The sequence below is a fragment of the Biomphalaria glabrata genome, chromosome 8 (assembly GCF_947242115.1).
Source record: "Biomphalaria glabrata chromosome 8, xgBioGlab47.1, whole genome shotgun sequence".
Classification (NCBI taxonomy): Eukaryota; Metazoa; Mollusca; class Gastropoda; family Planorbidae; genus Biomphalaria; species Biomphalaria glabrata.
The window spans coordinates 1,723,062-1,784,009 of NC_074718.1; the positions used below are offsets into that span (position 1 = coordinate 1,723,062).

A 60,948-nucleotide genomic window follows, 5' to 3' on the forward strand; every position below is an offset into this window, starting at 1 on the left:
GAGCTATCAACAAGCACAGTATTTAATTTTGCAAAAATGTTTGTAAAATGTTTTACATATTTCGGGTGTTCCTTTAGAGTTGAAGATAGTTTACTTACTAGTCCAAACCTCCCGCAGGACAACGGGGGATGGGAGCGGGCAGGATTTGAACCCTCCACCATCGATAAATCCGAACGACAGTCCAGCGCGCAAACCGCACGACAAGGCAGCCATGCAAGTAGAACACATTGAGGAAACTTTGTCCACGACACTCCTCGGATCTCCGCCTCTCTTCCAGCCCCTTCCCCTCCCCTCCCCCAACTATCATGAGTGTGTTTACAGTTGACATATCGTAAGATTTCTACTACTCCCGCACGATGGTAAAGCACTTGGCTTCGAGACGAGGAATCCCGGGTTCAAATCCTGGTGAAGACTAGTTTTTTTTTTTATTTCGGGATCTTTAGGGCCCCTCTGAGTCTAACCAGCTCTATTGGGTACCTGACATTAGTTGGGGAAAAAAGTAAAGGCGGTTGGTCGTTGTGCTGGCTACATGACACCCTCGTTAACCGTGGACTAAACAATAGCATAAATCACAAAAACTTATTATTTAATGTCAGTCAATTGACTTCTCACTAATTTACAAAGCTAAAATTAGCAATAGTTTGAGATGCATCATTCCTGTCGCATTTGACCACCTGAACATGATGGCAAATATTCTGTCAATAATATCATAGCCAACAAACAAGACAACTGTCAATGGAAACAAAAAAAAAATTCAATCACATCTAAACCCGGAGTTTAGCATGGTCGTGTGGTATGCACTTTGGACCTTCATACCAATGGTCCTGAATTTGAACATTGCCCGTCGCCATCCTCATCCTGTTTTGGAAGAGGTCTAGATTGTTAAAATTCTTCAATCCGAAAGAAATAAAACAAAAAAAAAAACAAAATCAATTTACAAAAACTAGAATTACAAAAAAGACGGACTCATAAACTATTTTCCTTTCTTTAGCAACGAAACTATCATTTTTTTTTCTTATCTTATATAATATAGACGTTACTTTAAAAAAAGATAATTACGTCCTACGCGTCATGACTCATGTGGTGACTTAAACTCTGTGAAGTCGTTTTCTTTCCTGGCTGGCTGAGGCAACCCATTCGGTTATCTAATGGCATTAGGGAAGAAGGAGAACTTGTAGGAACTTGTTCTAGCGTATGGAATAAGAAATGTGCCTCTATCTTTGTGTCTTACTGCGTGAAATGGGTTGCCTGAATCAGTCAGAAAAACGATTTGGCAGAGTTTAACTCACTGATTGACATGCACGACCAGATCGCCACATGGATATGCGTATTAAAGTAAAGTAAAGTTCCCTTTTCAGAACTTGTGGTCTATAGGGCAGATGATGTAAATGTCATCTGTTTCTGTGGCCTACGGTTAACGAGGGTGTCAAGTGGCCATCACAACGACCAACCGTCTTTACTTTTCCCCAACAGAGCTGGGTGAACTCAGAGGTGCCCGAAGATCCCGAAATTAAAAATCCCAGTCTTCAACAGGATTTGAACCCCGGACCTCGCTCAACCACCGCGCCTCCCCTTATGCGTATTGCGTAGGACGTAATTATCTTATCTTTTTTTGAAGTAACGTCTCTAGTTTATTAGATAACAAGACAGACTGTGTGAGTGTTTGACGAGTTTCGGACGTTCTTTCAAAAATGAAGTCTCGAACTAGGGACCTTCGCGACGACAGTCCGAAGCGCATATCACTCGACCAAACAGGGTAAGTTTTAAATTAACTCGTCTGATGACATCTTCACAGACTTGTTGGGAACTTTCTATGACACCAATCTCGCCATCCATGTCAATGTTGACACCGGGAGTACCAGACATATACACACCTGTTGTTGACACTGGATGTACAGAACTCATACAAACACACCTGACAAAGTTCCTCTTTCCTTTTGTCCGTGTTTGTATTCTGACGTAGAGCCACCGGAACGTGGGCACACAAACAACTGGGCGGCCTAAGTAGGCCAAATGTTTGTCTCAGAGGTCAAGACAATAGAATTAGCGACACAGCTGGACAGGACTAGGGGGTCAAGCCAATAGCATTCATGTCTAGTATACTGCGACACAGCTGGCCAGGTCTAGAGCTGCTTCACCTTGCAAGAAAGAATGGGAACATTATGACGCCGTGTTAGTTTTGGCGCTGAATTTCATTTTCAAAAGAATGACACAAATCTTTTTTTTTTTTTTTTTGTTGGCATGGGTACACATGCATACATGATATATATATATATATATATATATATATGGCTCCTTTTGTCTCGAAAGGCAATGGATGCGCCCAAATGAGTCACTGGTTTTGGCTTAATCTTGAGACGGGGCAGAATCTGGTGTGGCTAATCAAGCCAATTCTAGAACGGCAGACTTTGCCACAATTCGTACATGGGTATGCCTCTGATTTAGGGCTAGCAGACAGGGCAGCTTTCTTTTTTTTCCTCTTAATTAAAGCCGCTTCAATTCTTTTGTTCTCAGCAAGGGTTGTCCCAGCACGCACAGTCTGTCTCCATGCACTCCGGTCTTTGGCTATGTTTTCCCACATACTTTCGCTGATGCCTGAGGCTCTCATGTCTCGCTTGCAGACATCTCTATATGTTAGTCTTGGGCGGCCCTTGGGTCTGACTCCTTCCACAAGCTCAGCATATAAGATATCTTTCGGGATTCTACCATCTGGCATGCGGGTGACATGTCCGAGCCAGCGTAATCTTCTTTGTGTCAGGAGAGCATACATGCTGTTCATATTGGCCAATCTTAAAACTTCCTGATTGGAGACATGGTCCCTCCAAGAGATGCCCATTATGCGTCTCAGGCAGCGCAAGTGGAAACTATTCAATCTGTGCTCTTGGTACATGTATGTTGACCAGCTTTCACTGCCATAAAGGAGAGTGCTCACAACACAGGCATTGTAGACTAGGATTTTGGTCGCTGTGGTCAATTTACATGATAAGCCACAAGATTTAATGGACAATATTAGAAGCAGGGCCGGCCTTAGGCCAGTGCAACCTATGCGGTTGCAGAAGAACCCTCACTTTCATAGGCCCCGCGACAATCCTAGGTGTAAATTAAATTAAACCATTATAACTTTTATATATGATAACAAGGGTTTCGTCCACCTCATGATTTTCCATAGCCTTCTGGAAATCTCCTGTAAAAATATACGAAAAAGTCCCGGAAATCTGCTGAAATTATTAAAATCTCCTGAGAGCTCATAAGAATCTCCTGAAAAATGGAATAAATTGTCATTTCAGGGGAGCTAATCCTACACGCGATTTAAAAAAAACAAAAACATTGTCAGCTTTCATTTAATAAAAATTAATTAAAAAAGACGAATCTATTTTCTAATAATACAAAATCTTAACTTTGATATTATGCTTAGCCCTACCCAGACTGGGCCGCGCGCAATCCGTTTCGCATAGGGTCTCGCAATTGTTAGGGCGGCCCTGATTAGTAGTTCGTTAGAACCAATATGTTAAGTGGCAAAACAATAATTACACACCAAACTTTAATCCATTCATCCATATAGTACAAAGTAGATGAGAAACTTAAATTCATCCATAAAGTGCAAAGTAGATGAGAAACTTAAATCCAAAATCTAAAAAGTTACAAAGCAAGGTTCCCCTTTCAGACCATGCTGTCTATAGAGCTGGTGAGGTTAAGGTCATCTGTTTCTTAGGCCAACGGTTAACGAACAGGGTGTCACGTGGCCAGCACAACCAGCCTTTACTTTCTCCCAACTAAAGTCAGGTTTCCATTAGAGTGGACCTCATTCACCAATCGTAAACAAACAACATTTAGCCACGTGGTGCTCTATCTCTTCAATATAATTTACGATCTCATGTTTAATTCATGATGGTTGTCACGTGACAGTTTTTTCCCATTGTTTTATCAATAAGATCACGTGACTAAATGTTGTTTGTTTACGATTGGTGAATGAGGTCCGTTGGGTGGACTCTGGGGCACGCTAAAAAAATTCCGAAATTCAAAATCCCAGTCTTCACCGAGATTCGTACCCAGGACGCCCGATTTGGAAGCCTAGCGCTTAACCATTCAGCCACTGCGCCCCCAATCTTAAGTCTAATGGACAAAGAAACTACACGTCTTGTTCTTTCCCAAAACAACTTGGTCTATGTTTTAACATAGACACACATGCAAACAAATTAGAAATGTATCACCCTTTTTAGGTCTGAATTAAATGAATATTTACAATGCGTCTAATACATTCAGCGCCAAAACGACCACGACGCCTAAACGGCCTCCCTGGTGGTATGCGCATCGGACAGTGGTCATGACAGTCCCGAGTTTGAACCTTACCCGCTTCAATCTCCTGCACTGAAAAGATGCAATGATATTCATTTGTGATAAAATGTCTTAAATATATTCTTAAACAAACAAGAAAAACATTAAAAAATACTTTTTAAAAAAAAGTTTTTAAAAGTTTTTTGAAAGCATTAAAAAAAAAGGATAACCTGAATTCGAACTCATGGCTCACATCACCTCAAGCCGACATTCTAACCACTCTGCTAGTCAAGTGCCTATGACTATAGAAATGTGTATAGTTATGTATTGTTTGTTTCGAACTAACGTTAAAGCGGTGACCTATAAATGGGACTAATTAAGCTTACACCACCAGTTCAGTCAGTGCATTTTCTTTCCCTTGTTCGAGATACCAAACAAAATAATTAACTACCAATAATTATTCAACTAATAGGTTAATTTTTTTGTATTGATTCTTGTGTTGTCAGGTGAAAGATATGATTGAACAAAAATTTCAGGTTGATCCGATTTTGGGTTTATCTAAATAACGTGTACAATCTTATTATCAGACAGACAGACAGACAGACAGACAGTGAGTTGATAAAAAGCTTTGTAATAAGATTCGCCCCGAACCTTCCGAATCAAAGATTATTAACTTACGGAGGAAACAAAAATTATGCACTTGTTATGATTCTTAGAAAGTTTGAAACACCAGACGACTTGCAAGGGGGACAATCTAGTCGCAGAAGTCAAGTTTTAAAGTCAAATGAGGACCTCAGCATTGTTATCCTATTTACTTCTTGGTTAGACTTTTTCATTTCCCACAAAACACACAATGTCATACTCCCTCCATTCATAAGTAAACAAAGAAGTGTTGTGCACCTTACTCAACAACCTCATGTATAAAATACCGGACGTAGCCTGGTTAAGTCTGCAGAATTACTTGATTCCAAGAACTTTCGATCTATAGGACAGATGATGTAAAGGTCATATGTTACTGTGGCCCATGGTTAACGACAAACCGCCTTAACTTTCCCCAGCTAATGTCAGGTACCCATTAGAGCTGGGTGGACCTAATCCTGAAATTAAAAATTCCAGTCTTCACCAGGATTCGAATCCGGGACCTCGGTTCGGAAGCCAAGAGCTTTACCGTTCAGCCACCAGGCCTCCTGATTCCAAAGTAGCAAACTTCAAAAAATGGAACATAATGAAAGCGACTCTTTCCGTGTTTGGATTTTTTAAAATTCAGACACACTGCCTGGTCGTGCGGTTTGCGCGCTGGACTGTCGTTCAAATTTATCGATGGTCGATGGTTCAAATCCTTGCCCGCTCCCATCCCACGTCTTCCTGCGGGAGGTTTGGACTAGGAAGTAAACCATCTTCAACTCTGAAGGAACATCCGAAACATGTAAAACATTTTACAAACAACATTTTACAGTAGAGTTTTAATTTTGTTAGCCTCGACGATATGATATTCAAAGACCACTTCACCTGATTTTTCTCAAGTTTCGTCCCCCCCCCTCCCCCTTTTATTTTCCCTTGCAAAGCTTGCGGGGAGCTAAACACCGCCGCGTGCCGTGTTGACCAATGTCAAAATAACGTCATGCGGGTTGACCAAACAGTTAAACTAGTTGGCAGACAAACAGTGATGACCAACACACACACACACACACACACACACGCTTCAGGTGAGTTAGTTTAATAGACAAGAATGTTCTACACAACCAGCTTTGTGTTTCGACAAGATTTGAGACACAACTGTACAGTTGCTTGTACAAAATACTATACTCACTATAGAAAAAAATAATTTGTACAAAATACTATACTGACTATAGAAATAATTGAATAATTTGTTCAAAGCACTATACCGACTAATGACTATAGAAATAATTTAATAATTTGTACAAAACAATATACTGACAATAAAATAATGTATATTCATTTGTACAAAACACTATACTGACTATAGAAATAATTTAAGAATTTTTGTACAAAACACTATACTGACTGTAGAAATAATGTACAGTTATTTATACAAAGCACTATACTGACTATAGAAATAGTGTACAGTCATTTGCACAAAACATTATAGGCCTACTGACTATAGAAATAGTGTACAGTCATTTGTACAAAACACAATACTGACTATAAAAATAGTGTACAGTCATTTGTACAAAACACTATACTGACTATAAAAATAGTGTACAGTCATTTGTACAAAACATTATAGGCCTACTGACTATAGAAATAGTGTACAGTCATTTGTACAAAACACTATACTGACTATAGAAATAGTGTACAGTCATTGGTACAAACATTATACTGACTATAGAAATAGTGTACAGTCAATTGTACAAAACATTATACTGACTATAGAAACAATTTGATCAATGGTACACACCAAAACACTTTAAAATCTTTTGTCCCCTTTGGCACATTTTCGTAGCTATTTATATGACACTCGCCCAGGGCCCCGCGCACTTCTAATGCCGCCTCTGTGTTTGACTTACTAACACGAACAAAAACTTGGTTGGCAGACAAGACAAAAGATACATTTGTTTAGCGTGAGATTGATTACTAGATTTCTATGAATACCGCCCATAATCTCTTGGAATAGGATCTTTTATATTCGTGAAAGTATTCTGAGAACCCCAATTACTCATGTTGTAGGATATATTTACACGCGCGCGCGCACACACACACATATGACGTAGCATGTGTAAAGTTTACAATGAGTTTACACACACGTAAAGCTAAGATTCAATCAAATAATAAAAATAGGAAGTGTGGGCAGGGCAGGTCGACAGAATGCCAGAGAACAGAGGAGCAAAGATTGTTCACTGGCAAACACCAAAAGGCAGGCGTCCCAAAGGCAGACCACGAGCACGGTGGTTTGATGATGTAGAGGCGGATCTACCAACAGTTTTAAAGTCAGGGCATGGAGACGTAAAGCCCGGGGTATATCTTATTTTATCTTATATAATACAGACGTTACTTCAAAAAAAAAAAAAGAAGATGATTACGTCCTACGCGTCATGCATTTAGTCATGCATATGCAATGTCCTAAATTCTGCCAAGTCATTGGTTTTCCTGGCTAGCTCAGGCAACCCATTCCATGCTCTAATAGCACTAGGGAAGAAGGAGTATTTGTACAAATTTGTCCAAGCATATTGAACGAGGAATGTGCCTTTATCTTTGTGTCTTTCTGAGTATTTTATTAAATTTTGTTTTTTTATTTGAAGATTATGGTTAAGTGTTTTATGTATAATTGCTACTTTACTTTTGCGACTTCTATCCTGAAGTTTTTCTAAATTGAGTGATTTTACTAAATGTGTTACTCTAGCCCAATATCAGAATGGAAAGATGTGCTAAAGCAGGCCAGTGCCATCCATGAGCTGTAGTGCCACTGGGGTGATGATATGACAAGAACAGGAAGATGAATTTAGAATGCAGCTTGGGAATACAACGAGAATATAAAAACTTGTGGGAAGCGTGGTCGAGAGGCTTAGTACGCTTGAACTTGGCTTGGCTTGTCTACCTATGAAGGGGGCTCGAGGTTCGACACCCGACTCGGGCAGAGTTGTGTTTACTGAACGCCTAAAGGCAGCACGGAAAAACCTTCTCCTAGATAACCCCCTCCACAACTGATATTGGACTATGCTATAAGCATGAAAGTAGCGCTATATAAAAGAAATAATTTAATTTAACTTTTCTATTCAACTCGTGACTAAATAGACGGATAGACAGAGTGACTTGATATAACCTTTGTAAAGAAGACTTAACGCAGAAAATTTAGCTCATAATACTGGAGAATATATCAAAAATAGTCGAAATTAGCTTCTCTGTAAAACCAACTCTTACAAGTAAAAATACGTACAAATTTGTTCAACTTAAGCCGTGAATTAGACAAACAATGCTTCTCTTTATATATATATATATTTATTTATTTGTTTAGAACTTTATTTTCTCGGGGAAACACTTTTCATTCTTGTAGAAGGGGGACAACTAGTATTCGAAAACAAGGAAAGCAACTAGCATTCTAAAACAAGGGACACAACCAGTATTCTGTTAGAAGGGTGACAATCTAGCATTCTTTTGAACGGAAACAGCTGTTATGCCGTGAAGTGGAAACAATAATTAAGTGAAGATTTGTATTGAAGTAGAGATCTTACTAGCCTAGAAAGATTTGAGTAAAAAAAATATTCAAAACTTGTTAATGCAACGTGAGAACTATTTTAGAATTAAATGTACCACTTCATACGGAGTTGATATTCCAATGTATGGAAGAAAAAAAAGAGTCTGATCGTATTGCAATTGAGTACAAACAACTATTGCTGTAGCTGTTCTGAATCCAACACTTGGCTGGTATAGGGATGTTATTTGAAGTGGCACTTGGTGAGGTGTCCTAACTGAAGTAGATTAGAAAACAAAATGGAAGATTATACTTCTTACAGAATAAGTGTGAATATAAATAACAGCCAGGCCATACCTTTCCCTAAATTAACAATATAGGCCTAGCCAACAAAAGACACCAAAAAAGTTAACGGCCAGCCACATGCATCACAAATTAACAAACAGACAACCACATGCATCAAAAGTTAACAAACAGTCAACCACGTGCCAAACAGTCAAACACATACATACTAAAGTTAAACAGCCAACCACATACATCAAAAATTAACTAACAGCCAACCACATACATCAAAAATTAACTAACAGCCAACCACATAGGCCTACATCAAAAGTTAACTAACAGCCAACCACATAGGCCTACATCAAAATTTACCAAACAGCCAACCACATACATCAAAAGTTAACTAACAGCCAACCACATAGGCCTACATCAAAATTTACCAAACAGCCAACCACATACATCAAAAGTTAACTAACAGCCAACCACATAGGCCTACATCAAAATTTACCAAACAGCCAACCACATACATCAAAAGTTAACTAACAGCCAACCACATAGGCCTACATCAAAATTTACCAAACAGCCAACCACATACATCAAAAGTTAACTAACAGCCAACCACATAGGCCTACATCAAAATTTACCAAACAGCCAACCACATACATCAAAAGTTAACTAACAGCCAACCACATAGGCCTACATCAAAATTTACCAAACAGCCAACCACATACATCAAAAGTTAACTAACAGCCAACCACATAGGCCTACATCAAAATTTACCAAACAGCCAACCACATACATCAAAAGTTAACTAACAGCCAACCACATAGGCCTACATCAAAATTTACCAAACAGCCAACCACATACATCAAAAGTTAACTAACAGCCAACCACATAGGCCTACATCAAAATTTACCAAACAGCCAACCACATACATCAAAAGTTAACTAACAGCCAACCACATAGGCCCACATCAAAATTTACCAAACAGCCAACCACATACATCAAAAGTTAACTAACAGCCAACCACATAGGCCCACATCAAAATTTACCAAACAGCCAACCACATACATCAAAAGTTAACTAACAGCCAACCACATAGGCCTACATCAAAATTTACCAAACAGCCAACCACATATATCAAAAGTTAACTAACAGCCAACCACATACATACAGAAGTTAAATAGCCAACCACATACATCAAAATTTACCAAAACAGCCAACCACATACATCAAAATTTACCAAACAGCCAAACACATACATACAGAAGTTAAATAGCCAACCACATACATCAAAATTTACCAAACTGCCAAACACATAGGCCTACATCAAAATTTACCAAAACAGCCAACCACATACATCAAAAGTTATCAAACAGCCAACCACATGCCAAGCACATACATACAGAAGTTAAATAGCCAACCACATACATCAAAATTTACCAAACTGCCAAACACATACATATAAACGTTAAACAGCCAACCAAATATATCAAAAGTTAATACTTCACTGAAACATACTCAAATCACAGCTCAACTTGATCTACCCAAGAGAATGTTTCTACATATTATGTTCAAAGACAGCATCACAAACAAAGATACTAGAGACAAGGTTGCTGCAGCGATTGGACCCCATGATGACCTGCTAAATATCGTACAAAAAAACTCAAGCTAAAAATCTATGGCCATATTACAAGGTCTTCGGGGGGCTCGCAAAGACCTTCCTTCAGGGAACAGTTACAGGGAAAAGAAGAAGAGGCGGACATAGAAAGCGATGGAAAGACAACATAAAGGAATGGACGGGCCTGCCATTGAAAGAGATTGTAACTAAGGTGGTCAAAGAAAGAGCTTCAGGGACACCCTCAAATCTTCTCTGAAGGCGTTCAGCATAGACCCAGGCACCTGGGAGACAGAGGCCCATGCCAGAGCATCATGGCGTCGCGCTGTGAAAACTGGCGCACAGGTTGCTGAGGAAAAAAAGAACAACGCAGGCAGAAGAAAAACGTCAGAAAAGAAAAGCAAGACAAACGACACTAGCTCCAGCTGGAATAACCTGCCCAGTGAGCGGCCGAACATTCCGGGCTCACTTAGGTCTCACCAGCCACATGAGGAGGCATAAAACACCAGTGCAAAGCCCTCAGCCCCCTGGAGGACAAAGTGGTCATCATCGAACCACGATGGACGAACTATATATAACTAAGGCTAAAGACAGAGAGGAATGGATAAAGATGGTCGACAAATCTTGCATGGTACCCCAACGGTCCAACAAACTAAGGGATGGGTAAAGGTAAAATCTTGGGAGCAACATTTTCCCCTGGTGGGTGCTCCCAGCCACAGCCGTGTGTAGTGATAGGATTGATATCACCAATAACAGTTTATTGACATCAATAAGCCTGCACTTATTAACTCGTGTGTGTAGGTCATAGATCTCTACGTGACTTGTTCTCCCCCCAGCTACCAGTGACTAAACTACTCAGTGTAATGGTGAAACCTATCACAAGATTGGCTGACAACCTACATTTCTGTTTACCATTTACATGACTGACACAAGCAGAACTGAAGCTATGTCACACTATGAGTTCCTGCATCTAGAGGCTGACGGTGATAGCTAACTCATTATATTTCTACATTAAATCTTTGTATAATAGAAATGTGTATCTACTATCTTATCGTATATAATACAGACGTTACAAAAAAAAAGAATATGATTACGTCCTAACTGTCATGCATCTAGTCATACATGTTAACCAATGACTTAAATTCTGCCAAGTCATTGGTTTTCCTGACTGGCTCAGGCAACCCATTCCGTGCTGTAATAGCACTAGGGAAGAAGGAGCATTTGTACAAATTTGTCCTAGCATATGGAACGAGGTCTTTCTGAGTATTTTATTAGATTTTTTTTTTGTATTTGAAAATTATGGTTCAGTGTTTTATGTATAATTGCTACTTTACTTTTGAGTCTTTTCTCCTGAAGGCTATTTAAATTTAGTGATTTTACTAAAGATGTTACTCTAGTCAAATGTCAATATTCGTTAGTTATGAATCTCACTGCTCTATTTTGTGTCTGTTCCAGTTTCTTAATATTTTCTTGAGTTGTACATTAGATCTTTGTATTTTATTTCTTTGTATTTTAGATCTTTGTATTTTAGATCTTTGTATTTTAGATCTTTGTATTTTAGATCTTTGTATTTTAGATCTTTGTATATTAGCTCCGTGTATCTGTCTATATTAGATCTTTGCATTTTAGATCTTTGTATATTAGATCTTTGTATTTTAGATCTTTGTATATTAGCTCTGTGTAACTGTCTATATTAGATCTTTGTATATTAGATCTTTGTATATTAGATCTTTGTATATTATATTAGATCTGCTTATTTCAACAAGAAATGAAACTTGCTGTGAAGACTTGTTGAAAAGTTGACTAGGAAACGACTGAAGAAAGTACTTGAGGTTCCTACTGATGCTACACTTGACTTGCTACTTAGGGAAGCCAAACTTACGGAACTGAGTATGAAACGTAGTCAAGGGTTCTCACATTGTAATGCTAAAGGTAAGCTCAGAAATCCTCAAAGAATGCGTTTTATTCTAAATGATGTCTAATTAAGCGCTAGTATCATAGAAAAGTATATTTTTTCCCTAAATTTACAGTATTTCACACTATCTTCTTTTTAGATTCTTTAGATTAATGGTTCTATTCATCAATATCTCTCTCCCTCTCTCTCTCACTCTCTGTCTCCATCTGACTGCCGTGACACCGCAGCGGTCCATGTAAATAAGTCAAGAAAATTTAACTCAACAATAGGAGTCAGAAACCTTGGTTTTACAGTGATCTTTGGCGTATAGATACGTCTGAGAAAATCAACCACAAAAGGGGGGGGGGAAAGGGGGTTTAGAGTCCTCGTAAGAAATGTTGCTAATGGCGAATAACATTCTTAAAGAGAAAATAAAATAAAATAAAGCTACTTGGACATGACAGAACTACTCAAAAAAGATATTTGGGAGTAGGCTTACTAAAGGTTTGAGACTCGCAACCCTAGCGCTTAAAAATGACCAGAGTGTGTGTTTGTGTGTGTGTGTGTGTGTTTGTGTGTGTGTGTTCAAGTCTGAAGCTAAACTTTTGAACTTCACTTAAGTCTTATGAAGTTGAACGTGTTGAGTTGTAAGTGTAGCAGTGTTTACAAAGCGATCAAATTATAACATACACACTCTATATGGCACATCTAGCCACTAAATGAGAATGAAGACAAGAGAAGGGGAGAATGCAGACAAGAGAAGTGGAGAATAAAGACAACAGAAGTGGAGAATGAAGACAACAGAAGTGGAGAATAAAGACAACAGAAGTGGAGAATAAAGACAACAGAAGTGGAGAATGAAGGCAACAGAAGTGGAGAATGAAGACAAACAGAAGTGGAGAATGAAGACAAACAGAAGTGGAGAATGGAGACAAACAGAAGTGGAGAATGAAGACAACAGAAGTGGAGAATGAAGACAACAGAAGTGGAGAATAAATACAACAGAAGTGGAGAATAAAGACAACAGAAGTGGAGAATGAAGACAACAGAAGTGGAGAATGAAGACAAACAGAAGTGGAGAATGAAGACAAACAGAAGTGGAGAATGGAGACAAACAGAAGTGGAGAATGAAGACAACAGAAGTGGAGAATGAAGACAACAGAAGTGGAGAATAAATACAACAGAAGTGGAGAATAAAGACAACAGAAGTGGAGAATAAAGACAACAGAAGTGGAGAATAAAGACAACAGAAGTGGAGAATAAAGACAAACAGAAGTAGAGAATAAAGACAAACAGAAGTGGAGAATAAAGACAACAGAAGTGGAGAATAAAGACAACAGAAGTGGAGAATAAAGACAACAGAAGTGAAGAATAAAGACAACAGAAGTGGAGAATGAAGACAAACAGAAGTGCTGAATGAAGACAACAGAAGTGGAGAATAAAGACAACAGAAGTGGAGAATAAAGACAACAGAAGTGGAGAATGTAGACAAACAGAAGTGGAGAATGAAGACAACAGAAGTGGAGAATAAAGACAACAGAAGTGGAGAATAAAGACAACAGAAGTGGAGACTAAAGACAACAGAAGTGGAGAATGAAGACAACAGAAGTGGAGAATGAAGACAACAGAAGTGGAGAATGAAGACAACAGAAGTGGAGAATGAAGACAACAGAAGTGGAGAATAAAGACAACAGTAGTGGAGAATAAAGACAACAGTAGTGGAGAATAAAGACAACAGAAATGGAGAATAAAGACACCAGAAGTGGAGAATAAAGACAACAGAAGTGGAGAATAAAGACAACAGAAGTGGAGAATAAAGACAACAGAAGTGGAGAATAAAGACAAACAGAAGTGGAGAATAAAGACAAACAGAAGTGGAGAATAAAGACAACAGAAGTGGAGAATGAAGACAACAGAAGTGGAGAATAAAGACAACAGAAGTGGAGAATAAAGACAACAGAAGTGGAGAATAAAGACAACAGAAGTGGAGAATAAAGACAAACAGAAGTGGAGAATAAAGACAAACAGAAGTGGAGAATAAAGACAACAGAAGTGGAGAATAAAGACAACAGTAGTGGAGAATAAAGACAACAGTAGTGGAGAATAAAGACAACAGAAATGGAGAATAAAGACACCAGAAGTGGAGAATGAAGACAACAGAAGTGGAGAATAAAGAGAACAGAAGTGGAGAATAAAGACAACAGAAGTGGAGAATAAAGACAACAGAAGTGGAGAATAAAGACAACAGAAGTGGAGAATAAAGACAAACAGAAGTGGAGAATAAAGACAAACAGAAGTGGAGAATAAAGACAACAGTAGTGGAGAATAAAGACAACAGAAGTGGAGAATAAAGACAACAGAAGTGGAGAATAAAGACAACAGAAGTGGAGAATAAAGACAACAGAAGTGGAGAATAAAGACAAACAGAAGTGGAGAATAAAGACAACAGAAGTGGAGAATAAAGACAACAGAAGTGGAGAATAAAGACAAACAGAAGTGGAGAATAAAGACAACAGACGTGGAGAATGAAGACAACAGAAGTGGATAATGGAGTCTTGCCATGAATATTAAAAAACAAAACAAGAAAGTTATTGAAACTATTAGGCAGCAATTCTAGAGGTAAAGATACAAGCTGGTAGACAGAGATCTTACTACCTCATGTATTTAGCCCAGACCTCCCGCAGGACGTAAATCTACACTCTAGCCTAGACCTCCCGCAGGACGTAGCCTAAACCTACACTCTACCTCAGACCTCCCGCAGGACGTAGCCTAAACCTACACTCTACCTCAGACCTCCCGCAGGACGTAAATCTACACTCTAGCCTAGACCTCCCGCAGGACGTAGCCTAAACCTACACTCTAGCCCAGACCTCCCGCAGGACGTAAATCTACACTCTAGCCCAGACCTCCCGCAGGACGTAAATCTACACTCTAGCCCAGACCTCCCGCAGGACGTAAATCTACACTCTAGCCCAGACCTTCTGTAGGACGTAAATCTACACTCTAGCCCAGACCTTCTGTAGGACGTAAATCTACACTCTAGCCCAGACCTCCCGCAGGACGTAAATCTACACTCTAACCCAGACCTCCCGCAGGACGTAAATCTACACTCTAGCCCAGACCTCCCGCAGGACGTAAATCTACACTCTAGCCCAGACCTTCTGTAGGACGTAAATCTACACTCTAGCCCAGACCTTCTGTAGGACGTAAATCTACACTCTAGCCCAGACCTCCCGCAGGACGTAAATCTACACTCTAGCCCAGACCTCCCGCAGGACGTAAATGTACACTCTAGTCCAAACCTTCTGTAGGACGTCAGTCTGGTAATTTACATCTAGAATAGAGACATTATGACTATGTCTTCAACATCTAGTATAGAGTCAGTGGGATGGTGTTATTATACACCTAGAATAGAGACATTATGACTATGTCTTCAACATCTACTATAGAGTCAGTGGGATGGTGTTATTATACACCTAGAATAGAGACATTATGACTATGACTTCAAAATCTACTATAGAGTCAGTGATGATGTTATTTTACATCTAGAATAGAGACATTATGTTTGTCTTCAACATCTACTATAGAGTCAGAATGATGATGTTATTTTACATCTAAAATAGAGACATTATGACTATGACTTTAACATCTAATCATGATCTAATTTAGAGTCAGTGTGATGATGTTATTTTATATATAGAATAGAGACATTATGACTATGTTTTCAACATCTACTATAGAGTCTAAAACAAACGTAACGACCTAAACTAGAGGTAGCCTATAACACTTAAAAGTGTACAGCGCAATGTCTTCTGCTAACTAGATCTAGTATTGCGGACATTATGTTCTCATTCAGAAAAGTTGGGCTCAAAGGCTCAAAGTAACATCTTCACAAATTTAACTGGGTGGAAAGTTAAACATTAAAAGAGGGGAGAGGGGGGGGTCTGTAATGTAGGCGTGTGTGTATTTAAACGAGATGAGCAGGTCATAGTTCTTAAGTTTGCGTGTATGGGTATAAGAGATAGATAGATAGATAGAGAGAGAGAGAGAGAGAGAGAGAGAGAGAGAGAGAGAGAGAGTTGCGACTGTTGATAAAGATTGGGGTGCTCAGATGTTTTGTTTTTAAAATGTTTTACATGTTTCGGATGTTCCTTCAGAGTTGAAGATAATTTACTTCCTAGTCCAAACCTCCCGCAGGACGACGGGGGATGGAAGCGGGAAGGGTTTGAACCCTCGACCATCGATAAACCTGAACGACAGTCCAGCCCGCAAACCGCACGACCAGGCAGCCATCCCGATAGTTCATAGACAACTAAATAAAAACTACTGTGATATTCAAACCAAAAGGAATTGAATTCTGGAAGTGTGACTCTTTCTTTTTTTAAATAACTCTTAACTACTATATCTCACACAACACAGTCCTTGACCTTTACGAATATTATGGCGTCACTTTTTTTTATTAAGTCCGACTTCGAACTTTCAACTTTAGAAACATAAACAGCGCTGGGCCAATAAACAATAGGCTCTTTTGTATGCTGGACGGATATGACGTCATATAGTTATAACCAGTTTAGTCCAGTTATACAGACAGTGGCAGTGGTTGAAAAAGAAGGCCAAACTAATTAAGAGGAAACATGTACGATAAAACATAACTACCGAACACAACTACTGAACTAAGAATTAAAAGTAAGTGTTGGTATGGAAGCAGACATTGCAGTGCACAGAACTTCAACAAACTGCAGACGACTGTCTTAATAATAGCAACAACAAACAAAACAAAACAAAAAAATGTAACAATACCAGAAACCGATTTGAGATCTCTTGACTTGTATTCCCCGAAAGTTTTGATAGTGACTGAAACCAGTCTTATGACATGTTGGAATTGTAATTGCTTTGTGCGTTATGTTTCTTGGTGAATAATGTACTGAAAATGATCAAATTTAAAATTAGCATTTAGTCTCTCTTATTTTTGCAAGTAGCTTTGAATCAAAACCATTTCATAAGGGTTAGTGCGCCATCCGTTGTTAGACTAGCTAGCTTTACCAAAGGTAAATTGTACTGCAATATCACCTGTTATTTCTCAAAACCATCCTCGCTTGTTGTGGTGTTATGTATAGAACAAAGCTCAAGTAGCTCCTCATGTATCTCAAAATTCCTGTCACAGGTCCTTATGAGTATAGCCAACTGTGCTACACTCGTTACATCAGTTGACTCATAGAGCCAAATGAAAATATTTCAAAATCTTTAATTGCTCACATAAGCTGACTGACATGTCAATTATTCTATCTGCCACAGTGTTACTAGTTAAAGTTATTTCTTTCAATGCTTTCACATTTTCTGGACTTCCTCAGCTTTAACGACACACTCCTTCATAAAATCCCTTACACTAAATGATTTGCTATGGCTTGCAATTAAGTTTGAAAAAAAATGTAGCTGGCTTTCACCGCAGACTCAATCTCGTTGTTCAGTTTAACAAATACTATTTTTCAATTCAAGTAGCTTGTCATCTTTTATTTTCAAGCGTAATAGTTTAACATTATTTTGATAATTTTTGAGGTGGCCAAGCGGGCCGCATGCAAGGTGGTCGCGGGCCGCAACGCCGTGTTTGACATGCCTGGTTTAGACCATTCAAAGTCCTGATGCAACGGGGATTTTTTTTATTTATTTTACGAAATGTTTTTATTTATGAGGCTATGAATAAGAGATTGACCCTATACAAAACAATTAGATCAATAAGATAATCATTAGATGAAATCAGTTAGGCCATCTATTTAATATGCATATAAGTGGAACATAATTTAAAACAACAATTAATAAGTAGTTTCTATATTATCGCGTGAACTGCAGGGCGGCAGGCCAACCACAGGACACCTAACAGAGGATTTTTTAAATAGTTTTTTTTACGAAATGTTTTTTTTTTAAATGAGGCTTTGAATAAGAGATTGACCTATTTAAAACAATTATATCAATAAGATAATCACTATATGAAATCAGTTAGGCCAGGTTCATATCTAACTTCACCTTCACTTTCACCTATCCCTTGGTCTGCTGAACCGTTGGGGCACCACACAAGATCTGTCGACCTTCTTTCTCCATTCTTCTCTGTCATTTGCCTTTGATAGAATTTCATTCTGATATTCTTTCTGAAAATATTGAAACCTGCCTGGGTGGACCACTTCGGGGGACGATTTCGAGTTTGTGTTTCCACACACACTGTCTTTGTAACCTTGTTTTATAAATGGATTGGATTTTTTAAATTACTTTCTGCTTGTAATTTACTATACGCACATCTTAAAAGTCTACACATATCCGGTGTATTGCGAAAAAAAAAAAAAAAAAACCTGACCGACAGCTCAATATATTTATGCAGCTATTTGGCTGTGTTGACATTTTCAGGTGGAACGTTCCAAGTTTATTAGAGTAGAATTAAGATTTTATGTTCGATTCCTAAGATTATAAAATAGTATTACTGAACGTGGTTATTAAGACCAGCTGTGACCTAGGCGTATATAATGTACCACAGGACTAGAAAATACTAAATAAATTCTATTATAACAATCTTATCTTATCTTCTTTTTTGTCATCTTCTTTTTTGAAGTAACGTCTGTATTATATAAGATTATATATATAATCTTACGTTGTTTGGGAAGGATGTAGTTAGCTTGTTGCGTAATAGACCTAGTCTGTGTCAATGTGGCTGGGCAGAGCCAGCCTTATATAATTGGAGGCCCTATTAGGCGAAGTTGGGTTGGTGACCCAAATTAAATAGCAAAATAAAAAATAAACTGCGAAAAAATATAATCTTGCAAAAAAATTGAATCGGAGGTCCTTATAGCAGACTACCTAGTTTGCCTAAGCCTAAGGCCGGCATTTAGTGTAAAAAATGGAATTGGCCTGCGTGACCCAATTAACACTTTAAACTTTTTCAGCGCAGGCTTGGGGCAATACAGTAAGTTATATAACTTATAACAATAATAGAATATGCGTCCTCCGTTTGGGACCCCTCAACTCAAGAAAATATTAAGAAACTGGAACATACACAAAATAGAGCAGTGAGATTCATAACAAATGAATATTCACATTTGACTAGAGTAACACCTTTAGTAAAATCACTAAATTTAGAAAGCCTTCATGACAGAAGACTCAAAAGTAAAGTAGCAATTATACATAAAAAACTGAACCATAATCTTCAAATACAAAAACAAAATTTAATAAAATACTCTGAAAGACACAAAGATAAAGGCACATTCCTCATCCCATATGCTAGGACAAATTTGTACAAATACGCCTTCTTCCCTAGTGCTATTAGAGCATGGAATGGGTTGCCTGAGCTAGCCAGGAAAACCAGTGACTTGGCAGAATTTAAGTCATTGGTTAATATGCATGACTAAATGCATGACGCGTAGGACGTAATCATCTTCTTTTTTGAAGTAACGTCTGTATTATATAAGATAAGATGAGATAACTAGACTAGAGAATCTAAAAGAAATAAAAAGAAAGTGTGGTCAATGGAAAAAGTTTTCCTACTTATAGACCGGAGCAAAAACACACGCGAGCCTACTCTGCGTGACAATAGTAAAGGAAAGATCTATAAAGATCTATAAAGTGATAACTACCAAGCTAGGCAAAAGTTGAATCCAACTCAAACCAGCATAATAGATAGTTTCGATGGTCACACCATTGGCTACTACTGAAAATAATTGAAACTTAAAACAAAACAAAAAATGTTTTAAAAAAGCTTTTTAAAAAATGCTTATATTAACCATCGATGGGATTCCAAATTTCTTCGGAGTCACGTGGTTGTTGTGTTTACATCTCGCGCCGTGCTTGTTGTCTGTTTGTTTCTAGTGGTAGTACGCAGCTTAGATAGCTAAACCTTTGACAGAAGGTAGACTGCAGTACTCTAGATTTCTTGACCTAGATTGACTACACTTATATTCTCATAGCAATCGGGTAATCAACCCCATGAAAAAAAAAAAAACATTTAACACTTTCATTCCTAAGACAACACACTAACCACCAGGGAAGTGCTTATGAAAATAGAAGGTTTTATACGTATCTATAGTTAATGTTGAACTTTAAAGCGTTCTCTCTACAAAATATAAAGTGGACTTATTCAACATATACCACTACATTAGTCAAGTACTATTTCTTTCCCTTTTTTGATACCAAATTAAATAATTAATTACCAATAGTTGTTGTTTTTTTTTTTTTACTAATTTGTTAATTTTGTTCATTGAGTCTTGTGTTGTCAGGTAAAGGAAATAATTGTGCCAAATTTCAACTTGATCCGAGATCGGGTGTGGGAGAATTAGCGTGTTCAAACATTTTACCAGACTGACAGTCAGAGTGAGTTGATAAAAGCCTCATAACAACATACAAGAAAGATAAAGAGTGAGCTAATATAAGCGTTGTAAAAAAAGTCCTATCTGTGGTTCAAGGATGGACTTTGCCCGAGGACGGAACAGGTCAGAAAACCACCAGTGTCAAGTGTGTCAGGAGGTTTCGTGTTCACTGACCTCATTTGTCACTGATGACAATAGTTCCTGCCAATGTATCTCAAGGACAGTGTCTCCTGAATTGTAGGGGTGTAGTGGTGAGACGTTTTATAGCCACGTTTTTTGTAGCACAGTAAAAGACAAATTTCGGTAATGTTTAGGGCCTACCAAACCAGAACCAAACTTAAGATTAAATCTGTATGTATTAGAAAAACTTAAAAAAAAAACGTTTTCCAATGTTGATGACGGTCGTTGACTTGTAGCACCCAAGTGCTGGTAGACAGCGGCGGACTGAATGTCAAAATCGGCCCGGGATTTCTAAGCAATTCGGCCCACAAATTCTATATCATATGATGGGCATCCATTTGTAGGTCTACCTGTCCTCAAAATCATCATGTTAAGTTTGATAAGGTATCGATATACAGTGAACTCTGTATCTTTATAAGAAATATAGACCTTATGTTGCTTTTTAATCGCTAAGTATGTAGGCCCTAAAATCTAAAAGGATGAAGCCTACTAGTAGCACTGTCTACTTACGAAGGCTATTACATTATTTCGGAAAATGTGTTAAATTAAAATGGTATTACACTGTAGAGTCTGTAGAAAGATTTGTTTTTAAACACGACGCTCAGGTGGCCTTTTTATACGAGAATATTATAAAACCTTTAACATTTTTATACGTGCCATAGTGGCATAGATGCGCCCATTTCGGTTGCTCTACCGGCCCATTTGGGTACTGGCCCATCGGGCATTTGCCCAAATGCCCATATAGCCAGTCCGCCCCTGCTGGTAGACAACTAAACCCATGTAGACGTATCATATATTAACTTGTAAACTTTGAAATATCTTGAATTACTTCTTACTATGGACAATATTATACATAGCGTTGATTACTTCTTCTTCTTCATTCTCAACTTTTATTACAATATTGAGAGATTTTAACTTTAGATGAAATTGATAAATGTAGTAGACTTAACTCTTTCTCTCCTGATCGACGATACCATCGTTGATTTGACATCATTGAATAAAATTAATGTTTAATTTTATAAACTTGGCTTTGCGTTATGTGAAAAGAGCGTGTATTTCCCTTTTAATTCTATACCAAATACAACAAAGCTATTGAAGCTGAATCATAACAGGGTAGTGAGATAGTAATGAGTCAAATGAAGAATTCATTCGAAACGTGGGGGAAATACTAACGGAGAGAAAGAGTTAAAGCAACAATATAAAAGGGTAATTTCAACAGACTTCCACTACAAAAAACAAGTCGTTTCACTATGGCATTCTGGAGTGTCTCCCGTACCCAAGACCGCTGACGACAATGCCGCTTATGTTGCATCATTCACAACCAATCGCAAATCTCGTCCCACCGTCACCATAGAAACAAACACACACACGCACACCATAACATCCAATTACCTGACGTGGTGGCCGAGTGGTTAGGAGCTTAACTTCCGAACCGAGAGGCTTCGAGTTCAAATCTCAGTGATTTTGAACTTAAAGGGCGTCTGACCTACGTTGCGGAAGTCTGTTTAGTCATTGTGCTGGCCACATGACAGCCTCGTCAACCGTCAGCAATATAAGCAGACGAGCTTTAAATCATTGCCCCCATAAATTGCTCGGACCGAAAGAAGTACCTATCCTACCTAACCTTTTTTCTTTATAACTATAAAGTGTGTCTGATGAGTCATGGAGTTTATAATGATAAGGCTCTACAGGACGTCTGTCAATACGTCATAAAACCAAGACAAATGTCAAGGTACGTTCACAGAAAGTTCTGAACATTATCCTTAGATTTACGATTTTCTAAAAACTCATTAAACCTAGCTTATCTATAACTACAGACCTATGACAGACGAGAAACATAGCGACCTGGAGAGTCGGCTAAGGAAATCAAAGATTAAACCAAAGAACTGCAAAGGGGTAAAAGAATAGACCTAAATGAACTGTAATTTCATAGCCACGGTTCTCTTCGACAAAGACTTAAAAGTTGTACAATTCCAAGCAAGGAACTTAAATTGAAAATAGGAAAGAAGTATTAATAAACAGTATCTGGTTTGATAGCCACATAACTACGGTCTCTCTAAAAACAAGGATCTCGAGATAGCCTTTTAATAGAACAATACAAATTCAATGTATCAGACACGAGATGCCTTTGTCATGCATTTTGATAGCAACAGGGAAGTGACTAGATTCATTCCTGGTCCAGTGATCAAACCTTTTTTCTTGTGTCCACCAAGCTCAGGCCTCTTCCTTTATGCCCAACACACTTGATGTTTTCAAACCAGACAAGAAGCCAAAATGTAGGTCACAATGACTGAACCGGAAATACAATTGCATTGTATTAAATTTTTTTCACATTAAAAATTGACTTATTTCCTTTTATAGTTCGCTTTAGCTTGACAACAAAAAGGAAGATTATTACATTCTCTGCACATCCTTGTGTGTTCATTTATTCTTCTTCTCTGTTGTGTTTATTCAAACTAGTTCATGTTCTCATGGTATGAACAAAGCATTCATTCGATGTATAGTTAACACCACTGGTTGGGTACCACGTGATCTAAATTGCCTGAATTCAATCCTTAAAGAAGACAAAACATTTTGGAATGTCAAAGGTCATCAAAACATTTTCGGATGTCAAAGATCATCAAAACATTTTGGGATGTCAAAGATCATCAAAACATTTTGGGATGTCAAAGATCATCAAAACATTTTGGGATGTCAAAGATCATCAAAACATTCTTAACTAATGTCTGGTACCCATTAAAGCTGGGTGGACTCGGTGGCGCCCAAAGATCCCCGAAATTAAAAATCCCAGTCTTCACCAGGATTTGCACCAGAAACCCCGGTTCAGAAGTCAAGCGCTTTACCGCTCATCCACAGCGCCTCCCTATATGATACAGTTTATAAATAAAATTAACAAAAAATAATCATTAAGACTCTTGTAATGAGAAACGCCGTTGTTAATTGGCGGGATAATGAACAAGTGACAAATCTTAATTCATATCGCCTCAAGTCGTGATTCTGTGCAGCAAAGGTCATCTATTACATCATCTAGATCAGTGATGCCCAACCCTAATTGAACATGCGCGCCATTTCAATTTCAGACACTCCTGTCGCGGGCCACATCAATGAAAATGTACAAAAAAAAACGAATTAAAATTGACATGAAAATGGCTTCATTTCTCTTCTTAATTGTAAGCAACATTGTAGCTAGCCTTACCGCCGACTCCTTGCATCTTTTTGGTGAATATTCTCATGGCTTCTAAGCGAAGTTTAACAATCTTGCGTTTGCGGCACAAACCAAGAATGCCCCCATCGCCCCCACCCCCATATCTGTTTTATAATACAGTTTGTGCCGACGTTTCGGCGGGCCGGATGGAACCACGTTTGCGGGCCGGATCTGGCTCGCGGGCCGTATTTTGAGCATCACTGATCTAGATCAATGCTGTCTAGTAATTTGGACTCCACCTGAATAGCAAGATTACATAGCAGTGGCGCAATATTTAATATTTAATGTAAAACTTAAAAATTAGGACATTTTGGGGGGGCCCTTTCAAGTGGGGGCCTGGGGGGGTGGGACTTTATAATTTGGACCCCCACCTAGTACGCCCAAATTCTTATATCTCAATTTCTGTGGTAGTAACAGGATTAGACTAGAAAACATAGAGTCATAATGCTCTACTATATATGAGATCTGATCCAAGTTTCGCAACTTTTTCTCCTAATTTTCTTTTTTTTTATTCCTGTGCGTGCCCCCCCCCCCCCCAATCAATTGGAGGCCCTAGGCGGCTGCCTAATTTGCCTATGCCTAAAGCCGGCCCTACTATGTGAGTATGTTATTCTCTCCATTGAGCGAAAAAAAAAAAGACACAAGTTTATAAATAGATGCACATGGAAGTTTATGTCCAGTGGCGTAGCTAGGAAATTGCCATCATTTGGGTGCCCAGGGGCGTAACATCTTTCGGAGCCCCTTCATTTTGCGTAATATTTGTGTTTGTAATGTTATTACAGCGCCTTGAGCCTACATTTTGTTTGTTAACAGCGCTTTATAAATAAATTATTATTATTAATATTTAATATTTAATGTAAAACAAAAACACTAATTGGGGGCCACCCTGAAGCGGGGCCCGTTAGATTGAATGTCATTGTTTATAAAGTGCACATTGGTGCTAAAAGAAAATGCAAAATAAATTTGTAAAGAAATGAACATGAAACACCCGAAACATTGTTGTTTTTTTATTAATTTAAAGAAAAAAATCAGGACCGTGTGACGTTTAGGCAGCTTGCAGCACTCTGTGTTACACCCTACAGAGCCTTCGACGCCGCTGATCCCAAACTGTGTCGGCACTTAGCGTTGATCTGGACACACCCGTGCGTAGGGAGAGGGGAAATGCTATGTGGGCGACATCGTTCCTAGACCATAACTAATGCCCAGGCATTCATCACATTTCTATGAGATGTCCCTAGTCGCTTCACGACTGACGTCATTCGGTGTAGTGACAGTAGTGCTCGTTTAAAGGTGCCACTTGAAACGGGAATGTCTATTTTTTGTAAATGTAGGTCAACTGATTCGAACAGGATGGCACAATTTATTTGTCATGCTCAGACTTCAAGTTTCTAAAGGGGGCCCAAAATCACATTTTTTTGAACCAGGGCCCACGTGCACCTTGTTAAGTCACTGCATTGTATGATTCATTGGTTGTCTATATTTAGATCTAACTCGTTTGATGTAGAAACCATAAAGTTTCCGAGGCAGACTACAAAGGGACATAACTGGTGAATATGAACGTTTGAAAGCCAAAATAGAATTATGAACCTGACGTCCTGATGTAACATTTCGAAAAGAAATGTCAGTTTCATTGTATACTCTCGCTTACAGTCTTTAATTTTTACTTTTTTTTAAATTTATTTTAATTATTTTTTTTAAATAGATTACATCACCAAATAAAAAGGACAACATGTATTGAGATTACCAACTAAAATGTCATTTTGTAGGTAGGTATTTGATGGCACACAAAATAAAATTACTTCAAAGAAAAAAAAAAAGCTTAGATTAGGTGTAAGCCTAATTTTATAAATTAGTTTGGATCATTTATGTTATAAAATTTGTAATAGATATAGGCTAACAATATTAAATCTGTGCTAATAGAAATATTTTTTACCAATTGCTTTTTTGCTTTGCGCAATTATATGCTTTTAGCTTTCTCAGTGCGCTTTGATCTTATCACCTGTCTGGACAAGTTGGATTAAAAAGGTGGGGTGTGGGAGCGGGGGGGGGGGGGTTCTGTGTAAATGTTGCCGTGATCGCTTTTTAAATCCCCCCCTTTTTTTTTTTTCTTTTCTTACATTGTTGTATGACTTGAATTCGAACTCACGTCTCAGGCCTCCTCAAGGGGACTAATTCAACTCAAACCACCACATCTATATAAAGTACAATGTCTTTCCTTTGTTCGATACCACACAAACTAATTAATTACCAATAGTTGATTAACTAAGTGGTTACATTTTTTTTTTATTGATTCTTGTTTGTCAGGTACAAGAAATAACTGTGCAAATTTCAACTTGATCCAATACTGGGTGTGAGAGAAATAACGTGTACAAACTTTTTACCAGACAGACAGAAAGACAGACAGAGTGAATTGATATAAGCTTTGTAAAAATAAAAAATAATAGTTTTTGCTGAAGATGGTACGAGATGTTGCATACAGTTTGAATTCTTATCTATACGCTAGAACAAATTCGTACAAGTACTCCTTCTTCCCTAACACCATTAGAAAATGGAATGGCACACACCTGCCTGAATCAGTATCGAAAACCAACGTATGACGAAATTATCTTCTTTTTTGAAGTAACGTCTGTAAAATATAAGATAGTTTAATGAAGAAGTTGACTCATTTAAATACTTAGGGTCGAAAATAAAAGAGATAAAAAAAACCGCCTAAGCTGGGCATCCGCTGCCATGAGCAAACTGAAAAATCTGGAATAGTAACATCAACTTCCAAGTTAAGATAAAACTGTATTCTTAGCTAGTGGTCTTATCAGTCTTATATGGTTGTGAATGTTGGACACTGAACACTGAAAGTCGAATTCAAACCTTTGAGAATAAATGCTGCAGAAACAGTTACCAGAAAAAGTTGACAAATAACTTTGTACTGTTAAAAGTCCATACCCTGGCTGCAGGGGGGCGGCTCTAGCAGTGCGCGTGACCCTGCGCGAAGGTCGTATGCGGGGTCCTGAGCCGTAAGGGTAGACAACATGTATATCGTAAGTACTGTAGGACGTAATCATCTTCTTTTTTGAAGTAACGTCTGTATTATATAAGATAAAGATAAAATGTCGCTCTAACGGGCTCGTCCGCCTCTAACGCTGTAAGCCTTATTTTGTTACGAAACATTCAACCGTATGTAAGCGCTGGCCTTATAACGACATAAAGTCAAAGTGCTCTCCACATTAACTTCTGGATTTGATACGTCCCCGAAAACGCTATGTAACCTAAAAGGCATCTGCTCTTTGTGGCAAACATCAAGTTTGACATCAGGTGCATGAGCCGCGAGCACGCTACTCTACCTCATCGTGGCGTTCGTGTGGAAACGACCATTAGAGGAAGTGGTTAGGCTAAATGGGTAGCAAAGCAAAATTCCCGTGAGGGTGTCCACGGGTAGACGAGAGTCCACCCATTGCATGTAGCGGAGTTGAAAGAGAGCCCTTACGAACCTGTCGATAATCCATGCACCGTTCCTCAAGGGACCGTTTTACATAGGCATTGACTCGGGTTTCTCCCAGACAGAACGGTGGTTCAGACATGTTTTTTTTTTTACTGTTTGACGCTCAAACAGGTTTTTTTTTAAAACTTAGAGCTCGAAGAGCCTTCGGCTCAGCTCTTGGACAATCGAAACGGTACATAAGCTAATTTTGATGAATTATATATCCAAAATATTGAGCACAAAGTCCTAGTTCAGGAGAACTGGTCTGGTTTTCGATCCCTGACGGAGACAAGAGAATCTCTTATTGCGGGGGCTATCTCAGCCCCCCCCCCCCCATCAAGCGCGGGGCCTGGAGCGGTTGCCCCACTTGCCATGCCCTAAGGCCGCTACTGCCTGGCTGTCAAAAAAGGAGAAATTCCTAAATAACTTGAAGAGACGAAAGCTGAGCTGATTGATTCATATTGTAACCAATGACCTATATTCTGCTATGTCACTGGTTTTCCTGGCTAGCTCAGGCAACCCATTCCATGCTCTAATAGCACTATGGAAGAAGGAGCATTTGTACAAATTTGTCCTAGCATATGGAACGAGGAATGTGCCTTTATCTTTGTGTCTTTCTGAGTATTTTATTAAATTTTGTTTTTGTATTTGAAGATTATGGTTCAGTGTTTTATGTATAATTGCTACTTTACTTTTGAGTCTTCTCTCCTGAAGGCTTTCTAAATTTAGTGATTTTACTAAAGGTGTTACTCTAGTCAAATGTGAATATTCGTTTGTTATGAATCTCACTGCTCTATTTTGTGTCTGTTCCAGCTTCTTAATGTTTTCTTGAGTTGAGGGGTCCCAAACAGAGGATGCATATCCATTATTGCTCTAACCAAGGTTAAATAACATTTTAGTTTTATGTTCTTATTTATCTTCTTATCTTATATAATACAGACGTAACTTCAAACTATTACTACGATTTTTGATTTGATTTATAGAAATTTCTTTTAATGATCCCTAATGTTTCGTTTGATTTTTTGATAGTCTCATCAATATTGGGATTCCATGAAAGTTTTTCATTTATTACTCAAGAATCAATTTAGTAAAAAAAAAAAAGCAAACAATTAGTTAATTAATTTTGTTGGTTTGGTATCTCGAACAAGGGAAAGAAATTGTACTTGACTGAGGTGGTAGTATAAGCTGAATAAACACATATACGGCTATAGCTGCCTTTCTGCGTTGCAAAGCATGTGCAACAAGGATAAGAAGAGAGATGGCAGGGCATGGGGGATGTGGGCTCATGTTTGAATCTTATCTTATATTTTACGGACGTTACTCCAGAAGAGAAAATGCTTATTCACTTCCTACGCGTGTACCCATGTCAATCTAGTCATGCGTGTAAATCCTGATGTATGGCAGTGCCAATGTTGTGTACGCGTGAAGTTTTCATTCCTGTCTAATAGTCATGTTTTAGGTAGGGCCTATATGAATAAGTTTGCATTGGGCGTGATTTGTTGTCGAGACTATTGTGTGTATTTTACGTCACGCTTAGTTATCCTGTATTGTTCTTTTAGCGGAGAGAGCGTTCTGGCTGTAGACTCTTTCTACGCTACCGTTTCACTGTTTTCCCGTTTGTTCAGGGTGTTAGGCTTGGGGCTACGATGGAGTGTGTAGTTTTGAGCCCGCCCTTGAGTGTGCGTGCTAGGTGTGTGTTCATTTGTACTATAAATAATGCATTAACTTATTATCACATCATTTGTATATATCCTGAATATCAAGTAGGTTGTATTTAGTATTAAATATTGTAATTGTTCAACGGTCGTTGCAGGGGCGTAGCTAGGAATATTCCATCATTTAGTGGCCCGGGGGGGGGGAGGCTTGACATCTTTAGGGCCCCTGCACTTTGCGTAATATTTAAAATTTAATGTAAAAAAAACTCAAATTCCCCCCCCTTCTCCCCCCCCCCCCCTAGCTACGCCACTGGATCTTTGACCACTTATTTACAGTTCGGTTATTATGCAACTTGGTCTGCTGTTCTTCTTCAATCAATACATTAGCTTGTCGAGGTCGTAAAACCCAGAAACCTAAGAGTGTGTTATAGGTCAAAACGGGAAGACGTTTAAAATAAACAATGGCAGGGCTTGGGAGAGGTGGGCTCACGTTTGAATCTTATCTTATAATTTACGGACGTTACTTCAAAAGAGAAAATGATTATAAACTTCCTACTACGCGTGTCCCCAAGTCAATCTAGTCATGCCAAGTCGTTCTTTTTCCTGGTTTCTTAGAGGTGGAGAATTTTCCCCCAAAGATATAGACAGTTTACAATAGTTTACATATCCCCTAAAACTTGTGAAAACAATTAAATGTGTTTAGCATAATCGCCCCATTTAATCATAGTCGCTGTAGAAAGCTTCATGGTATGGTCACAAGTCGCGTTGTTGGAACACCCTTGCTTTATCATGTGTCAAAAATGTGAAAAGTTTGATAAGGCCAGATAAGGTCTCAAAATGTCCATGTTTCGGTGCTTGGAAATCATTTCCTGGGCCATGACATCATTTTTTTTTTATACACTGACAGGCTGACGGAGATGCTGTATCCCCCCCCCCCCCCTTTTTTTTTTCAGTTGTGTCCAAAATTTTCCATTGGGTCAACGGAAGAAGCTAAATTTACAGGCTTTTCAATAATTAGGTCATGACGTAGGACAAGTCCGGCTGTTCCAATGTATGTGCAAACAGTGTGAAATTTTTATATTGATGATTGTTTGGCACAATTTTTATATATTTTTTGTTTTTAATAATAAATTAATAGAAAACATATGAATAAAATAATGTATATATATTGTTTTAATCGACTATACAAAACGTTATCTAAAATTGCTAAAAGTTATGCTAATCATTTGTCACGTGATGCCTGACGTATAGATCGATTTTTTCTTTCTTGTAGTTGTGTAAGCTAGTCTAGGTTCTGTTCTACACCGTGTTATCCAACCTAGATCTAGGTCTACTTGTGGTTAGCTAGATCTAGTATTATTTCTATATTTTTTTCCCCACATGTTCAGTGTTAAAAAATATTTAACTTGTTCTTCACAATGATAAGCTAGATTATTAGACAGTCTAGTGAAAGATTTTGGAATCGAGTCCTGATTCTAGATCTGAGTCTGAGGTTTTCTTGCCCGGCTTCGTAGATCTATGACCTATGAGTTGAGAATACTCTGAATCTGAACTGTCACAGTGACGTTAAATGCTCTTAGTAGTACAGTATTAAGAGTGATTTCTCTTTGTTAAGGCTAGTCACGCCTGTTGGTTGATTTTTTTTTCTAGATTAAATTAGACCAACAAAATTACATCTGAGTCTGATATCTACACTCATTTGAGTACCACCAACAATGCCTATGGCACAGCTAGACTCCACAGGTAATATTAATATTATATGGACTTTAGGAATAGATTTTATAGAATATAGATTGATAAGATTGAATAAAATTAATGTCACACTAGTGACTAGACACAGTCACAGTGTCATTGGCCTGAGTGTGATAAGTGATAGATAATACTCAGGATTTTTAAATAGATAGATCTAGATCTATTACTTTATAATTGTGTATAATACTGTATTACACTATTACTAACTACTAGATCTAGATATCTAGTTAGTTAAGTTAGCAGTTAGATCTTATCTAGATCTAGTGTGGATCATGGATGTCATAGTTAATATTAGTTTTGTAATTGACAAATCCAATGGTCAATGGCATCATAATTCATAGGCTTAATTTAGAGTCTAGTAAATAAAAATTTGATAATAATTAATATATAATTAACCAACCAGTCGATGACCTCTGGAATTTCATTAAAAACCATCTTAAAAGCATTATAGAAAATCATATACCAACTAAATACACATCAAACAAAATAAATAAATGCTGGTTTAATAATAGACTAAAGAAGCTTTGTAAACAGAAGGTAAACCTATATAAAAAATTTAAAGAAACTAATGCAGAAAGAGTTTACAAAAAGTATATAAAAATTAAACACTTAACCCAAAAAGTAAGCAGACAGCTGCAGAGTGAATACATAAACAATGTAATATCTAAAGATAACAACAAAAACCTATGGTCATACATTAAGTCTAAGAAAATGGAAACAACAGGCATAGCGCCATTAAAAGATGAACATAACATAATACATAATGATAATGAAACTAAAGCAAACATCCTAAACAAATACTTTGCATCAGCATTCTCAGCCCCAGGAGACAAAGACATATTACTGAATTTGAACCAAGTAAACAACATAGAAGATATAGTAGTACAAGAAAATGGAATTCAAAAACTATTAGCCAACACCAAACCAAATAAAGCTTCTGGACCTGATGGTATTCCAGCTAGATTACTCAAAGAACTAAGCAATGAGCTAGCCCCAGTGTTCAAAATACTCTTTCAGGCTTCACTTAACCAGGGCAGAGTACCAAAGGACTGGAAAGAAGCTAATGTCACCCCCCTATTTAAAAAAGGAGAAAAATCTGACCCAGGAAACTACAGACCAGTATCACTTACCAGCATCACATACCAGCATCACATGTAAAATCCTAGAACACATAATATGTAGCAACATCATAAACCACTTAGACAAACATAATGTCCTCACACCATACCAACATGGCTTTAGGAAATATAGATCATGTGAAACACAACTAATAGGACTAATTGATGATTTTTCAAAAGGTTTAGATAATAGTGAACAAATAGATGCTATCTTACTAGATTTTTCTAAGGCTTTTGACAAAGTTCACCACCATAGTTTGCTTAAAAAATTAAAATATTTCGGCATTAATGGTCCACTGCATCAGTGGATTAAAGATTTTCTGATAGGGAGAGAACAAACTGTAATAATAAATGGCTCTAAATCAACACCGATAACAGTAAACTCAGGTGTACCTCAAGGAACAGTCTTGGGTCCACTACTATTTTTAATTTACATAAATGATTTACCAAATTGCATTAGTTCAGGAACAAAAGTCAGATTATTTGCAGACGATTGCATAATATATAGAACAATAAAAACAACACAAGACACAGATATTTTACAAAGAGAATTAGATGAATTACAGAAATGGGAATCAAATTGGAGCATGTCTTTCCACCCAGAAAAATGTCAGTTGTTAAGAGTAACAAAAAAACTAAAACAAATTAATTCCACTTATCTTATTCATGGCAAACCAGTAACACAGACTAAAAACGCAAAATACCTAGGTGTTATAATAAATGAAAAACTATCATGGAATCCACATATTGATGAAACTACAAAAAAATCAAACAAAGCATTAGGATTTATTAAAAGAAATTTCTATAAATCAAATAAGAACATAAAACTAAAATGTTATTTAACCTTGGTTAGGCCAATAATAGAATATGCATCCTCCGTTTGGGACCCCTCAACTCAAGAAAACATTAAGAAACTGGAACAGACACAAAATAGAGCAGTGAGATTCATAACAAACGAATATTCACATTTGACTAGAGTAACACCTTTAGTAAAATCACTAAATTTAGAAAGCCTTCAGGACAGAAGGCTCAAAAGTAAAGTAGCAATCATACATAAAACACTGAACCATAATCTTCAAATACAAAAACAAAATTTAATAAAATACTCTGAAAGACACAAAGATAAAGGCACATTCCTCGTCCCATATGCTAGGACAAATTTGTACAAATACTCCTTCTTCCCTAGTGCTATTAGAGCATGGAATGGGTTGCCTGAGCTAGCCAGGAAAACCAGTGACTTGGCAGAATTTAAGTCATTGGTTAATATGCATGACTAAATGCATGACGCGTAGGACGTAATCATCTTCTTTTTTGAAGTAACGTCTGTATTATATAAAATAAGATAAGATAATTATAACCTAATTCAGTAATTGCCTAAATCTTAGATAGGTCTAGTTACTAGTAAAGTATCCTCTACAATGTCTACATGTGTTACTACTGTTACTTAGTATTCCTTTTGTTTAAGCTTATCTTTAAAATATATTTTTAATCCCATCGCCATTTAATCAAATAAATCTAACGAATTCTAATACTAATGTCTAATGTGTTCTTTTCAAATTTTTATACTTAAACTGTTGTGCTTTGAAACAGGGCTAGCAGAACTAGCACATAGAGAATATCAAGCTGGAGACTATGAAAGATCAGAGCAGCACTGCATGCAGCTTTGGCACCAGGAACCGGACAATACAGGGGTTCTTTTACTTCTCAGTTCTATACATTTCCAGTGTCGACGTCTAGAAAGGTGTGTAATGTTAGACTTTTTTTTTTTTACTTGCCTTAAGACACATCATGGACCTCATTCACCAATTGTAAACAAACATTTAGCCACATGATTCTCTATCTCTTCTATACAAATTACGTAATACACGATGGCTATCACGTGACAGTTTTTTTTCATTGTTTTATCAATATTGTCACGTGGCTAAAGGTTGAACTTATATAAACACTTATTTTATTAAAAAAAATATTTTTACTTTCCTTTGTCTTTGTTAGTTTTAATACCTAAATTTGAAATATGTACACATTTATTAGTCAACTTTCTAATAAACTTAATAAAGCCTTACATGTTGACACACTTTTTAGCCATTATTTGGCAGATTAAAAAATAGATCTAGGTCAGTTATCATGGATTTGGATTTTGTAAACCTTTTTTTTTTTTTTTGTTTCTTCTGAACAGATCTGCCTATTTTAGTCAGCTGGCTATTAAACAGAACCCTATGTTAGCAGAAGCATATTCCAATCTAGGCAATGTTTTCAAAGAACGCAACCAGTTGTCTGAAGCCTTAGAAAATTACCGCCACGCAGTACGCCTCAAGCCTGACTTCATAGATGGTTATATCAACTTAGCTGCAGCTTTGGTAGCCGCTGGTGATATGGAACAAGCAGTGCAAGCATATGTTACAGCACTACAGTATAATCCAGTAAGTTTATGCTAGTTATTAAATAAATTGAACCTATAAATATAGGCTAACTTATTACTCCAATGTTTTACCAATGTCTACTATTGTTATCTATTATTTTTGCAGGATTTATATTGTGTGCGAAGTGATTTAGGAAACTTGTTGAAAGCTCTGGGTCGATTGGATGAGGCTAAAGTAGGTCTTTTTGTCTATTATATATATTAGAAGTTTTTTTGTTTTTGTTGTGTGTAAAATATCTCATAAGCAATCCCAAATCAGCTAATATAATTAAATTTGTACTAAAGGCAAACTGTTTAATGGCTCTTTTTTGGAGAAGGGGTGTATGGCTTAAAGTGTGCCGATTTGACAAAAAAAAACCCCTCTGTTTCTGCAACAACAAAAAAAATTGCTAACCTATATAATGTGTGCAAGATGAAAAGTTGAAAGTGGGTTGAACAGTCCATGCAGTATCCTCTCATAAATAGGTTAGTGGCTTGAAACTTTTGGGGGTTGACTACATTATATAGGATGCAATTGAAAAAGAGGGAAAAACCGTCCATAAACAGTTTGCTCTATTAAGTAATTGCAGAGAAGAGCTGGCAGCTGATATATTTTATTTTTGATATAAATCAATCTTTAGATCTATGATTTATGCCAACCTTTTTGTCTGTAAACAAAGATTTTTTTTTTTCAAAGACAATTCAATTTTTAAAAGTTAAAAATTCAATAAAATTGTTGACAGAAAAAAAAAAAGTTTGGCACCATGTTGTTTTTTTTTTTTGGTTTCAGCTGTCTCCACACATAAGTGATGCTTTATTTTACAGCTGTCTTAACCTCTGAGCTCAAAATCTTTGGCTTTGTTCCCTATTAGATACATTTTCCTTTTACAACCTGCATTTTGAGCTCCTGATCATATTTGGGAATGCTTTAGTGAGATATTTCATTTGTATTTTTTTTAGTTTGAGACAAGCAATCTTCTGTTCAGTAGTTTGAAACTCGCATAGAACACTATGTAGATTTTTTTAAAGTGCAAAGGTTTTTTTTTTTTTGTGGAAGTTATTTGACAACAGAGGATAATGTTTCTACTTTTCAATTTTTGGTTTATAACTAGATGGCTGGTCCTCATGTTGAACAATGCCTCCACAGAGTCATTACAGTGGATTAAATAACAGCTCTGGATCTCAACATGCTCGGTATGATAATAGCATTATAAGATTTTTTTTTAAATCTTCAAGGTAATGTTTGGTCCTTAGTTAAAGTTCTCCTTTTAAAAAAAAAAAATCAGTCATTAAAGGTCTCAAAGATGTCCATTTTAAAATTGTCAGGTAAGGAAATCATAGAGTGTATTATCTATAAATCCAAGTTTAGAAAAGTAACTAGATGCCCTAGATTCAGCTAAGAAACCATCAGGTACAGTTCTGAAAGTTAAATTACAGCAAAAAAAATAAAAATAAAGCGCCATAATGCAGCGAACAAGTGCCCAGCTGTAGCGCAGGCTCTGCCCTTTCAATATATGCGATTTGCCTTTTCTTTAATTCAATGATTTTAAACCCAGAAAATTTTGTATATGTATTGCATGTAAAGGGCAGGGCATTTATTGCAAGCGTGAGAATAGAAACAAAAAAAAACTAAAGGCTGCATCATTTAGCTAGACATCCTTTAGTTTTTTTTTCTCCTGCACTGGCATAGGCGTGATAAAATGCATAGGCGTTGCATTAGGCGGCAGCAGCAGCAAAAGCAGCTTAGAGGCAGCGGCGGCAGCAGCAGCAGCAGGCTATGAAAGAGCGCATCAAATCTTTAAAAAATGGATTCTTAAATTTATTCTTTCTGGTCCCTCCCCACTCCGGTTGCAGGCATGTTACTTAAAGGCCATAGAAACCTGCCCGAATTTTGCAGTTGCTTGGAGTAACTTGGGTTGTGTGTTTAATGCCCAGGGAGAGATCTGGCTGGCCATTCATCACTTTGAAAAAGTAAGTTTTTTGTTTGGCATTCAGGGTACAAACTTGCACATTTGATTTGCTAACTACACACAACCTTCTTTGTCAGTAACAAAACAGCAAAATTTACACAAACATTACTAGCTTTAATGACTATTATTTGATTTATAAAATACTCCTTTCTGGTCATACACAGATTATTTTGAAATTTACAAGTTTTCACTTGTTCAAACTTTTTAATGTGTACATTTACCAGATAGAAGTATCACAATTTTCTTTGGAATCTTGACATTTCAGGCTGTAGCTTTAGATCCAAACTTTCTTGATGCATACATTAATTTGGGAAATGTTTTGAAAGAAGCTCGGATTTTTGACAGGTACGTCCTTTGTGTTATTTTAATGAAACTATTTCTTACACTTAATACATTTTTTGCTCATATTGTCCTAGCCTGTATTTTCTGTTTTGTTTTCCAGATCAGTTGCTGCTTACTTGAGAGCACTGAATCTCAGCCCAAATCATGCTGTGGTCCATGGGAACCTCGCTTGTGTCTATTATGAACAAGGTTTGATTGACTTAGCCATTGACACATACAAAAGAGCCATAGAATTGCAGCCCAACTTTCCAGATGCTTATTGTAATCTAGCCAATGCTCTCAAAGAGAAAGGACAGGTAAAGATATGAATTAGGTTTCTTTTATGATTTACATTCCATTGTCTGGGTCGTTGAAAACAATTCTTTTAATATTACTCCATTGTCTGGGTTGTTGACTTCTTTTGATATTACAAAAACTGCTAGTTTTTAGGCTGTGGTGGGACAATTCTGAACTATTGTTCTATGTTTAGGTCAAAGAAGCTGAAGAGTGCTACAATACAGCACTGCGGCTAAGTCCTACTCATGCTGACTCTTTGAACAATCTCGCCAATATCAAAAGAGAACAAGGCAACACTGAGGAAGCAGTGAAACTCTACCTTAAAGCTCTTGAGGTAAACATCTTGTTACTAAGATTGATATCTTTTGGAGCATTTCTGTACTTTAAAAAAAAATTTTTATTATTATTATTGCTATATCTGAAATTTTTTGTTCTTTCTATAATGGAATGCTTTTCTCCTTCAAGGTGTACCCAGAGTTTGCAGTGGCTCATTCCAATTTAGCTAGTGTCTTACAACAGCAAGGCAAACTACATGAAGCACTCATGCATTACAAGGAAGCCATCAGGCAAGAGTCTCATTTAGGAATATTGTTCTATATACAAAACAGAAATACAATGTTCTGTATACAATGTAGTAATAGAATGTTCTGTATTCTAAGGGGGGCTGTTTATTTTTCAGGATCTCACCCACTTTTGCTGATGCTTATTCTAACATGGGTAATACTCTTAAAGAGATGCAGGATATACAAGGGGCTCTTCAGTGTTACACAAGGGCTATTCAGATCAATCCAGCTTTTGCTGATGCCCATAGTAATTTGGCATCTATACACAAGGTACAAGAGACTCTTCCCACTGGTTATAATTTTCTTTTAGTCTATATTGATACTTGTAGTCTGTTGTTTTGAAGTTGATTTAACAAAAGTTTTATTTTTTTTAGGATTCCGGCAATATACCAGAAGCAATAGCTTCTTATAGAACCGCTTTGAAATTAAAACCAGACTTTCCTGATGCTTATTGCAATTTAGCTCATTGTCTGCAGGTAATTAATTACTCATATAATGTATTAAAAATTTTTATTAATGTATGCATCACTATAAATAAAACATTTTTTGTTTCTAACTTTCAGATTGTATGTGATTGGACAGATTACCCTAGTCGTATGAAACGTCTTGTGCAAATAGTTAATGATCAACTTGAAAAGAATCGATTGCCCTCAGTTCACCCACACCATAGTATGTTGTACCCCCTCACACATTCAATGAGAAAGTCAATAGCTGCGCGTCATGCGAGTCTATGCCTGGAGAAGATAAATGTTCTGCACAAACCTCCATACCACCATCAGAAGGAGCGACGGTCTACGGGAAATCGTTTACGTATAGGATATGTTAGCTCTGATTTTGGCAACCACCCTACATCACACCTAATGCAGAGTATCCCTGGACATCATGATAAGAAAAGAGTTGAGGTAATTCTTGCATAGATTTCTTAAAGAAATTTTTTGCATTTTGCAGACCAGCCAGGCTAATTGTGCCTGTCTGATTTGAAGAAATGCTACACTAAATAGCTGATTAGCATATAACCTAAAAGGCTTGTTCATTTAGGTCCGTAAATTTTGCTAACAATTTATTCCAATTTTATAATTTACAAATGTACTCTTTACAAAACCTTTTTTTTTTATTGTTTATTTTTATCAAGTCTTTTTTAACATCTTTTATCTTTAGATTTGATATTTGTCAACAGATCCTACAACACTCAATGACCCAAAAATTACTTGTGCCTTAATTTTTTTCCAGTTAATTTTATTCCTATTACAATGTTAAGGTTGGCCTGAATCTAGATTGTGAAGTAGATAACCTTAGCTCCATATCAGTAATCTTAGATTGTGAGGCAAACTCTCATGGCCAGCAAAAATTGTACGAAAGCAAGATTGATTTAAATTATTGGGCTGATTGTAACTTTAAAAATTTTTTTTTTTCTTTTACATCTTATGATGCTGGTCCTGAAGTGTTGGGGGGGCGGGGCATTGGAATTTCATTGGGGGGGATGTAAGATCAATAATAATTTTCAAATTATAATTCCAAGTATTCTTAGGTACCCGTGGCACTTAAACACACCAGTAAATGCTGATGTGCATTAAACTAAACATTAAACATTGTCTAATTAGTTGCATTTTGCAGACCAGCCAGGTTAATGAATACTTGTCTGATTTGAAAAAATGCTATAGTAATTAGCAGATTAGCATATAACCTAAAATAATCATGTATTTAGGTTCGTAAATTCTGCTTACATTATTTTAAATTTTTTTGTTAGTTCTATTTTTGATAGCTCTCTAACTCTAAAAGATATAAAGTCATACCTCATATTTATCTTATCTTCTTATCTTATATAATACAGACGTTACTTCAAAAAAGATGATGATTACGTCCTACGCGTCATGCATTTAGTCATGCATATTAACCAATGACTTAAATTCTGCCAAGTCACTGGTTTTCCTGGCTAGCTCAGGCAACCCAATTTAAAGCAGATAACATTGTCAAAATAAAGGACACTATGAAATGCTTTGCTTTTGAATAGTAAGAAATGAAGGTGTTGACTGCCTTCAGTTGTAGAGCACTTCCTCTTGTGACTATGTAAGCCTCTTCTGGAGCACTTTTTCTTGTGCCTATGTAAGGCTTTTAATGCCCTCCCTTACATTAATTAATAATGTTACATACCTTGTCAGTCATCTCTAAAAGTATCTAAGCTGTAAAATTCACCTGTGTTGTATTTTTCTTTGTCATCAGATCTTCTGTTACTCCCTGAGCCCAGATGACAGCACTACTTTCAGACAGAAGATTTCACAGGAAGCTGAACATTTCATTGACTTGTCCAAGATCCCGTGCAATGGGAAAGCTGCAGATAAAATTCATGCTGATGGCATTGACATTCTGGTCAACATGAATGGTTACACTAAGGGAGCTAGAAACGAACTGTTTGCCCTTCAGCCAGCACCAGTTCAGGTAGTTGTTTATGTTCTTAAATACACATTAAATAGATGCAGTTGGTGTACATTTTTATTAAAGTGATCCTGAATTAAAAATATGACGTTTTTGTTACAGGTGATGTGGCTTGGCTATCCAGGAACATCTGGTGCTTCTTTTATGGACTACATTATTACAGATCCAATAACATCACCATATGAACTAGCCTCCCAGTACTCTGAGAAATTGGCCTACATGAAAGACACATTTTTCATTGGTGACCACATGAACATGTTTCCTCACATGCAGAATCGTCTCGTTTTGAGAGTCACTGATGCTAGTGGTCAGCCAACCAAATCTGTCATGTATCTGAATGCTTTGGATCTAGAAACCATCAAGACATTAGCTACAGCTATTGAAGTAAGAATCTTATTTCACAATAACCTAATCATTTATTTTGAGGTTTAAAAAGACTGAATAACTAACTTGCCAAAATACTATTTTATGATGATCTCATTATTTAGGCTAATAGTTAAAGAATTCTATAAACACTAAAATTTAACTTAACCCTTGAGCATTGTAGAACATTTTAGATTGTCTTAGAATTGAGTTTATTCCATTTTATGTTCAGGAAGTGACCTATACTGCACTACATGGAACTACAACTGATCTACCTGATGGCAGTCCGGCTACAGTTACCAGTACTATCATTGAGTTACCTCAAAATGTTGTCCAATCTTTTCAAACAATGATAGCATCCAATCAAGCTCAAATAATGGTGAACAACATCATAATTCAGAATGGTCTGACAACAAACCAGGCAAGTTGAGAGATTTCTTCTTGCAAAGTAAATTCTTTATCACATCAACATTTAGTCTTTTACATGACCCTTGAGTTCATAATTTCTATTTCTCAATTTCTCTTCAGACTAACAACAAATCTGCCACTGGGGAAGAAATTCCAAGATGTGTTATTTTATCATCAAGACTTCAGTATGGTCTGCCTGATGAGGCTATTGTATACTGCAACTTTAATCAACTCTACAAGATTGATCCTAGTACATTGGAAATGTGGGTAAGTAGTACACTTTATTAGAGAGCTGACTAATGTGATTGGTCCATTGTACTTGTTGTTTATGCCATGAATGTCGTAGGAAAACTGTCTATTGGTCCTATCTTTATGCCATGAAAGTTATAGGAAAACTGTCTTTTATCGGCACTACCTCTTATATTTTCAGTGTGATATACTCAAGCAAGTACCAAACAGTGTTCTGTGGTTGCTTCGCTTCCCAGCTGTTGGTGAAACTAACATTCATCAAACTGCTCAGAGTTATGGTCTCTCTCCTGGTCGAATTATTTTCTCCAATGTGGCACCCAAGGTAAGACTCCTGCTTGGATTTGTACAGTTTAACACCAAGTCATTTGTAATGTGCACTTGCAATGCATATGTATTTGTCTTCTAGGAAGAACATGTTAAGGGACTTGCAATGTATATGTATTTGTTTGTCTTCTAGGAAGAACATGTTAGGCGTGGTCAAGTAGCAGATGTTTGTTTAGATACACCCCTATGTAATGGGCACACCACTGGCATGGATGTTCTCTGGGCTGGCACACCTATGGTCACTTTACCAGGTGAATAAATTAAAGTAATTGTGGAATGTTTGGTTAATAAAATGTTTTTAGTGAACTTCTGGCTAAAATCAAATGTTATTGTTCCAGCTGAAACACTGGCTTCTCGAGTGGCTTCAAGCCAGCTCCATTCCCTTGGCTGTCCAGAACTTGTGGCCAATTCAAGAGAGGAATATGTCAGCATAGCTGTCAAACTTGGAACTGATCCAAATTAGTAAGTAACCAGTTTGAACTAGTAGCAGGCTTTGTTGTAGTAAGTCTAAAGATCGTAACCAAAGTCAATATCTTGGCGTAACTTTTAAAAATGTTTTTCAGTTTGCAAGGCATGAAAACCAAAGTGTGGCAAGCTCGTACAAGCAGTCCTCTGTTTAACACAAGAATTTATGCCAACAATTTGGAGAATCTGTTTGAACGCATGTGGGAACTTTATGAACAGGGTCTTGAACCAGACCACCTGATAAAACCCTGGACAATGATGAATGGCTCTGTATAATGTTTAATGATGGTGAGAGCAGTGGCCTGAAGCCAGACCACTTGATAAAAATCTGAACTATGATGAATGGCTTTGTGTAACGAGATGGCAAGATTCAAAACACTTGATAAAAATCTGAACTTTGATGAATGGCTTTGTATATATGATGAAGAGAGAACAGTGGCAATATAAAGAGGACTATGCTGTGTACTATGTTCAAAATGTCTTTCCTTATGTGTTGATGTTATTGAATACTGTAAATATATTTATTTCTGTTCTGCTTCACCCTTTTGTTTTAGTTTCCTTGTTAGAGATGTACATAAAACAGTTCACGCCTAGTTTTGGAATTGTGTATTATAAGTAGGATTATTTTCATTGGTCTGGGATGTGGAGAATAAAAGTTGTCTTTGTACTTGTTTGTTTGTTATTTTATTTGAGATTTTCAAAAACATTTATGTAAACAAGTAATCCCTTTGTTTAGTGATGCCCAAAATATGGCCCGCGGGCCAGATCCTCAACGTGGTTCCATCAGGCCCGCCGAAACGTCAGCTCAAAGTGTAGAAATCTCCTACTCCCTTCCAAAAAAGGTTGAAAAAATGTATCTTTACCTACGTTTGGGCCCTCATTTTTTCTCCGATAGATTGGTATTGTGATCTTTAACATTTGTGTGTTTATGCATTGGAACTCTGAATGTAGAATCTACCAGGAAAAGGGAACCTATCTTTACTTTTTTTGTTAAACATGTTTATAAACCAACATATTTATTTTATAAAGAAAGTGACTTTTTAATAAAACAACATACAAACGGCATTATAAAATAAATATGGCGACATTATTGGTTAGAGTCGCATTTAAAAGATTGTTAAACTACGCCTAGAGATTGGAGGATCCATGTGAATATTTACCAAAAGAGACCAAAAAATGTAGACGGTTGTAAAGCTATCTACACTGTTGCTCACATTTTAAGTAGAGAAATGAAGCTGTTTTCTGACGCGTAAAAAAAAAATGTCAAATAACCTATTAATTAAATATTAAATTCTCAATTTCTACCAAAATAGTTTCAGAACAATTTCATTTCGTTTTTGAAACTTTTCGGTCATGTGGCCCGCGAGACGAGTGTCGGAAATAAAACGGCCCGCTGGGCATCACTGCATTAGTTGATCTAGTGCTCATCTGAAGAAAAAACAAACTTCAAACGAATGTCACCATATCTGAACTTCAACATTGAACAAATAGTGAAGCAAGAAAAATTGTAATACATTATGCATTCATCACTGGCCTACATAGTGTCCAAAAAGAAGAGGGAGGGATTTAATGAAAATCTAAGCTCTATTAAAAAAAAAAAATAATTTCCTGATCTGCTTCCAGGAGCCAAGTAACACACAAATGTCTGCAGATTCTCCATATTTTGAAAGGTTTTAAATCACTATTTTGAACATTGTTGTTTTAAATGTATTGCTAAAGTCATTTTGCATCAATTGGGGCAATGACAGTTGAACATAACGCAACTTGCCAAAAAAAAAAATCAAGTATTAGCTGATTAAATCTTGCAAATACAAAGGGAGATAATTATTTTAAAAAAAAAATAAATAAAAAAACTTTGTTGTCTTAGACCGATACTTCATAAATGTTCTCTTTAAAACGTGCATTTAATTAAGTCATTTAATCAATTCTTAACTATACTTCAACATTAAAATCTTTTAAAAGTTTAATCAGCTTATTGCTGTCATATTTCTTCAAAATAATCAAACTGTCAAAGACCAAAATAAGTTATACAGGTAAGTTCTGCGCTATATAAAACGATTAAACTTCCTCATTATTGAAAGCTCTGCGTGTGTTTGCCTCAGGGTCATTTCAAGCGAAATATTCCCAACTACAAACAAAAACAAAACTAGGCCCTTCCCCAAGATTTCAATTGATTGACCTAGAGGCAAATACAGTATCAGCTTTCTTTTTAATTTTTTTTTTTATTTAGTTATAAGGCAATTATTATATAAATTACACATAAAAAAAAAAAACAACTTCGGGGAGCATTTCTTAAATGCATTAACAATGAAAAGAAAAGTAATGTGCTCTTCGTAAAACCAAAACAGCAGTAGATCCCCTATACACAACAGGACTACATGTGCAGTTTTATGCTCCTTCTTCCCTAGTGTTATTAGAGCATGGAATGGGTTGCCTGAGCTAGTCAGGAAAACCAGTGACTTGGCAGAATTTAGGTCATTGGTTAATATGCATAGCGCGTACCGTAGGACGTAATCATCTTTTTTTGAAGTAACATCTATATTATAGAAGATAAGATATTCCCCAAAATAATTTTCATTTTTTTTATATTGAAATTAAGAAAATTATAAACTATTATCTGCCATGAGCCTATATTATGTTTGTTAACTTACTTAAGACAAAGATCTGTAACTGGCAATGTCTGAAGCCTCTTCCCACCTGGTGTCCACTGTGAGGTCCTCCATGAAAGTGTGGCGCCAAGTTCTACGAGGACGTCTCAGTTTACACTTTCACATGGCCTCCATGCCATCGCAACTCTTGGTATGCGTTAACCATTTTTCAGAAGAACGTGTTTGTTAACAGCGCTCTATAAATTAAACAATTTTTATTACCAGGAAAAGTTTGTTTTTAATTATAAAAGCACACTAATATTAGTGCTTATGGCCTAAGGTATTCTAAACACAAATAGATTTATTTATATACATATTTGTTAAACCATAATCATGTCAATTGCTTATTTAGTCATTCTGTTGCCCAAAAAGCTAGCTATGAACAACCACAACGTCACATAGGTGTTACATTTTTGGAAGAATTAATTGATACGGAAAATGAGATAGCTTATCCACTCCAAAGACAGAGACAAAGACTGCTTTATTGATCCTTACGGAAATTTGTTGTGATTACAAGGGCTCTTTTCTCATATAAAGACAACACCAACAGAAAAATACACATAAATACAACAGACAACATAAAGAGTTCATTCAGCGACTACACACAGGTATCCTATTTATTTCAATGCAATGGCTATCCCGATCGTAAAGTAAAATGCCATAAATAACCTTTATGAAACATATTACATATTTAACATATTTTCTCATGAAAGTGAAGCGGTAAAACATGCGATGGTTTAACACATCTTGAGAAATTAAGTTCTTGCACCAGAAAATCACTTTTGTAGAAAGTCTAGCTAGTAGAAAAAAAAACAAAACTTAACAACGCAGACTGACCTTTTTGGCAAAGTTTGAGAACCCCTCTGCGGGCTTACCAGAGGAGCCGCACGTGCGCAACTTCGAGAGCGTACCTCCGTGCCCTATGTTCTGTAAACAGATCTATATGGCTGGGACCGAAGCAGTAGTTTGATACGATCATGGGCGGACTGGCTATATGGGCGTTCGGGCAAATGCCCGGTGGGCCGGTCCCCAAATGGGCCGGTATTACCACAGCAATAATCTTTTTGTTTTAAATTACGTCTGTATTTTATAAGACAGGGGCCTCATTGATGTCTCTAAGGCACGTATTAAAGAACTGTATGCATGCAACTGTATCGATACATTTTCTAAATAAATAGAATCATTTTGAGGACAGGTAGACCCAGAATTGTGTGCCCATCGTATAATATACAATTTATGGGCTGGATGGTATAGAAATGCCCGGGCCGATCTTGACACCCAGTCCGCCCCTGGATACGATCCATCACTCCTGCATTAAGCCTTCAACACATTTTAGCAGATCATTCAGGTCATTCAAGAACTTTTCACTTCCATACTCGAGAATGGTTGAAACTCCAAAGTGTCCAAAGCAACAATCCGTCTAATTCGTGGCTTGGGTTTTCTGATTCTCCTATCCCCCCCCCCCGGCACTCTATTGTTGCCCTTCTATCTCTGACATGGGCGTATCCCCCCCCCCCCGAAATGAAATCCTGGCTACGCCCATGCTCTCTGATATTCTTTCAAAATTCAGTCCTGTATAGTGAGTGACATTTTTTAAAGCGTGTCACTTACTATATGATGCCTATGTCCAAGCCTATATATCTTCTGGCTGAGAAGAAAGAGATGGGCGTTTGTGGGGGAAATAAAGATATTTTTTATATTTATTTAAAGTTAATAGAAATGAAGAAATTATGTAAATAATGTAAGATATTTATTGTTTTATAAGCCTGTTTCTATGTTGCCTACCGCCCATCCCCCTTTTCTACAAAATGTAAAGAAATCTGTGAGTGGAAGAGATCTTAACAAGATTTATCGCTGTGTACACTTCTTTACGTAAATATTGTAATAACTGAAGTGAGGCAACTCAACGAGACAAAGACGTTTATTTACACGGAGACATGACAAACACAAAGGGGCATCTGCCTTGAGCACAGCATCTCAATATTGGCTCTCTCCTCGGGCGAAAATCGTTTTCTCTCTCATGTCAACATCCGACTTGTTTAGTCACAGATAGTGCGCACTTTCTTTCTGTACTATCTTGGATGGCGGTGCGCATGGCAAAGTCATAACAATATAAAAAGCAAACAGGGGGAGAAATGGTGGCAAGCATCGTAACCTCCATCCTCTGATTTTTTTGTAACATCTCCACCAAACATAGGCTACCGGTACACAGTATTGTTAATGAACACCCCATTAAAAAAGACAAACAAATAGGCCTATTACTCATGACTATCAATGTTTTATTATAAGTACAGTGCTGGTCTTTGGCCACCTCTGTTCGATCATGTTATCTGTGAGATAGACAATCTTTGACATTTTCTAGGTGGCTCGCTAAATAAGCTCGAATATATAGGCCTATATTCTATAAAATATATATATGTCCTTGCAGTTCAATGCATCCTGCCAGTTGATAACTTAACAATCATTTACTTTTCTTTGTGAAATTGATGGGAAGATCAAACCAACTGTGGGCTACGCGAAAGATACAACAAGCCCTCTCCAAGTGGAAAATTATTTTGTCACCCATGTAACGTATGCAAATTATATTTTTATAGTGAAAGCATTATACGCGTTGAAAGGGAGTTAACCAAAATATCTTTCATGCAGCACCAGTAAAAAAAGCAATTTTCCCATTCCGCCCCCATACAGTGGCATACACACACATTTAAAAAAAATGTCCCTGTGTTAGTAATATTTTTTAAAATTAAAATATTTATAAATAAAAAAAAACATTATATTATAATCTAAATTAAAAATATTTAGATCTATCATCTACATCTGGACTGTAAAGCCGATTATCTCCCTCTGATGAAATCAAGTACGCTAAAAATATTTGGCAAGTCTAGACATGTATTGGCAAAAGCGAAAAATCGATCTCAGTTCCACCTGTTTCCTATAATCTGTCACCACCTTACCTACCAACATGTTATTGATCAGACAGGCAGACGTGTAAATATCTATTTATACAAATAAGAAATATGAAAAGGAGAGCGATAAAATACCAGAACACCGTCTTATCGCCGTTTCTATGTCTATGTTGTATTGTGAATAGAGATCTATAACCAAGTTATTTTATCGGGGACAGTTACCAGAGTGGCCATAATATTTGAATGAAAAAAAAAAAGTATTGATTGATCAGGGATCACTTCAAGCCAGTAACGCACATTCCCGCTGTGAGATGTAGGACTGCTATTAAGACTTTGGTATTAAATTTCTTGTAGATCTAGATTCATTACTGGGACTTGCCCTACTGCGATATTCTGATACAGAAATACGTTAGGACTTGCACAGCCGTGTTACTGTCATTTAGTGTGTTGTTGGATTGAGAAAAATGATGTTCAATCTTCGTTTCTCTGGATACTGATCTAGATCTAATAATATATTAATATTGAATGTTGATTCGAAGTGGGAAAATAAATAAATAACACAATACAAAAGGTCTCTCAGGACAGTGCAAAATGTTATGTATCTATAACTTAACTACTAAAATGTTGAGATTTTATGTTTAAAAAGGTAAGCTCTACTAGTTTCATACGAGTACATTTCTATTTTCTTGTGGACATTTTTTATACCTAGATCAAGATTTTATCTACATAAAACAGTCTAATTCTTATATATTTTTAATATGATTGTATCTATTTTAAAAGGCTCTAAATTAATTTTAAAAATATGTTAAGACAAGTCTATAATTTACAAACTACACCAAGTACTAATTAAATCTGAATTAAAGTCTACTACATGTAGGTCATTTTCTTGGGGGCATTGTTTATTTAGAAATTATTTCTAGATTGTTGATATACAAGAATAAAGTATATAGCAATAATACATTAAACACTGATTCATAATTTACAAATAAAAAACCTAATTTAAAAAAAAACTCAGAAAGACACAAAGATAAAGGCACATTTCTTATTTCACATACTGAGACAAATTGGTACAAGTGCTACTAGTGCTGTTAGATCATGGAATGAGCTGCCTGAATAAGCTTTTCTAGGAAAAAACAACTTCACAAAGTTTAAGTCACCGAAAGGCACATTCCTCATCCCATATGCTAGGACAAATTTGTACAAATACTCCTTCTTCCCTAGTGCTAATAGAGAATGGAATGGGTTGCCTGAGCTAGCCAGGAAAACCAGTGACTTGGCAGAATTTAAGTCATTGGTTAACATGCATGACTAAATGCATGACGCGTAGGACGTAATCATCTTCTTTTTTGAAGTAACGTCTGTATTATATAATGATAAGATTAACATATCTCTTTTGAAGTAAAGTCTGTAATTTATAAGATAAGATATTTTTAAAAATTAGAACTTCGTCTTTAACTTCAAATCAATATCTTTAATGTGAATGTTATAAGAAAAGTTCATATAAGATTCTTTATTATTCATGCTCTTCTCTAGCAAATTCAAAACAATAATTTAATTCAAACTTTCTATATATTCAGATAAACAAAAAAGCGCAAGTCTAATTTTGAAAAATTGCAAGAAGGATGAATAGAGTCAGCTTTGTACCCCTTACTCAGGAGCAGACACTAAATATAAAGTAAGTCATATTGAGATTTAGACTGTGACTTAATTATGCTAGCTACTGTACTTTTATTTTATGCTTGGTTTATAGCTCTTTTAAGCTAAATGAAGATGCTGAGGATAGATTATAGACAATTTGAGTTACTTATAGTAACTAGGAGGCACAGTGGCTGAGCTGTAAAGCACTTGTCTTCCAAACTATGAGTCCTGAGTTGCATGATGTAATCATCTTCTTTTTTGAAGTAGCGTCTGTATTATATAAGAATCCTGGTGAAGACATGATATATGTTGGGATTCTTGGGCACCTCTAAGTACACCCAGCTCTAATGGGTACCTGAAATTATTTGTGGAAAAGTAAACTCAGTTGGTGGTTGTGCTGTCCACATGATACCCTCCTTAAATGTAGGCCACAGAAACAGATGACCTTTAAATCATCTGCCCTTTGGATAGCAAGGGTCTGAAAGGAGAACCTTTAGCTATAGCAACTAAACTCATGCTAATAAATTATAGGCCAATACTATAGTTGATGTGAATCTATTGTAGACCTTTTGTATAAATTGTATAAAAAGACCTATAGTACCGGTATAGAAGTTGTGGTAGAGTTTACAGTAACTAGTGTGGACTAACTCAACAAATCTGTTTTCCACTAACTCAACAAATCTGTTTTCCACTAATTCAACAAATCTGTTTTCCACTAAGTCAACAAATCTGTTTTCCACTAATTCAACAAATCTGTTTTCCCACTAACTCAACAAATCTGTTTTCCTACTAATTCAACAAATCTGTTTTCCACTAATTCAACAAATCTGTTTTCAGTGCTGCTTACAGAGACTAGTGAAAAACAGGAAAATTCAAAAGAGTGGCCACCACAAGATGGCTGCCTGCATACCAAAATGTCCCCTAATAAATACGGCCAGGTTGAAACCTATCAGACAGCGAGTCAACAAAGTCATTGTAAGTTTTGTTTTGTTTTACAGTATCCCACCACTATTCGCAGAAGTTACGTTTCATTCCCCTCGCGCAAGTTAAAAAAATCAGTGAAACATTGATGCAGTTTTAAAACGCATATGGATGATATAATGTGTAAATTTGAGAGTTTTTCTGATTTAAAAATTGCTTGAGAAATTCATGAACTTGATGAAATTATTTAAAAAAAAATATATCTTTAGAGCAAAATCAGCAAAATGCTATGTAGCCAATGGGTGGGAATATACAGTATATTCCTTCAGTAGGACAGTAGGGGGTGAAAGCAGACGGATTTGAACTCATGACCATTGTGACAACTGACGCATATATCACATCACCAAGCAAAAAAAAATAAAAATCCTTATACAAAATAAAATAAAGGGATTAAGTATTCGAAGATATGACTTACTTGACTTAATCCTGTGCACTCCCAGGGGAGCATAGGGCCGATTCTAAGATATAGAGAGAGGGAAAGAATGGGATAGGGAGAGAGAGAGAAATTATGAGATGGAAGAAAGAATGGGATAGAGAGAGAGCAAGAGAGAAATTATGGGATGGAAGAAAGAATGGGATAGAGAGAGAGCAAGAGAGAAAGAAGGGGATATAGAAAAAGAATTGGATAGAGAGAGGGAGAAAGAATGGGATATATATTTGGAGAGAAAAAGACGGAGACACATATCTAGCGAAAGAAGGAAAAGAGAGATATAAACAGAAGAAATTAACATTGAATTTGAAACTATAACTATAACATGAGTTTATCATCACCTAGAAACAGTAAACACAACTCTGCTTAAGTCGGGTGTCAAACCTCGAAGCCCCTTGATAGGTAGCCAAGCCAAGTTTAAGCGTACTTGGCCTCTCACCCACGCTTCCAGTATTTGGTCATTTGAATATTACTGGGTTCATACCCTGAGCACTGCCATCCCCCATCAACCTATGTGAGGTTGGCCTAGGAAGTAGATAATCGTCAACTCTGAAGGAATATCCGAAACATTTTACAAACTAACATCATCTAGCTAAGTTGCCATTACATCATTCCGACACATCTGCTTGTTTTTTTCCAGATGACAGTAACAGACAGTGGCCATGTCTCACTGGAGCTACTTGGTACAATGAACAACCAGCCTGATGGACCAGAGATAGCCAAAGAGTTATTTCATGTTTCACCTGATGGAAAACAGGTGAGTGACGTAACGAATAAACTTTCAAAGAACTCCTGTGAGTTGTTTACCCGTTGGTTTTCATATGGCCTTCAAGTAATATTGTTTCAAATAGTATTGACTGCATTGGTGTGGCAAAATATGTAGGTCACAGCATGGTCTACATAGCGTCCTGAAATACTGCACTATTCTTTTATCTTCAGGCTTGAGACATATACCTTATTATTATTATTGTGTTAGCTAAAAAGTTTAGAACTATGAGTTATTGATAATGAATATTGATATTACCAAGTAATGTCGTTGTAATTCACATTTACTCTATTTTATGTGTACACGTTGCAATTACTATTTTATTATAAGAGATCTCTTCAACTAATTCCATTGTCATATAGCATATTAACTGGGAAGAAAAAGGATTTGATTTTGTATACAAAGTGATCAAATGTTCATTTATTGTTAATAAGAAATATGTAAATTGTTCACACTTGTTCTTGAATTATTAGAATAAGATTCCAGGTTGTGATACCTCAGACTGCATTCAGATCGCATTTGCATCTGTCTACCTACTCTCAGAACTGCTTATTCCAGACAATAAAATGCGTTTTTTTTACAAACAATGTAGATCTCAATAGATCGGAAAATCTGATGAATCTTCTTTAGCTTACAATCTTCTTGTTGGTCATGCAACATTCAGTATATTAATTTTGTGTTCATTATGTTTGTTTTACATTTTACTGCTGTTTCTTCAGAAATGAAGATTATTACATCCTAACCGAAACCCTGTGATGATAGTCAGAAGCATATACCAGTATTTATTATTTACCACATCATCAGGCTGTTGTCTATGTCTTTGGCATACCTGTGTTGACCCTAGTTTAAAAATAGACATTTATAATTTCAGAAATATAGTTAAAATGCAAATTTACATGCCTGCAGCCAACATTAACTCAGTTTAATTCTTAAATCCATCCATCCATCCCAGTGGCGCTACAGCCCATAGAGGGCTCTGTCCTGCTTTAACACATCTATCCATTCAGATCTCTCCTGGGCCTTTCGTCTCCATGCCCTAACCCCAAGCTGTTGTAGATTTTTATTCCTAAATATCACCAAAAAATTAGTTTCCTGAGATTTGATTTGGCCAATAATTCTTGACTTTGCCCAGATTGAGATCTACCAAAATGCAGAAGGTGTGGCAGCTATAGAAGGATGTCCAGTGTCTACACAACCAGACAAAGTATTTCTCTATCCTGACTTGCCAGATAAGCTGTGGAGGATGTACCAACATGCCTACAAGTAAGTATATAGTATATTTATATCAAACTTGTAGACTTCTGATAATTTTAAAGTACCTGTCTTGTCTAAATAACTGGAATTCATTTATACACTACTTGATGGATGCCTGGCCATGTTTCATTTGGATTCTTAACACAACTGTTTCACGGTTCATACTTGAGTTCAAATGTTTCTGACAAAATCTGTGTTATCGAACAATATTTCTTTAGTACTATTATGATAAAAATATTTACTGAGTTGATTTATATTAGAAAATAGATCTTTGTTTGCTTGTATAGTCAAAATGTTTTTTATTGCAAAAAAGAAGAATGCTTTTTTTCTTATATGATACAGATTTGTAGATGTTATAAAATGCAAAACACCCAAAATCATTCTAATGACGGACATGGCCAGGTGTTTGTTAATGGAGAATGGACCATGTCAAGACTTTCAGGCCATTTTTAACGATGGTAAATACAAATTTTAGACTCATTTTATCACAGTTTGTTTTGGGTTACACAAATATTTATAGAAACTCTACATTTTTTTAAATGTGTTAATTCTTGATTTATAACCTCTTTGTAGGTGTCACAGTTGTATTTACTGATTCAAAAGTCACAATAACGGAGGCAAATGGCAGCGTTGGCTCCTTTGATGTCACATTTGTTAGTAGTCATGTCAGTGCCATCACATTAGAGAAAGTGGAATTGGCTAAAAAGGTAAGAGCTATCGATGCATTAGAAATCTTCAGGGTTAGAGTTTGGGTTTATTTCTTTATTCTCTACAAGTTTATTTTCTTTGTGTTCCTAGTGCCATCTTCAATGTCTGGAGATTCAAGAATCTGTCAACAAACTACAGGCAAAGCAAGAATTATTTCCTCTTAGTATTGGCACGTAAGTCAATTTTTTATTCTCAAATTAAATACTATTCTATTCATTTCAATATTGTTAGTTTATTATAAGTTTTTACATGTTTAGAATTAATGTTGGCTTCCATATTAACAATACTAAAGAAATTTTATTATTATTAACCGAGTTAGATATATATTAAAAATATACTTTTGAAATCCAAAAGGAAATTAATATTTTTTTTTGTATTTCTTTCATTTAAAGGAAAACTGCACCGTTCAAGTTGGCGTCACTGTCACACACCCCTCAGAAACTTTCACCGGAATTCTTACATAATCACCATCCCAGAACATTACCTCACACACAAGATCAGATGACAAGGATATCCCAGAATGCCATTACAGCTTACAATCCATATGGTCTTCCACTGACGAAAATACAAACCCTGTCAAGAACTGATCTTCGCTCGGTAGGAATATCTCCAAGTGAAAGATTCAGTCCTCAGCAGTGTGATAGATTAGTCAAACCTGAGAATGAAAAGAATAGTTCTGCTGATAGACAATTTCCTATTCATCCATTTAGTGTACCTTTAGTGACTCATACACAGTTTAATTGGATGCCTACATCCCCAGAAAATAGTGCCATACAAAAAGAAGAAAAAACAAGTCAAGATATGCTTGAGCAGTTCTCAAATTTCAGTAAAATCAAATTGGAGAGCAAGGAAACATGTTATATACCTGCGCGAGGTACAAATAATACAACGAACAGTCAAACATTAACACCTTCCAATGTCTGTGATAATACTGAGAATGTATACTATGGAACTTGCCAATCTAGTAATTATGTCACACCAAAGAAATCCTCTATACCTCCTGCCTATAATCCCCACTTCTACAGCGTAGACTCAATCAGGCACCAGCAGTTTCATAAAGCCGCAACTAACCATAGTTTGACCCTGGGGGCACTAGTTGATGAGACTGAATTAAAATCTGTTCGAAGGAATTTGTTCCTTGAAGAGACGACGACTGAACCACCAATCTCACCATCGCCCATGCCAGATTGTCTAGCGCATGATTTGCCAGATATTCCTACAAAGCCCTCAGTGGAGCTGTCAATTTGTGAAGGGGAATGCATACCTGACCTCATGTCTAATCCTTTGGATAAACAAGGACAGGAGAATGAAGGGGTCAACAAGAAGGAAGAAAATAAGATATTAAGTCTTCCATTTTCAAATGATTTAACGCAACAAAATCAGAAAATTTATCGAGAGAGAAAAGATCAGAGTGAAAAGCTAAATTCTTCGATTACTTCCGACTGTCTGTTAAGTCAATCAACGATTCAGGCATCAGCAATAAAGGTTTTACCTGCTTTCGCAAGATCACTTTCGACAGGTGTCCATTGGACAAACGTTAATTCACAGCAAGCTATGTCAATGGACTTTTCTCAACAAATTACTCCTTCTGATAGTGGACTTGCAGCAAATGCAGAAGGCTGCAGCCACAATAGTTGTATGGAACACAGCTCTCAGAACAGTTGTGCCAGTAGTAGTTGTAGCAACAGTTCTAGAAACACAAGCTGGTGCGCCAACATTCGAAGAACCAAACAGGAAGAGAAACTAAATAAGTCTGATCTGGGTAGCAGGGGGCATTACCTCCCCATGTCACCTCAGAAACAGTTCCTTATGAGTGACCTTGAAAGGTGCAAGGTCGACCTGACTCGCCCATCTCACATGCACAACTCTCTTGACATGTCAATTTCCAGTTGCTATAGCGACAGTCCAAGTAGCTCACCTTCTTCAGGCTGCGACCCAATACGCCAGGTATTTGTCCCCTATACAGGCTGGGCATCATTCTATGCATCTGGTGCTGTTTGGATTTTATATAATGATGGAACACAACTTGGCATTAAATCTGCAGAAGCAACGATGACCTATATAGATCAGGATGGCAACCAAAAAAGGTATCTTTTAAAATTTTATCTATATCAGTGACATTAAAAGTGCATGTGAAATAACATGATGGGTATGTGATAGGAAAACTACGTAGTTTGTGATCATTGCTGGTATGTGGCTATCTGGTTTGGCATAAAATATGGTATATACAACATGAAACATAATAAGTAGATATACTTATAAAAGTAAAGTTCCCATTCCAACCTTGTGATCTATAGGGCAGATGATGTAAAAGTCATCTGTTTCTATGGCCAATGGTTAACGAGGGTGTCAAGTGGCCAGCGCAATGACCAACCACCTTTACTTTCACAAACTATTGTCCATTACCAACTAGAATTGAGTGGACTCAGGGGTGTCCTAAAAAAATCTGGAATTCAAAATTCCAGCTCTACTGAGATTTGAATCCAAGACCTTTCCGTTGAGAAGTCAAGCGCTTTACCTTTCAGCCACCTTGCCCCTATATTTGCTTTTTGGTTGTTATTGCAAGAAGAAAAACCAACTGATTCTTAAGAAACTGATAACCTCATTGCAATCACCTCTATTAATCTCCCTTCATTTTATCAAATTCCTTTGTGTATGTGTACTTTTTAAATTGATTTTTGATTTTTAAATCTGACTCCAGAAGGATTTTTTTTTTTCATTTAAATATATTCTGTTTTATGCAACCACTTTTTTTTAGTTTCAAATTTCAATTCACCTTCATCTGTTTCTTAGCCTTTCGAACCATTGACCCGTGGACTGTCTTTCTCAAATCTTCACTGTCTTTTCAGTTTTATTGACAGGCCCATCCATTCCTTAATGTCGTCCTCCCATCACCTCCTCTGCTTTTCTTTTCCTGGTTCTGTTCCCAGCAGGAAAGTCACTTACATGCACGCAAAAAAGATGGCTAAACTATAGAAGGTAGTTAAGTCCAGACCTTGCGATCAATGGGACAGATAATAAAGGTCATCGGTTTCTCTGGCTCATGTTTAAGAAGGGTGTCATGTGGCCAGCACAATGACCAATTGCCTATACTTAACCCCAACTAATGTCTGGTACTTATTAAAGCTGGGTGGACTCACAGGCACCCTAAAGATTTGGTATTTAAATTCCCAGTTTTCACTAGGATTTGAATCCGGAACCCCTTGGTTCAGAAGCCTAGTGCTTTACCACTCAGCCTCCTCTCTTTAGAAGGTGCTAGATGTGTATTTGTGAAGAGGAGGAAAGGAATATGAATCCAAACTATAAACATTACTCTCTCTCTCTCTTTAACCTCTGGATGGATCAGCAATTGAGCTCTTTGAAACGTTTGAGAAATTAACATTCTCCTTTTGGTCTTGTTTTGACAGCTGAACTATTTTTGTTATCTAAGTTACTTATATCTCTCAATGTAGCATACACACCTGTGGATTCCTAACTAATACATTTATAAATGACCTGGTGAATTGAGTAGAGGTAGCTGTGTGTGTGACCGGCATACACACATGAGAAGTGGTGGCCCTTCAGAAAAGTAGGCCTACTGGTATAAACATTTTCTGTGAAGATCCCCTGTGAGATAAACATGCAGTTGTCTAGAAAGAACTGGCAGCAAGCTGATGGTATTTTGATCCTTCTTAAGACATGCTCTGGGGTGCTGGTGGTTGAGTGGTTAAGCACTTGGCTTCCAAATCTGAGGTCTTGGGTTCTAATCTTGTTGAAACGTGAGATTTTGAATTTCTGGATTTTTAGGGCACCACTAAGTCCACCCAGCTCTAATGGGTACCTGACTTTAGTTGGGGAAAGTTAGGGCAGTTGTTCATTATGCTGGCCACATGACATGACATCCTGCTTGTTGACCATTGGCCTTAGGAACAGATGACCTTAAGATCATCTGCCCCATAGACTGCAAGGTCTGCAAGGGAAACTTTACTTGACTTTGAGACTTGCTCTGGGTAGAGTCCAGTAGAACACAAGCAGTGAAGTTCTGGATAGAGAGTCCAGTACAAGTTCAATACAGCAGTACAGTTCAGTAGATTACAGAAGTTTTACAGTTAGATGTTTCATGCTTCCAATTGTACAGTATTTGGCTGTTAATTTATTCAGGTTCAATATAGGTGTCATGTTATTCATAACGCAAGTTGTCAAGTTCTTTAGGTTGTTGTGGCATGTATATCAATATTATGTTGATTGAAATTTAATCATATCAAACTCAATCCACAGAAAAAGAAAATAAAATGCATATGATTAAAGAAATCACCATGAAAAATAATCACAGATTTAAACTGTGTATGTAAATCAATGTCTTTAATTCCAAAGATTAAGGATGAGTGCAGTATATTACATGACCATGCTAACACAGATGTAAGCTACATATGGATGTTCTCAGGACTGTTTTCCTGATGGTCCCAAGTTAAAGCCCTGCCTTCTGGCTTCCCTCATCATTCTGTGCAAGATTTATGCGAGTATGTAGAAATCTTCTATTCCAAAGGAACATCCAAAATATGTCAAAATAGCAAACCTATTTTGACACATCTAATGCTGACAAAGCTGCTGTCAATGAAGGGTTCTACTTAAGTTTTCCTTTTGTTGTCTACGCCTGTTTTCTGCAGTTCTTTGAGTGTCAAATGTGTGTACAGAATTTACTTTTGAGCATGATGTAATAGAACAGAAAGTACATGATGTCTAAATCATGTCTTTGTTGTTTTTAGACTGGACAAGAGGGAAGCATGGATAAAATAAGTTAACTTCATGTCCACTAGTCATTTCAAACTTACATATATTTGTCCACTGGTCAGTAGCCATAAACTTGCATCTATTTGTCTGCTGGTCAGTAGCCTTTTAAAACTTACATGCATTTGTCCATTGGTCAGTAGCCATATACTTACATCTATTTGTCTGCTGGTCAGTAGCCTTTTAAAACTTACATGTATTTGTCCACTGGTCAGTAGCCATAAACTTACATCTATTTGTCTGCTGGTCAGTAGCCATTTTTAAGTTACATATTTGTCCACTGGTCAGTAGCCATTTTAAACTTACATATATGATATTTGTCTGCTGGTCAGTAGCCATTTTAAAGTTACATATTTGTCTGCTGGTCAGTAGCCATTTAGAGTTACATATTTGTCCGCTGGTCAGTAGCCATTTTAAACTTACATGTAATTTGTCCACTGATCAATAGCCATTTTAAACTTACTTTGTTTCCCTTCAGATACAAGAACTCTGATGTCATCCCAGAGATCATTAAAATTAAATTGGAGAAACTTCCCATGGTGCTTGGTTTGTTAATGAAGAGCTCTCCAGTCACAAGTTTATATTAGTCACAGAGGCTCAGCTCAAGTTAGCACCCCACTGTTAAAGCGTAGATCTACTGACACTGTTTCAAATGTCATCTGAACTTAAAGATTACTTTGGGCAAAATTAACAATTGTGTCCATTGATGAATACCTGATGTCTACACATTTTCTTAATGAGCTTGTCTGGCATTACAGCTGTGTTAAAAAATAGAATAACTAAAATCTATGTCTTCCTAAGGGAGTTTATTATGAGGATCTTTCAAAACCTGTTTTAGAACTATTTAATTAACTTATTTAAATTGCACATTTTCTAGCATTATATCACTATAATAAAATATACAAAGTCCTGCACATATTTATGTGTAAATCTAGTCGTTCATCTTGATAACAGGCTGAAAGCATATCTAAAGTAAGTAAAGTTTCCCTTTCAGACCTTGCGATCCATGGGGCATTGGTTTCTGTGGCCCATGGCTATCAAGGGGATCATGTGGCCAGCACAGTGACCAACCCACATTTACTTTCCCCAACTTATTTCAGGTACCCGTTAGAACTGAGTGGACTCAAAAAAGTGCCATGAAGATCCTGAAATTAAAAATCCCAATCTTCACCAGGATTCAAACCCTTGACCCCTCAGTTCAAAAGCCAAGTGCTTTACCACTCAAACACCATTCTTCCTGAAAGCATATTTAATTACTTTCAATTTATCTCTTGGCAATAAAATGTTTTGGCCTTAGAAACGCAATGTAAATCTAAATATTTTAACTATGTTGTTTCAATTATCACAATATTGCACAAATTTTATTGTCAATTTATTAATGACTAACAAAATCCAGACCGCTTTTTTTCTCACTTCAAAGGGACAGCACTTTGACATTCCCCCCATCCCCTGCACATAATTTTGTCCCTTGAATTTATTAAATGAAGTTTAAGAAATGATCAGAATGTTTCTTGAGAGCAAGATTTTACATAGCCTCATTTATATGTACATCATTGTATGAGATAGTCAGATTTGTGCAGTTAAGTTTGTTATGAATTAGTTTTACATTACATAGCTCCATTACATACAATAGGTAAACAAAAACATCTAGTTATTTTGTTTTTTATTCGAAACAGCTGAAACCTTAAATTCAATGTAAAATAGGATATTATCCCCCCCCCCCCTAATTTTTTTTTTTTTTTTTTAAATGAAATGAAACACTTCAAAGTAATATTTCCCTGACTCAATAATCTATTGTATTTCAAAATGATATCATTTTAGCTTAGCCAATTCATTTGATTTTCACTTTCTATCTATGTTGTGATAGAATTGTCCAGTACCATTTATTGCCAGTTTTTTATTTCAAAACCCTTTTTCTTTAATTTATATGATTATATTATATAGGCATGTGATGTTTTAAGATCACATGATTCACTTCTCCGTCCATTTTGTGATATTATTGTTTTTCTTTGAATGTGGTGCTTACACCAATTTTTTAAAAATAAAATACTTTAATATTATCATGTTTATGTAGATTAGTATACATTCCTTTACCCCCCCTTTTTTTTTCATTTTCCTTTCCAAACCTCAGGGATTGAACAAATCCATGTGATCTTATGAAAAAATTTGAAATAGTTCATGTGATTTAATGAAAATCTTTGAATCATGTATGTCTAAGTCAAGAAATTTGAACCTATCCATGTGATCTAATGAAAGACTTTGAAATTGTCCATGTGATTTAGTGAAAATCTTTGAATCGTGTATGTCTAAGTCAAGAAATTTGAACCTATCCATGTGATCTAATGAAAGACTTTGAAATGGTTCATGTGATTTAATGAAAATCTTTGAATCATGTATGTCTAAGTCACGAAATTTGAACCTATCCATGTGATCTAATGAAAGCCTTCTAAATTGTTCATCTCTTAGAAGAGAGATTTTCAACAAATCAATGTAATTCAGTGAAAATATTTGAGTTGCTCTTTAATCAAAATACTTCCTACATAAAATGTTTGTTGAAAACTTGATTCTTATAGAATTGATTCATTTATTTTAAATTTTTAAATTGATTAGCAAACTATTTATTACATGTATTTTTACAAAAAAAATCATATATTGCTAAATATTAAATTATATCATATATTTATTTCATTTAGTCCAAGTCATGTTACATTAATGATTCTATTTTATTTTTCAAATGTATTTATTGACTTGATTTCATGTAGAAATCTTTTTATCATGTATTCACATGTAGTAGAATAAACAAATTTCTATTTTAAAACAATTTGTTTCATAAATACTTTATGAATCCAAAAAAAAAAAAGTTTTTTTTAACAAGCTAACATCAGAGGAATCAAAGCTTGAATGTTTGAGATGGTTCACATATCTCTATTACAGAAAGCCTAGGAGTCAAAGTAATAGTCTATAAGTCTTAATTAAAAAATAAAAAAAAAACTTGTCACAGTTATGGTGCTGATATAACATTTTGGTTAGTGGATTATTCTTATCTTCACTTTCATTTTTCAAATTTAATGCGAGGGCCTAAAAAAACTCAAATCCTCTCTTGTAATAGT

The 60,948-nt window shown here is 36.5% G+C and overlaps 2 protein-coding genes across 3 annotated transcripts; both read left to right on the plus strand.

The window, feature by feature from the left end:
• The first annotated feature begins 30,336 nt into the window (after nt 1–30,336).
• LOC106076936 (UDP-N-acetylglucosamine--peptide N-acetylglucosaminyltransferase 110 kDa subunit-like) lies at nt 30,337–42,407 on the plus strand. Its single transcript, XM_056037899.1, has 20 exons — nt 30,337–30,822; nt 33,540–33,690; nt 34,126–34,369; nt 34,475–34,543; nt 36,202–36,318; nt 36,583–36,662; nt 36,760–36,955; nt 37,129–37,269; nt 37,401–37,501; nt 37,615–37,768; nt 37,873–37,974; nt 38,062–38,400; nt 39,719–39,934; nt 40,034–40,315; nt 40,527–40,715; nt 40,823–40,969; nt 41,133–41,273; nt 41,409–41,526; nt 41,614–41,737; nt 41,839–42,407. The coding sequence occupies exons 1-20, from the start codon at nt 30,795–30,797 to the stop codon at nt 42,014–42,016; spliced, it is 3,117 nt and encodes a 1,038-aa protein (XP_055893874.1). The 5' UTR covers nt 30,337–30,794; the 3' UTR covers nt 42,017–42,407.
• Nucleotides 42,408–47,325: 4,918 nt separating this feature from the next.
• LOC106062595 (uncharacterized) lies at nt 47,326–60,642 on the plus strand. 2 transcript variants are annotated; one of them, XM_056038079.1, is made up of 10 exons: nt 47,326–47,940; nt 48,872–48,969; nt 49,770–49,907; nt 50,984–51,100; nt 52,242–52,372; nt 52,706–52,821; nt 52,937–53,070; nt 53,162–53,244; nt 53,464–55,158; nt 58,317–60,642. In XM_056038079.1, exons 3-10 carry the CDS (start codon nt 49,827–49,829, stop codon nt 58,423–58,425), a joined length of 2,466 nt encoding a protein of 821 aa, XP_055894054.1. In that variant the 5' UTR covers nt 47,326–47,940; nt 48,872–48,969; nt 49,770–49,826; the 3' UTR covers nt 58,426–60,642. The 2 variants fall into 2 exon arrangements, with proteins under 2 accessions (XP_055894054.1, XP_055894055.1); XM_056038080.1 differs by having other exon boundaries at nt 47,326–47,630.
• The last annotated feature ends 306 nt before the right edge of the window (nt 60,643–60,948 follow it).

Bases quoted from the DNA above. Each gene is read 5' to 3' on its own strand.
- LOC106076936 (XM_056037899.1), top strand. From the start codon at position 30,795: ATGCCTATGGCACAGCTAGACTCCACAG. The intron at 33,691-34,125 runs GTGTGTAATGTT...TCTTCTGAACAG, and splicing joins CAGTGTCGACGTCTAGAAAG to ATCTGCCTATTTTAGTCAGC. The intron at 34,370-34,474 runs GTAAGTTTATGC...TTATTTTTGCAG, and splicing joins CAGCACTACAGTATAATCCA to GATTTATATTGTGTGCGAAG.
- LOC106062595 (XM_056038079.1), top strand. From the start codon at position 49,827: ATGGCTGCCTGCATACCAAAATGTCCCCTAATAAATACGGCCAGGTTG. The intron at 51,101-52,241 runs GTGAGTGACGTA...GACTTTGCCCAG, and splicing joins TTTCACCTGATGGAAAACAG to ATTGAGATCTACCAAAATGC. The intron at 53,245-53,463 runs GTAAGTCAATTT...TTTCATTTAAAG, and splicing joins TTTCCTCTTAGTATTGGCAC to GAAAACTGCACCGTTCAAGT.